The 72,089-nt window shown below is 37.6% G+C and overlaps 2 protein-coding genes, 2 non-coding genes and 1 pseudogene across 4 annotated transcripts; 3 read left to right on the forward strand and 2 right to left on the reverse strand.

Annotated features, from left to right (window-relative positions):
* Nucleotides 1-3,925: 3,925 nt before the first annotated feature.
* Nucleotides 3,926-3,999, forward strand: TRNAI-AAU (transfer RNA isoleucine (anticodon AAU)). The gene has a single exon. It is a non-coding gene; the product is annotated as a tRNA-Ile (tRNA).
* A 4,532-nt stretch (nt 4,000-8,531) lies between these two features.
* LOC104238946 (probable UDP-arabinopyranose mutase 2) lies at nt 8,532-11,489 on the reverse strand. Its single transcript, XM_009793463.2, has 4 exons — nt 11,003-11,489; nt 9,559-9,809; nt 9,281-9,449; nt 8,532-9,126 (listed from the first exon to the last, which is right to left on the reverse strand). Exons 1-4 carry the CDS (start codon nt 11,324-11,326, stop codon nt 8,779-8,781), a joined length of 1,092 nt encoding a protein of 363 aa, XP_009791765.1. The 5' UTR covers nt 11,327-11,489; the 3' UTR covers nt 8,532-8,778.
* A 42,683-nt stretch (nt 11,490-54,172) lies between these two features.
* LOC138890929 (small nucleolar RNA R71) lies at nt 54,173-54,279 on the reverse strand. Its single transcript, XR_011407292.1, has one exon. It is a non-coding gene; the product is annotated as a small nucleolar RNA R71 (small nucleolar RNA).
* An 858-nt stretch (nt 54,280-55,137) lies between these two features.
* On the forward strand, nt 55,138-56,043 carry LOC104235752 (uncharacterized). The gene is made up of 2 exons (XM_009789563.1): nt 55,138-55,263; nt 55,417-56,043. The coding sequence occupies exons 1-2, from the start codon at nt 55,138-55,140 to the stop codon at nt 56,041-56,043; spliced, it is 753 nt and encodes a 250-aa protein (XP_009787865.1).
* Nucleotides 56,044-70,162: 14,119 nt separating this feature from the next.
* LOC104235750 (uncharacterized) overlaps nt 70,163-72,089 on the forward strand; it is a 4,989-nt pseudogene continuing 3,062 nt past the window's right edge.

Genomic DNA, 72,089 nt, shown 5'->3' on the forward strand with positions numbered 1-72,089 from the left:
GGGCTGCCCGAGTTGGAGAAATTTCTCACTTGGGGACTACAAAAAGATCTAAGGATTAACTTTATTTTGAGATTTTGCTCCCACTCGGGAATCACGATGTTCCGAATTCGCATTTAAACTCAATTCGAGGATTAATGAGAACCTTGAGGGGTATTATATTGATCGATTAAAAGCCTAAGGGTTTACTATATCCTAAGACTCAGTATTTGGGCTAGTCATTAAAATACAATCGAGTTTTTTTACAAGTAAAGATAGAATAATATTCAGCACGGGCCGAAAGAGATACAAAAGGATCCTTTTATATTTCCAAGAAATGATTACAAAGTATAACTACGACACCCACGAAGGATACTTACACAGGAACAAAGAAGCAAAAAACAAAAGCCAAAGAACCTAATCCACTTTTAAGGCCACGCCCTCGAGAGCATCGTCTTCGGAAACCTCCTTCCCGGGGGCACCATTACTGATCTTTGGAAAAAGAGATTTAGGGCAGAAGGCCCTCGTTAAATATAATTATATCTCCAACAACCGAGATTGAGCATTCCGTTGAAGTTTTGGGCCATAGTACATTGAAAAAGAACAAGCTAAAAGAAAAGATCGGAAGGGAAGACTAGAAGATGTAGCTTCACTTTTTGTCACAAGAAAAACCAAAAGGGGTTGCAAGATGCACGAGCAACAATCCAAGAGTGTTCGTCCTCAGAACATTGTTCCGGTGTGGGATGCAAAAGTTAGTAGATGATAGTGCTACCTCATCCCATGGAACTCAAAAGGAATGAAGCGCCACACCAGGTTGAATTTAAGAGAGATGGGCAGCAGTGTAAAGTTCGCATATCTTCTGATACGGGAAGGATTCGATGCCCTTCTCTCGTTGTCTTGAGCCGAAGCTTTGGAGAAGGGAGCCTTGGCGTAACTGGAAAAGTTGTTGCTATGTGACCTTGCGGTCGCAGATTTGAACCATAGAAATAGGTGATTAGAGGAGGAAGTAAAGAAGGGACTAATAGTAGGTGAAGAGAGAAGAGGTACAGTTTTTGTTCAGCCAAGTAGCCTCTTATTTATAGAAAGCCGACGACGGGACCAGCGGCGCAAGTGGACAACAAATGCTGAAACGTATTTGATGTTTTGGCGAAGCATGCTGACATGACATTTTCGATCACTTCAAGCGCCTACATCACGGGCATGACGTCATCACGAGAGGCCCGGGAAAATTGAAGTTCAAATCGTTTCATATCATCTTATTCTAAGAAATGTGGGGACTATATGTATGCGATTGAAAATCGGAGAGCTCGATTTCGAAGACTTGATCATACCCCGAGTTCGAGTTCGGGAAGCTCGAAGTAAGAATCAGTCTTGGCCTTGATGTGCGCACCTCGAGAAGCAAATCGGAGACCCATCATGATCTGCCTCCGGGGCAGTACAATTTCGATGACACTCAAGAAAGAACGGAAATTTCTCAAGGACACGTGGGTCAGGGCATAAATTATGGTGTAAGATTTATACGGAATAGTACAAGTCCGTACTAGGTTGTTATACATCTGTACCAATAGAATTCTTTACCATAATTAGAAATGTACCATATTAGGGTTTTCCCCTCCTATATAAAGGGGACTCCAATCATTTGTAAAGATCATCTCATTCACTGCAATAGAACATTCTACTCTGCTTTTCTCGTTTACACTGCTTCACAATTGTTCTTCAGCTTTATTATTTTTACTTTATAGTTCATACTTTATTGTTCTTAACTCACCTCGAGACCCCTGAGATAATTGAGCTCGAGACTCCTATTGCTCTAACGATACTGGTTTGGTTCATCAATTCTTCTTACTCAAGTTTAGTATTACTTGTATATTCACTAGTATTGGAATAAATTACATATCTTTAAAACCACAAATCACATTTAATTGTTACTTACATTTTTTGAGGTAAACAATAATAGCTTGGGACAAGTCCATTATAAGGATGCCAACAATTTGCATCTGAGAGAAAACAGTCTCTGAAAATTTTAATGATTATCAATGCTTTACATTTGAGGAAAGAGTCTGAAATTTTTAATGAATATCAATGTTTTACATCTAAGGGAAAACAGCTTGTATAAATATTAATGAATGCCAACGTTTTACGTCTGACGGGAAAAAACGTCTGAAAAAATTATTGGCAAAGTAAAACAGAGAGCTGCCCTTTGAGTAACTTTCGGCGGTAGTCATTCAACTTTGACTTTGTAATACAAAAGTCAATTTTTTTTATTTCTTTTTTGTCATATAAAAATTATTTAATTTTAATTTGTTTTGTTATTTTTTATCATATAAAAGTTATTCAACTTTGGACAAGGTAACCAAAAAGTAAACATCACCCGAAATTTCTATTTTATACCGAAAATATAACATATATTCCAAAATAAGTTAGTTATATTTGGGATAATTTGAGAAACCTCCTTTCAAATTTCGCTAATCTCAATTGTGGTTTATGAATATTATGTTTACTTTTCTTACTTGATTATTTTATAATAATTTTGTTAACTCATCATCATTAATGTAAAAAATACGATTTGACCAATTCACCCTTTTTAATTTATACTCGTTTGTTTAAAAAAAATTACAAAAATACTTTCTTCTTTTCTTTTTTTTTACCATCATATTGTTGCAGTTATTTTCTCGTCATCTGATCAAAAATACCTTTTGGAATTAGTAGAAGAGTGATTGTTAGAGCATCAAATAATTTAATGAGAAACACAAAATCTACGGGCTCGGTATGTTCCCCATGGCTTCGAATTATTATAAAGAAATCAAAGTATGCAGATAAACGCCATTTCATAAACCACAAGGGAGAGTAATATTACGAAGAGAAATATGTGAGAGGTATTTAAAATTAATCTATTACCTTTAATATTTTTTATTAAGCTAAACAACTATATTTTGAAGTATCATGTCATATTTTCGGTATAAAATATAAAAATTCAGATGATGTCTAATTTTTAATTAACTTGGCCAAAGTGGATGACTTTTATGTGACAAAAAATAAAAAAGTAATTTCTTGTTACAAACTCAAAGTTGAATGATATTTATGTGATAAAAATAGGAAAATAATTTTTGTATTACAAACACAAAGTTAAATGACCACCGATAAAATTTACTCGCAACCTTTTCCCGTGAAGTTAATTAAGTCACCAACACCTTTGTATAATATTAAATGGAAGACTCTATAAATGCAATTCATGATCATTTATATATTAGTGCATATAGTATAATGCATGTAGGGGTCGGATCTTGGTGCAAGATAGGTTTGTATAAATTTTTAAGTTATTGCAATGCAGTATCATCTTGACAATAGGAGTATAAATCCCTCTTTCCTCTTATTGACAATAGATTAATTGCTGATAAATCCTGTGTGAGTATAGCCAACCTCAACTAATTTTAAATAAAGGTGCAATTAATTGATTTGACTAATTAATGCTAGAATTAAGTACTAATATTACCTTTTAGATGTACGGTATTACCGAATTAATACTAATAACTTTCTCCCAACATGCCTTCTATTCATACAACACACATTTGAGTCTATAATACAACATAAATACATTACTCTTTTTGCGATGGCGTAGGATCCAGCAGATAGAAAAGAGTGGGAAAAAGTGGAGCAACAGTAAAATAAGAATTTATGTTATATGCATTGACATTTAAAGATATTCTCACATAATCAGTAAAATTTGACAAATATATGAAAGATTGTTTTCTATTTTTATATAAGATTATTAATAAAATTATTTTTAAGTGACTTAATGGTGCAATTTTCTTTTGTATTGTTAGTGGACGAGCATATAACTAATGAATAATCAAAAGATTAAATCAATTTTAGATTATCCAATTCGAAGCTAAATAAATCATAAGATGCTCTGCATCTTATTATATCATATGCAAGATATAGAGCAAGTGGCCGATTAGCTCAGTTGGTTAGAGCGTCCTGCTAATACCGCGAAGGTCGCAGGTTCAAGACCTGCATGGGCCATTTTTGGTTTCCTAGTGACTTTTAGTTGCTTTTCAACAATTAGTCCAACAGCGACCCTTTTTCTCTAGGGTCTCTGGGGTTGGGAGTAATAAAAAGCCCAAAATATTGGAATCGCTACAAACTACAATACGAAAGCTAGTATTTGGTTTAACTCGCAAGATCGTCTTTTTTTTTTTTAAATTGACATAAAAGGAAGAAACTCGGACCTCATTGACAAGCTCTCTTCTTTCTCTAAATGCAACGCTTCTGCTCTTTGTAAGAGACAACATGTTATTTTTTAGCTAGGGGTGTACAAAGGAAACCGCACCAGCCCGATAATTCAAGTCAAACCGAGAAAAAAAACCCAATTATGGTTTGGTTTGGTGTTGGAAAAAAAACCCGACCATAATTGGTTTGGTTTGGTTTTAACCAAAGAAAGTCAAACCGAAATCAAACCAACCCGACATTATATATATAGAAATTTTAGATATATTTAATATATAAATATATTTATTGTGATGTAATTTATAAATATTTCTTAAAAAATTTCATAATTTTATCTTTTAAGGTATTATTTCAAGATTGGACTTAGAACTTTTGAATGTTCCAATAAATTTTATAGCCATTAATATTAATAAATTAAATAATGCTAACAAAAGCACAAACCAAAATCAAATCAATATTTATGCTAACAAAAGATATTCAATTCAATACTACGAACGGGAATGTATCGAATATCTATTTTTTGTTTTGCAATAATTTTGGATAAAAATGCATAACCTATTTTTATTTTTTCTTTAGCGTTTAATCATGTAATTAATAATCTCTTATTACTATACTTATTTTAACATGACTTAGTACTTTTAGATTATGTTTATTTTTATTATGGCTTTTTAATTACCAATATTTATATTACATAATTTTATTGTCTTCATTGTTGAATATTTTAGGATAATGCTATGACACATCTCATATTTTATATTATTTTCTTGAAAAATATTTTATATGGATACATCTTACTAGGATTAAAGAAATATTTTGAGCACAAGTTATATGTTTTGTTCTACGAAGATTTTATCGAAAAAGAATCCGAAAAAATCCAAATATCCCGAAAACCCGAGAAAAAACGAGATAGAAAAACCCGAGTTTTATTGGTTTGGTTGGTCTTTAGATTTAATAACCCGACACAATTGGTTTGATTTGGTAATTATAAAATCTGAACCAACCCGACTTATGTACACCTCTATTTTTAGCCCTTAAGTATATACGATTGCTCTTTTCTTAGGCCAAGTCTACTGAATCTTGACTAGGGGTCAACAACAACAACATATTCAGTATAATCTGAAGATAGAATAGGCCGTTTACAATAGAATCTTGAATAAGGGTCATATATTAAATTGATTCCACCTTGTATAAGATTATCATAGCGTGGTGAGCCTTCTTCCACTTCTCTCCTGGGGAGTAACAGTTTTTATCTTATTTTGCTTGCAATTTTGAGTTGCATCGCAATTTTAGTGGTATTTCTTGTGTTAGATGCTCGTTGTGGACCAAACATGACTAGGCCCCGATCCACACTGGATATGTAAGTATGTTCAGAGTTCGCTTGGAAAATAGAGTAAAAATTGCACAGGGCGCCTTATTTGGTCGCCCACATTTAACCTATACCCATTTTTTAAAAGTTTTAACTTGTATCCACTTTTTAAACAATTTCAGCTCCCTTTCTCCTCCTCCTTCGTTTTTTTCTTCTTCTTCTTCTTCTTCTTCTTCTTCTTCTTCTTCTTCTTCTTCTTCTTTCTTCTGTTGTTGTTGGTACTGCTATGAAACTTCAGTTCATGGAAGGATTGCCATAAATATGTTTATCAGATTATTTAAAAATAAATTATAAATAATTACGTAAGTTAATAGATAATAATTTGTGAATATTTCCACGTACGTAAGTTAGTAGACAATGATAATTCTGTTCTTTTCACGTTTATTGTTTCCAAAATTTATGATTTAGATACTGTTGGCAATCTGATTATTTATCTAGTATGTTAGAAAGCTTTTTCAAAAACTTCAGCTTATATAGTGCTGAAGTTTTTACAAATGAACTAAATAACTTCAGCATCTTTTGCTGAAGTTTTTGAAAAAGCTTAATGACAAAACTAATGAATCCAGGACAAAAAAAAACTTCAGCTTTTAGTGCTGAAGTTTTTACAAATGAACTAAAGAACTTCAGCATCTTCTGCTGAAATTTTTGAAAAAGTTTATCCAGGACAAAAAAAACTTCAGCTTATTTAGTGCTGAAGTTTTTATAAATGAACTAAATAACTTCAACATCTTCTGCTGAAATTTTTGAAAAAGTTTAATGACAAAACTAATGAATCCAGGACAAAAAAAAAACTTCAGCTTATTTAATGCAATTACAAACAAAAACTTCAGCACACTTGCTACTTCAGGCTCGTCTACTAGAATGCTGAAGTTTTGCGTGATTGTCTTTGCTACTTCAGCTCCGTATGTTGAAGTTACGCGAAAAAGTGAATACGCTTGCAATTTTTTTTGCAAAGCGGACACAAGTTAAAACGTGACCCAAAAAGCGGGTATAGATGCAAATCCCCCGGAAATAGAGTGTTTGCCTATCACGATCTCTTTGGGAGAAATTCAAAAATAGCCAGATTTACAAGTGGTCATTCAAAAATAGCCACAGTTTCAAATATAATCGAAATTTAGCCACTTTTCATATAAAAATGAAAACACTGTTCAAAATCCAAAAAATACTCCAATATAATATACTGGAGTTCTAGTATAATATACCGGTCCAGTATAATATGTTTGAAATTCATATACATGTGCTCCAATCTCCAGTATATTATGCTGGAACTTTCGGCGTGTTGGAGTTCCAGCATAATATGCTGGAAGTTCATTCACAGGTGCACCGATCTCTGGTATATTATGCTAGACTGGTCTCTGTTACAGCAAAATAGTGGCTATTTTTTAATAACTTTGCAAATGCTGGCTATTTTTGAATCAACGACCCAAAAACTGGCTAGCCCGTGCCATTTGAACCATCTTTTGGGTTGTATAGATGTGGAAGTGAGCCTTATGCCTTCAACAATTTAACCAGTACTTAGATTTTAGCTAATTCTGTACCTCAAATCTTTAGTTGTCTTAATCATTATTTTTGAGTTTTCTATCTAGAATGATGTCAAAAAGGCTAGAATTGTTACCAGAAGTCTTGGTCCATCTGATATCAAACTAGGCATTCAGTTGAATATAACACTATGATTTTGATTTTTGGGTAGGGGTGGCAAATGGATGGGTTGGGCTGAATTTGGGCGAGTCAAGATGGGTTAGGTCAATAAATGAGTCATTGCCCAATCCAGCCCAAAGTGTACTTGGGCAAAGATGGGTTGGGTCAAGATGGGCTAAACAATAGGGTCATAACCCAACCCAGCCAACTTGACCCATATTTTAGAACCATGCTCATCTTACATAAAAAAGCCTTGTACCTTAAAATGTGTAAGTTGAAAAATATTTTGCGGGTAGGGGTGGGGGTTGGAGTGGGTGAGTGGTGCAGAAAAACAAAAAAAAAAAAAACAGAAAACTAAAAACTGAAAATACGAAAACAAAAAGTAAAAAAAAATTGAGGGGGTTTGCGCGGGGGGAGGGGGTTAGGGTGGTGGGTGGTGCAGAAAAATTAAAAAACTGAAACCTGAAAATACAAAAAAAAAGTAAAAAAAAAATTGAGGAATTTTTTTTTGAGGGGGTTTGCGGGGTTGGGGGTTGCAGAAAAACAAAATAACAGAAAATTGAAAATACAATTTTTTTTTTTAAAAAAAAAGTAAATTTAGGGCAACTAAATAAATTTCTAGATAAGTTGGGTTGAGATCCCTTTGTTTTGAGCGAGTTTCATGGGTTGTATTTGAGCTGCTTAATGGGTTATAAAAACTAATGAGTTTACTTGGGCTCAGCCTAAATTGACTCATGAGCTAAAATGTTTGTAACTCAATCCATTAATCTCTGGGCGGGTTGGATGGGTTTGGGCTTAAATTGAACCCCTATTTTTGGGGTTAAGTTCGCAAAGGAAGGTAGGAATTCATCAAAATAAGGAAATTGAGGCGTTGTACTGGTCAAATTTCAATCCAATTATCATAAAAAGAGTTGAGGTTGGAGCCCTGCTAAATTACAATTATTCAGAATCATCCAATCTCATTCACTCATAATGAGAACACGCATAAAATCTCCACCCCTCTAATTCGTAATATTGAGACCTGTGTGTGTGTGTGTGTGTTTCACTCAGCGCTTCTATGTGAATTTCATAGAAACATAACCAACCTCAAGAAACCAGTCCCAAGTCTGAATAATACAGGAACAACACAGTAGGTTGATAGCCACCGCAATAGATAATAGGATGGCTAGTTACCGATATGTTGCATCCTGCAGCTGCTTCAGTTTATAGGCTGCAATTTATCAGCATCGTACAAGCCCAGCACTTAGCATAAAAACACGCATATTTCAATAACTGAACTCGTCCAGTGAACAAAGTAGGTAGCACAATGGAGATACCAAAAAGCTAGAGGGCATAAAAACTTTTTCACTCAAAGGAATAAATATGAATATTCTGAACTCTCAAGTCTGGAATTAAATTCAACAAATAAATAATAATACAACCTCTGCAAGGGTAGCAAAAAGCTAGAGCCTAGAGTCTACATAAAAGTGAATCCTAGATCAAAATTAAACAAGTAAAATAGATAGATAAAAACTGTAACCAGCTCAACTCAACGCAATAAAACAAAGAGGACCATAAGCTAAATGGAACCTCTACTTTGCCGGGCCATTTGAGATGGATAGCTTAGTCAAGCCTTCGCCAGTGGGGTTGAGCTCATCCCAGGCTTCAATCCACGTAACCATGGCATCCGCTAGCTTGGTGAAATAAGGATCTACCTTGGAAAGTTTGTCCTTGACCTGTTTTGACAGTTCGATATAGCACTGCTGAACACTTGTGCAATCTTTAGGAAGAGTTGCAGACTGGAAAAATGGAATGATCTCTTCTTGCCAGTAGATGCCTTTGTACTCCTTTTTAAGGTTAACAAAAGGATTGCTCGCTTTGCTGTGCCATATGTAGGGTAGACCAGTCTTGATACCCAGTCCCAAATGGTCACATATCACCTACAAAACACATATTCTATGTTAGGATTCTTTCATTCAACCAAATTGCTTCAACCAAAAAAAAAAGCCATCATAAGGTAATCTTGGGATTTACTGACTAACCAGTTTTCCATCTTAGCAAGTTAACATAATTGCAGAAAGAAAAGATAATTACCTTGGTACACCAACCGGCCCACATATCGTCATAACGACCAATGGGCTGACCATCACCCATGAGCCCAAAGTACATTGCAGGTCCAATAAGCTCACGGTCGAATGCCAAATTCATTCCACACATGGGGAACAGAGTGCCTTTTGGAATTGTCATGACCGCATCAACATATCTGCAAAAGGTAATAATAAGAATGCTAATTAGATAAAGAAAGCTTTCTAAGTTACAACAACGACCAATTCAATAAGTTCTATAATTTGGCGTATGGAAAATATTCATGCCTCGTGTTCCTCTCACGTGGCTTAACAAGTTGAGTAGGTGCATCATAGTCAGGGATGTTGAGCCAAAGACCATGAGATACAGCCGTGGGAGCACCCTCGCGCATACTGAAAGGGTAGCCTCGAACAAAATCTGCACCTTCTCTGTATGGATCATAGAGAGTGTTGAAGAAATGTGGAGTGGAAGGACATAGGAGGTTCTTAATGTGTTGCTCAAGTGCATTGATGTCTTTGCCAGATGGGTCTTTGGCAACCTGTGCATCATCAGTGCAACAAGAGTTCAGCGTGTAATCAAACAACTATCAAGATCAACTATAGACCAAGGCATTGGAGTAAAACAATCAAAATCACAATTTGTTTCGAAATATTTGACGAAGGTCTAAGAGAGTTAAAGGGTAATTTTGACGAAGTGTTTCTTAAGGGGTATGCAAAAACCTGAAAAGACAGATAATATGGACATGTAGTAGGATTTTCCCCTTAAAGAAGCATGCAATGATTGGATAAATTTGTCAAAAGTGTGACAAAATTTCCAAATATATGGGCTAAGATGAAAGGCGTCTTCATTACTAGTAAAGCAGCCCTCAGATATGAAGTCATTATTTAAAAATGGATTTCATCATTGCCATGGGACCAAGTCAATCAACAAACAAAGATAGCACATGAAAGCATTCAACTCTAAAAGAAAGTAACATGAAGTGGTGTAGCATAATGATACTAAAGGTTGCTACAGACAATAGAAAACAAATAAAACCTCATGCCAGCCAATAGGTCATGTACCAAAACAGGGAGGGAAGCTACTACAAGATCTGGCTCAAATGCATCAAGCTTCAGTTGGTACTTTATTTATAAATATATACAACTACAATAATACAACAACAACAAAAACAAAGTATAATCCTACGTGTGAGTCTAGGAAGGGTACCCGGGTAGAGAGGTTGTTTCCAAAAGACAACTCGGCTTATTTATAAAACAATACAAGAAAAAGAAAAACTGAGACCTAATGGTGCAAAATTGTAATATACACCACTTAAATTAACAATGTCAGCCCAATTAACTTCATAAAAATAAATCCATAAACTTAGATTAGCTTAAAACTATAACCACAGGAAAGTTGACCAACTTAAGAGATTTATGCCATCAAAGGATCTGTATACCTCGTATAGCTGCAGATCACCAGATTATTAATTGAAACTCAAAGGTCCATATAAAGAATACCCAAATCTAACTTAATTAAAGAGATCCATATAAATTATAAAGCTGCTAAGAGAAATTTATCACCTTTACCCTTTCAAAACCCTAGACAAAACCCCAAGTGAGTACCAAACAAAACACAAAATTGACACTTAAACCCCTAAAAATTCACCAAGATCCAATTTTTCTAGACACCCACAAAATAAAACTGAATATAATCACAAAAAAGAGGTAAAAAAAATCAGAAAATACTCACAAAGCAATCATCATCGATGGTGTAGATATACTTCTTCTTAGAAACCATATAACCAAAACACCTACAAGCAGAATCCTTAAAAGAGATACAAGAGGCTTTAGGACCAAGAATCCTGTTAATATCATTCCTATTATAAAGCTCATAATCAAATCCTTCAGGTACTTTAATGATCTTAGAAGGGTCACCATCTTGTACAATAATTAAATGGTATGGCTGAAAAAAGGGTCTCCACATCTCCAAGAAATCAAGATTTCTAATTGTTGGTATGACTATATCTAGCTCATCTTTCAACAATGGTGTTGGGGCCATTGATCCTCCTGCCATTGTACCTTTGGATCTGAAGAAAGAATGAGAGAAAAGAAACGGTTCTAACAAAGAAATTGGGGAGATGTGTTGTGGTTATATAGAAAGAAGCAAAGAAGCAAGTTGTACTATAGTTTGACTTCGATGTATGTATGCTAATACTTCGGCGAGATTTTAGCGTCTTACCTTAGAAACGTGTAACCGGTAAGAGAATATTACAATCTTTTACCGACAAAAGAATACGAAGTATTGTTGTTTTTCTTTTTTCAAACATCTTTTCAAAAATTCAAACTAAAGTCATTTTTAGTTCACAAAATACTAGAGTTTAGTTTATCCAAAATTTATATATATATATATATAGAAAGCACTTCACTCTGTTTAGATCATTATTACCTATTGTTTTATCAAGTAATGTATTGTATTGTATCGTTTGATGGATATACTATGTAGATAGATTATATCATTTATTGTGGTTAAATAATATTTTGGTTATTTAATTTGACTATATCGTACTGTATTGTGACGGATAAATTTACTAAATGCCCTCACTAAAAATTAAATTTATCAAGAATTTTGCATAAAAATAATTTAAGAAAACTTGTTTCTACTAATGTATTTCAAGTATGTAGCTTAGAAACCAAAGCAAAATTTGAAGAAAAAGGTTAACAATCATTAGCAAAAATACAAAATGATGGAGAGACACAAAAGCGAACAAGATTTGGAGATTTGGATCAAAAGAACAACACAAACTGATTCTTAAAAAAATAGACCAAGACAAAGTAGGTTAATAGGCTGGAGATTTGAAGTTAATTTTTTTTTAAAAGTAAAAGGGCAAAATTTTATGGAGTAATAAGTATGTCGAGATTGAAGTTTACAGAATGAATCAACCTCCATTGAAAGAGGTTGAGCTTGAGCTCTCATCGTGAGAAAAGCTTCTCGACAGAAAAAGAAATTGGGAAAAAATATTGTGTTATTCTATTCAGCATAAATGAGTCTTATACACGTGAGAAAGAAAGAGTAAATTGCTAATGACTAAAATACCCCTGTAACTAACTTAACTACTAACTTTCTAAGTTTAACAACTAGCTAACATCAATATAACATAAATAACACCAACTATACTACTACACTTGACAATATTCAATAAGCTCAATACCTCCCCTCAAGTCGGAGGTGATAAATTCACAGAAAACTTGCCAAGAAGATCATAATGCTTGACCCTTGTAAGTGCTTTTGTTAAGATGTCTGCCAGTTGGTTGTGAGTAGAAATGTGATGAAGTGTAATCAAGCCATCATGCAGATTGTCTCTCACAAAGTGACAATCTACTTCTATATGTTTTGTTCTTTCGTGGAACATAGGATTCCTAGAAATGTGCACATCAGCTTTACTATTATAGAAAATTGGGATGGGGGCATTACATGAGACTGTTAGTTCTTCTAATAATCATTTGACCCACACCAACTCATCAACCACCTTCCTTAAGGACCTATATTCTACTTCTGTAGAGGACAATGAGACAGTGGTTTGCTTTTTTGATTTCTAACTAATTAAACTGCCTCCAAGGAGTACAAGATACCCAATCTGAATCACAGTAAGCTATGACTTCATAGGAAGGATCATTAGATATAAAAATCTTTAAGGTAGGATCAGCCTTCAGGTATCTAAGGACATGCATAGCAGCCTTGAGATGAGGTTCTCTTGGTGTTTGCATGAACTGACTTAAGTGTTGCACACTGTAGGCAATGTCTAGTCTTGTGTTTGTGAGGAAGTTGAGCTTCCCAATTAGCTTCCTATAATATGATGGATTAGCCACTAAAGTACCTTCTTCAATTTTGAGTTTGGTTGATGAATCAAGTGGAGACGAAACAGGAAAATAACCCAATCTGTCATATTCTTTTAATAGATCAATGGTGAATTTTCTCGGAGAAATCAGTACTCCATCATTTTTGTAAAGCATCTCCAGGCCCAAGAAATAGTGCAGCTTGCCTAAGTCTTTTATTCTAAACTGATTGTGCAAAAATGCCTTTAGTGCTGTGATTTCTTCAAGGTCAGTCCTAGTAAGGATCACATCATCAACATATATTGTCATAGAAACTGATTGATCACCTTGTTTTTTATAGAATAAAGAATAGTCATTTGCTTAGTGCCTGGACCCCCTAGAATGCAAAGAATCTGCCAGCTTGTCATACCATTGCCTACTAGCTTGTTTAAGGCCATCTAAGGACTTCCTTAGTTTGCACACAAGTGATGTATCCTCCATCACCAAACGTTGTAGGACATCCATATACACTTCCTCATATAGATCTCCATGGAGGAAAGCATTGTTCATATCCAGTTGATAGAAATCCCGCCCTCTCTTTACTGCAATGCTGATTAAGGTCCTAATAGTAGTCATCTTCACCACTGGAGAAAAAGTTTTTGTGTAATCAACTTCAGCTTCCTGAGTGTAACCTTTTACCACAAGCCTTGCCTTGTATCTTTTCATACTTTCATTTACTTTGTGTTTGATTTTGTATACCCATCTGCACCCTATAGCTCTCTTTCCTGCAGGCAAATTGACTAAATCCCAAGTATGATTAGTATATAAAGCGTCAAACTCTTGTGTCATTGTTGCCTGCTAGGCAGGATTCATAGCTACCTCCTCATAAGAGTTTGGTTCACACTCACGTGAAATAGTCTTTACCAACTGCTGACTATCATGGCTTAAAGCATTGAAAGACACAAACTAATTGTTGGTAAAAGGGACAGTGAGTGATGTGGATGGGGAATGGACTGGTTGATGTTTAGGGCTTATACCATTATTTGAATGGTGATGTAGTTGTAGGTTTGGTAGTGTACACACATAGTCTTTAAGATGATAAAGAGTGATAAGTGTTCTGCATGATCTCCTATGTTGTGTAGGATTAGGGTGGTTATTATCATGTCTCATATGATGTATTTGCTCAAAGGGTGATACCTGTGTTTCTGAATGATTTCCAGCTATAGGACTATGAGTATGAGCTATGTTGTCTGATTCTGGGTTCTGTTGTGAGTCATGGTTATGTAGGCTTGAAGAATTTGGAGAATTTGGTGATGTACTTGTAATTGAGGATTGTGTATCTTCAGGTATAGGACTACTTATGGCAGAAGTGGATGCATTTCTATCAACGGTAAAATGATCAACATGATTATTCATGTGAGCACGTGATTTTTGCCTCTTATGAATTACTCCAAAAGAATTCTCAAATTAGGCCTTTTCTTTAATTATGTGTTATTCTAGGAATTACTGTGCAATTTTCTTGATTGTCTGCATATTTAATTTTAAATTAAAAATACCAAAATATAGCATCTGCACTTAGGATTTGATTTTGCATTTTTGGTTAATTTAGTAAAATGTTATTTTTACAAAAAATGAAAAATGCACAAAAAATAACGTACTTTACATTTTTAAAGTGTTTAATGTCAAATTGTGTGATTGTTTTATTTTTAGTATTTAATTACTTGTGATAAATATTATTTGAAGTGGATTAGTATTTTAAGTCAATTTTGGTTTTATAATTTGAGTTGGGATTTTGGTTTTAATTTTTTTTTAGACAATTTAGGAAGAAAATAATTAATAAAAGAAAAGAAAATCAGAATTGGGCCAAAACTAATTTAAATCCCCAAGGCCCAAATCCTTACAGCCCAATTCAAACACCCCTGTACCCAATCCAACCTGACCCAGTCCCCAGCCCTAAACCAAACGGCCCCGTTTTGTTAAGCGACTCAATCGGGACTATTGGTTTCCATCCATCCAACGGTCCAGATTAAGTCTTTGATTTTAATATGTCACACCCCCCATACCTTTAAACCCGACTCCATTCCCAAACCCCCCCCCCGTTCCAATCGTCTCTTCAGAGACCGGAAATCCCTCCCCCAAAACCCTAGCTGCCGCCGGCCTACTCCACCGCCCAAAACCCGGCGGCCGGTACTCCAATGGCCACCAAATTCACACCCCAGCTTCCCCTCGACCTCCCCAACCTAACCCCTCTAACCATCACCCTCGAATCATGGCCGACTGCTTCGAATCTTAGATCGAAGACAAGACCTCAAACCTTAAACTTACCCAATCCGTCCCAAATTAACACCATACCACCACTAGACCTCCTTCGTCCCTAATCCAATACCATTTTCCTTCGAATCAAGTTGGATTCCTTCGAATTTGAAATCGATTGGACGAACCCTAAAAGAACCAAGCCAGGGGATCGATACGCAGTAAAAAAACTAAGGTCGTAATCGACCTTAGTCGTGTGTTCTCAGTCGAGAACACTCGATTAAGGTCCATTTCGGCTTCAAAATCAAGTTGAAGCTTCGAGTAGGACGGATTCGAATGGTCTGAAATTCCAAGGTATTCTTTTCATTTATTCTTTTTCGCTTGTTGTCTTCCGATTAATTTTTGTTGTAATTCGTCTTTTGTCAAGTATTTTCTTCCTCCTCTTTCGGACCCTTTTCTTGGTCCAGTTTGCTTTGTTGATTAGCATATGTTATAAACTATCGAATCGATTAAATAGTTTCGTCCATTACTCCGTTTTCTTGTAGCTAATTCATGTTTGTAGTTAGTTGTTCTCTTCAAGTTATTTGACGTTGGTTGCTTTATTTTCTGATCCGTATATTCTCAGCTTCAGGGGTTTATTGTTAGTTTTGAGTTTTGCTACCTGAATCAGTAGGTTTTTTAATTCATATTCGTTGTTGAATTGAGTTACAATCAATCAAAACTTAAGGTAGAGATTCAAGGGGGCTTTAATTTGAAAAGTTGAACTGAGGGTAACATGATAGCATGGGTTGTCAGGGCACTTTTTAATTTAGAAAACCATGCTGCCCATAACTAGGGGAATAAAATAATGAAATTGGGATGTAATGGGGTAACTGACACTTCTGTCTTGGTTTTTTTGAGTGGGAAAATCATAGGGGGTGATGGGAGGAAATATTTTCTTAATAGTTAAATGCTTTTAGGAGTTGGAAAATAGATAACATGGGGGTAATGATAAAAGAAAGGGGTACACATAGTAAGGGAGGATACAATCTGTAAAGAAAAGTCTGAATAAAAAAAGGGAGTAAGTTTGATCTTTAAATAGAACACATAGAGAGGAAAAAAAAGGGATGAGAGAAGAAGTTGGAGAGCTTAGGAGATTGAAAGGAAGAAAACTTTCTAAGAGAGATACCAACCTAAGAGAAGGGAGATCAGTCTTTGATCAGTTTTTTAAAGAGTGAAAAGAGTTCAAAAGGTTCTGAATTTTGAGACCTTAGGAGTTTGAGAGAGGTTGTGCTTTTGGTTCCTCTCTAATCAGTCTTAGAGAGCAGTTTTGAGGATCATTTTTCAGAGGTTAAATTTAAAACAATCTTTGAGGAGAGTTGAGGCCAGTTTTTTGAGAGTTTTAAACAATCAGTTTCTTTTAGAGAGTGCTGGAGAGTTTAAGAACAGAAAAACAAAAGAAAGATACTGTTTCATTGCATCCGTAGGTGTAATTCGACTTCTGGACAGTGATTCTCATTCCTTTTGATTGCTTAAGTGGTTCAGTGGTCTACTGGTTCAGTTTTGGGTTTAATACAAGGTTGGTTGAGTCTGTTTGTTTGTATTTGTTGTTGTTGTTGGTTTACAATCTTTCTGGGTTTTTCTGGAGTATTGATTGAGTCGCTGCTGCTGGTGCATTGCTGTTGTATTGACTGCTACTAGCCTGTTGCTGACCTCCTTCTCTTCTCATTGTATTGCCATTTCCAGGTATCCCTTGAATCCATAGAAGATGAGATACAAAAATATGTAAAGTTGTAATTACATGAAGCTTGATGAATGAATGATCTTTGGCCTTCAGTCTTCAATAACAACTTGTTTGGAATCCAGTAGCATAATGTGAAAGTAGTTAGTTTAGCCTGTTTCTTCCTAGTCCAAGTAGTGTATTCTAGGAACCATGTTGCTCTTTCTTTCTTATCTGAATATTTGTGGTATGTAAAGTTAATGGAATACTTGAGATACTGTGTATATGGACTATTAACCTATGCCTATTCCTTTCAATAGAATCGACTTTAGTATGGTTCAATTTTAGTATAGTCCAAGTATGGAACCCTGTTCTATAAGTGTTAAAACTGGAATATGATGGAGCCTAAAAGGTTAGGAAGAATGTCTATGTTCGTACCAGTAATTCCATGTATAATAGATAGTAGAAATATTTTATACTTCATTGTCCAGTGTCAATAACCATAGCCTGGATATCATGTAGTCGTAGTTCAGAAGTTGCATCTTTTCTAGCTTCGATAGTGAGTTATTATGATTCGCCCACTAATTGCATATTGAAGGAAAGGATTGAGGTATTAGTGTAAGTTCGTTTGGTTAAAGTCTGCAATTTTTGGACCATGGAGATTGGGCTTGAATGCGTGGAAAACGAGCCCAAAGATTTCCAACCCACAGAAAGGTCTCCTAGGGGAGATTAAAAGAACGTTGGGCTCTAGAACTGATCCACGACTTTGAGCCCAAATGCTGGCGGCTGAAATGCCGGGTTACTGCAATCGTGCACAAGCAAATTCATTATTTGGACTTGGCTGGAAGAATTCAATTCATAGTTCAACGTATTATAATTCAATACATAATTAACTAGGACTCTTTCTTTTATTTTAGAGACAAATAAAGTAGAGAATCATAGTTGCTCTTAGGTTTTCCCTTTAAATAATGAAGGAGATGAGCCTCGCCAAATAAACCACCTAGATTGCGGGGCCCTCGATAATTGTATATATTAAAATACTTAGATTTCGGGACGGGCCGTTTAGCGAATTTCACGGTCTTCCCCAAAATAATAACGCGTTAGTCTCTTTAGGCGCATATTTTAACATTACCTCCCTATACTCAGGTGCGCATTTATGTGACCCAAATCCAAATTCCAACGATGTTAAAGTATGTCCAAAAACCACAGGTGCATTTATGTGACGTGGTTCAAGACTTGTTTTAATGACGTTGCAATTTTATAAAAAAATGAATAAAAGCGGTTAAGGTTAAAATTTGCACATAGGTTTATAATTGTTAAAATCAGATAATTTAAGCCAAATATAATAGTTGAGCGACCGTGCTAGAACCACGGAACTTGGGAATGCCTAACACCTTCTCACGGGTTAACAGAATTCCTTACCCAGATTTCTGGTTCGCGGACTGTAATACAGAGTCAATCTTTTCCTCGATTCGGGATTCAACCGGTGACTCAGGACACCATAAATCTCCCAAGTGGTGACTCTAAATCTTTAATAATAAATCCCGTTTCGATTGTCCTTTAATTGGAAAAACTCTTTTATGCCCTTGCGGGTGTAGGTAAAAAGGAGGTGTGACAGCTCTGGCGACTCTGCTGGGGACAGAACCCAGAATCTCTGGTTCAGGGTTCAGAATTCGAGCTTAGGATAATTGTTATATTTTGGCTTTATTTATTATCTGGTCTTATTTACATGTTTGGGCCTAATGTGTTAAATGTTGCTTCTTACCGCTTTGATATTATCTGAACTGTATATATAAACTGCTACGAAACCCCTCTCTTCTCCCTCCTGAGGAGTGCACGCTGGTCGTGACTTCTTTCTGTTAGTGTCAAATCCCAAATAGAACGAGGTTCGGACAAGTTGCAAAGCCGGATGATCTTTTGGTTACCAGTACACAGCCCCTCTCGGCTCGAGTTGTCCGCTCGGGTAAGCCATGTTTAGAACAAATAAACCTAGGTTTTTAAACCTAGTATAACAGTACCTCATGTCGGATCCCTAGTAGGAACGTTTGTTTGCATCATGTGCATTTTGACTTTGGAGACTCAACACAGGGGTTGGGTCAGTCTAGGACAGGTGCACTCGAAATAAAAGACCATCCTGATACATCTTACTTGCTACTTGCGCATTTAATTGCTTCGGATTTGCATGTTGACCGGTTTTGGAATGAAAGGAGAGAATTTGGGAAAGAAATATCAGTGTAGAGGGTTAAGAGAGTGAATCACATGTTTAAAGAAAAACCAGTGTCCAAATAGCGCTGAAACTCTGCCAAATTTTTGAAAAAAAAGAGAAAACGAATTAAAAATGAGAAAGGAGTTTTGTTTTCGAAAATAGTCTATTTTATTTGCCCGAACTACGCCAGTTTGATTCTCACAGGGTGAGATACATAGGCAACTCCCATCGGGTCCAACTTCCTTTTTGCAAAAATAATTAGAAAGAACAAAAAAATTTACTTTTTATTTGAAAATAGTTAGGGTGATTCCATTCTTGTCAGAAATAGCCGAATGGCCCTAAAAGGGTGCCGGAAGGTTGTTTTTGCAAAAACAGCCGCCTGTGGTCATTTTTCAATGTTTTCACTGATTAGCCAACACAGCCTTAAAATCTTCGTCTTCGAGGTGCTGAAAGGCCGTATTTGCAAAACCGGATTTTATTTTTTGAAAAAAAAGGGAAAAGAAAAAGTGTGTCAATTTTGTCTTCGCGTCAAATGAGTCTTGATTTTTGCCTAATCACCCTAATAAATGTGCAGAATGAGCACGAGTCCAAGTTTGCCGATAGCAGTTATGAACAAGATCCCTTTAGAGTTGCGTATGTGGTGGGAAGATCTGGGCAAGTCAGAGCAAGATAAGGTCAATCTACATTTGGGGGGTCTTACCGGGTTATTAAAGACCAGACCTAGAGGAGACATCATAAAGGCTTTGGTTACGTTCTGGGACCCGACCCATAACGTATTTCACTTCTCGGATTTTGAACTCACCCCGACCTTGGAAAAGATAACAGGTTATATGAAAAGTACTGCAGGTTTGAGGCATAAGTATCTGATCGCTCCAAGGGCCGTTAACTCTCACAAATTCATGGATTTGCTAAAGATAAACAAGGGAATCCCATACTCCGAGTTGGAATGGGGGGTTTTCCACTCTACATTTTATATACCAGAAGTACAGGCATGTAGGAGGGTTCAATGATCCGGAAAGCGGGGTTTGCAGTAAAGGGAACCGAACAAAATGGGACGAGCATAGGCGTTTCGCCTTTATGGTAGCATTCTTAGGCCTTGTGGTATTTCCCCGAAAAGACGGGAATATCAATTTGCGGGTGGCCGGAGTCGTCAAGTCCTGGTTACCAACGCCAAGAGCACTCTTGCCCCAATGATAGTGTCTGAGATATACCGAGCTCTCACAGCTTGTAAAGCTGGGGCAGACTTCTTCGAGGGATGCAATTTGCTACTACAAATGTGGATGGTCGAGCACTTGTGCCACCACCCTCAGTATATGAGTTATGGATCCGCAGAGAAAAGCTGCATTGAAGAATTCAATACAAGGGTTTCAGGGTTCAAGTTACTGGAGGGGTTTGGAGAATGGACAGCCCGCCTTCGCGCCATCACTACGGGACAAATAGAATGGACACTAGGATGGCTTCCTGTTGAAGAAATTATGTATATACCCGCCACAGGTACTTACTTCCTCCTAATGGGTCTTCGAGGTATTCAGCCTTACGCTCCCTATCGAGTGATGAGACAATTAGGAAGGTGTCAGGTGATGCATCTAGATGAAGATCTCAGTATCCACGCGGTTGAGATTAGCTCCGACAGCCAATTTCACGAAGAAACAGTTCGTTCTATTTGGAATGAGTGCCAATATTTGACGGCAAGCACCCGAGTGCGGAACCTATCTAAAGGAGAGGTCTCACCCGCCTACCTTGCCTGGTATAGAAAGAAGAACACTGCAAAGGCCGAATCAGAAAGACTGTCTAAAAAACCGCACATTCAGGAATTCGTCGAGGCATCGCAAAAACCATGGGCTTGGTTGGCCAAAGAAAACGAGTATATGGCCACGATAGGAAATCTGGAGAAGCAAGTCAAAGACCTTCAATTCGAGAATGGCTTACAAGCAGCGACAGATGAGGGTGAAAAGAAAAGGCTAGCCAAAGAAAATGAGGTCCTTCGAGCTCAAATTCAGAAACTGAAAGTAGCAGCAGAAAATCCAGTCCGAAGTAACAGAGATGAAAAGCTCGTAGCTAACCTAAGGCAGAAAGTGAGTAACTATAGTTTCTATTTGAACAAAGCAGAAAGTGAACTAGCCGGGGCTCAAAAACAATTGGCTCAAAATGTAGATGAATGGGTATGCCTGGTTAAGCAGTTGAGAGAAAGGTACGACGATGAGGTCGCGGGGTTGAAGAAAAGGGTCATCGCCACGAGAAACAAAATGATCAAGCAGGCAAAAGACTTCAAGGTTGAAAGGGAACACTGTTACACGACATTGGCACAGTTAGAAATAGACTTGCAACAACTTCAGGAACAAAACTATGCAGCCAAGCAAACTTTGGAGGCCAGGTCCCAGCAGATTGGGCGTTTGTTACAAGAAAAGGGCGTCATAAGAGAGAGAAATTAGAAACATCGCTGACTACATCGTTATGAAGTGCCACATTTGTGAGGATATGACTCGCACTACATTCTTTGCAGCGGTGATGACCTTTGTTAAACAAATAATGTACAACTTGGACCGACTTCAAAGTGATCTTGCACATAGGCCCGTGGCGAGACCGAATGATGTCCCACGGACACCAGGAGCATTAATGTACTCATGATTTTCAGTTTGAGTCTGTATTTCCTTTTCTGTCAGAGTCTGTAAGGCATGTTGGGTTTATATTTTCTCTCTGTTTGAGTCTGTATTTCTTTAAAGTATGATAGTTTAATTTCAGAGTCTGTATTTTGTCTTTGCATCAGAGTCTGTTAGTCTTTTGAAATTTGTTAGTATTGAGTCTTTGTGATCGAAGCATCTGTTTTATAAAAGCTGAAAATCCTAAAAATATTTTATTTACTTTAACACTTATCTGACAGAACTACGCACAGTCTGATTCATGTGGGGACATGATACGTAGGCAATATCTATAGGATTCGGCCACCACTAAAAAGAAAAAGGGGAAATAAAGAAGGATAGAATAAAATAAGCTTAAAAGAAGGGGAAAAATTATGAGAGGTCGGAATGACGCACGCAACCGAAGCAAATGCATGATAGAAAATGATTAATTATCTAGGTGCATTGCATCCCAACGTGTAATTGCATATGTGTTAAACTCTAAGAACTAACAAGTTTGTTGTTTACCAGAGAATTCAAGCAGTTTATTTATTTAGAGGATACTGGCACATTATCATTACCAAACCAGATCAAAAGGACCAATACCAAAAATCATGTCTATCCCGGATGTCGACACTAGTGTTGAGGTAGAGGAGTTGGACGTCAATAAAATGAAAGAGGAAATACTCAAGCTTAAGCAACAGATGGCCGAAATGTACCAGGCCTGGTCCAAAGGGCAATCACCGCCGTCTTACCCAGCCAACCCGGCTTTTACCCCACCATTAGCTCAGTCTCAGGATCATCCCGCCCCCGATCCAGGTTTTCCCATTTATCAACACTACCATGGCACTACGTCTCATATGCCGCAAGATCCACCACCAAAATCAATTCCATACCCTCCTCCGCCAGCCACCCCTATCTTTGTGGCATCTCCACCAGCTGCACTCCATAGAAACCTGAGTGAACCCGTGTTCCAAGCTCAGGACAACCAGTATTATCCCCCGGAACCCACCTTCAAAGCTCCCGAAACCTACCCCTACGATCTACGTTCTGATCTCTCAAGAGAAGCTGAGAGACCAGCCAAAAATCCTGAACATGAGGAAATGTTCAGAAAAATGAAAAGCATAGAACAATCCTTAAGGGAGATGAGAGGGCTAGGAGGTCAAATAAGCGTGGCTTACAAAGACCTGTGTTTGTTCCCAAATGTACAACTACCGGCAGGGTTCAAAATGCCCAAATTCGACTTGTACAACGGACACGGTGATCGGATGGCTCATTTGAGAGGTTTTTGCAGTAAGATGAGGGGAGCCAGAGGAAAGGATGAATTGCTAATGGCTTACTTCAGTCAGAGTTTGAGCGGAGCAGTATTGGAGTGGTACACCCGCCAAGATCACGGAAGATGGTACACATGGGATGATCTGGCACAAGCATTCGCTTGTCACTTTCAGTATAATCTTGAGATCATTCCAGACCGACTATCTTTGACTAAACTAGAGAAGAAGCACAGTGAAAGCTTTAGAGAATATGGTTTCCGGTGGAGGGAGCAAGCAACAAGGGTAGATCCCCCAATGAAAGAGAGCGAGATGGTTGATTACTTTTTGCAGGCTTTGGAGCCAACTTACTTTGGTCATTTGGTGTCTGCAATTGGCAAGTCTTTTAATGAGGTTGTAAAAATGGGAGGCATGGTCGAGGAGGGGCTTAAGTCCAATAAAATCATGAGTTATTCAGCGATCAAGGCAACCACTCAGGCCATTCAAAGCGGCACTGTGGGTGTACTTGGGAAGAAGAAGAAAGAAGATGTCACGACTGTTGAGTCCGGTGCCTGGTTCAGATCTAGAGGCCCGTCACCCTACTATATCCAACCACGACCCTACCACCAAAATTACCCCCACACTCCATATAGCCCTCCACAACATTACTACCCACCGCCAGATCCCCATTTTTCCGTCCATCATGCACAAACCTATACCCAAACTCCGGCACAGGCACAATGGCGTGCGCCGGCTCCACAAAATCCATACCCAGCTCCACAAAACACATATCCACCCCCAAGAGCCTACAGAAATCCCCCCGGAATGGGTTTCCGACCAAACCAAGTCTTCAAGAATGAGAGGTTACAGAAGCAAAAGACTTTCACTCTACTAGGGGAATCATATACCAGTCTTTTCCACAAGTTGAGGCAGTTGGGCATGCTGAATCCAATTGAGCCTAAAATGCCAAATCCTCCTCCTAGAAATCTTGACCACTCGGTGAGTTGTGAGTACTGTTCAGGAGCCCCGGGGCATGATACAAAGAAATGTTGGAAACTGAAAACAGCTGTGCAAGAGCTTATTGATACTCATCGGATCGAGGTTTAGGCCCCAGAATCACCAAATATCAATCAGAATCCACTGTCAGCTCACCATGAGACCTATATGATTGAGTTGATACACAAAGGAGGGGATCCCAAGAAGCCCTCGCAGACGGTAATGATGGTCCGTTCCAGTGAAACCAGCTCAAAGGAAAAGGTAACTAATGGGAAATCAATGGTCCAGTTGAAAGGGGTAGACAATAAGCTAGTTGTGGTAGCCGAGAAAGGGTCGTCAAGCATTATTGCAGTGAAACCCGAAAAAGCTAAAGTGGTAGTACCAGGGGTTGCAAGTAAACCTATTGTGGTCGTGAAGGGGGCTCGCACAGAGCCTGTTATTATAAAACCAGTAACTCAGCTTCCAGTGATCAACAACAAAGCTGTTCCTTGGAATTATGAATGGGTGACCGCGATTTACAAAGGAAAAGAAATCAAAGAAGAAGTTTGTGAAGCACAAGGTTTGACTCGCTCAGGAAGGTGTTTTACTCCCGAGGAGTTAAGAAGAACTAAAGATGATCCAACACCGGTGAAGAAAGCTATAACTAAAGAAGAGGCAGAGGAATTTTTTAGGAAAATGAAAGTGCATGACTATTATGTTGTAGAGCAGTTGAGGAAAACGCTCGCTCGGATCTCATTGCTCTCATTACTAATCCATTCAGATGAGCACCGCCGATCATTGATGAAAACCCTGAATGAGGCCCATATTTCCGACAAGATCTCGATGAACCATCTGGAAAAGATAGCCAGCAAAATTTTTGAAGTAAACATAGTCACTTTTTCCGATGATGAATTGCCCATAGAGGGTACTGAGAACAACAAAGCCCTTTACCTGACAGTAAAATGCGAGGATTCTATGGTTACCCGGGTACTGGTTGACAATGGTTCAAGTGAGAACATCTGTCCACTCTCCACTCTAAGCAAGCTGAAAGTAGAAGATGAGAGGATCCATAAGAACAGTATCTGTGTGCGAGGATTTGACGGCGGAGGCAAAGACTTAGTCGGCGACATAATGTTGGAGCTGACTATAGGTCCAGTAGAATTCACAATGGAATTCCAAGTGCTGGATATAGCTGTTTCCTACAATTTGCTAGTAGGACGACCATGGATCTATGCCGCTAAAGCAGTACCATCAACACTCCATCAGATGGTCAAGTTTGAATGGGATAGACAGGAAATAGTTATGCACGGCGAAGATAATTTGTGTGCTCACAGCAGCACCATTGTGCCATTCATTGAAGTGGAAGATGACAAGGGACCATGGGTCTACCAAGTTTTTGACGCAATGTCAGTCGAGAAAGTTCCAGAAGGGAAGTGTATCCCAAATCCGAAGATAACCGCCGCATCAGTCATGGTAGCGTATGAAATGCTGAAGAATGGTTTTTGTACTAGGAAAGGGTTTGGGGTCAGATCTGCAAGGCATCATACAACCTGTGTCTCTTCCTGAAAACTTGGGAACATTTGGTCTGGGATTCAAGCCCACAGCCGCAGACATAAAAAGAGCCAGGAAATTGAAACAGAGGACATGGGTCCTTCCAAAGCCAGTCCCACGTCTTTCCAGATCATTTGTCAAGTCCGGTACAAGGAGTCGCCCAGTGACAACAATTCCCAGTTCTGTGATTGATCCGGACAATGAGTTAATAGAAAGATTTGAGAAGTTGTTCGACAGTGTGAACATGGTGGAAATTGGAGAAGGTTCTAGCAACGCGGAAGTGCAATTTGTTGGGCCAACAACAAAGCTTAATAATTGGAAGGCTACTCCTCTCCCTACTCGGAAGGAGTCTTGGTAGTTTGCTTTGATTTTTCTTTAAGTTTGTATGGATTATTCCAGGGTTGTAATCCGAATTTCATTTTTCAGTCTGTTTGAGTGTGCAAACCTTGTTATCTTTTATCATTCAATAAAATATAATATTCCTTTCTTCATTATTCCTGATGGTTTTCCTTTTGTTTTCTTTTCTATACAGTTCTTTTTACGCTGGTTCTAATGACGTGGTATGCATAAGGAATCCTCAGCCCAGTCTTAAAAATCAATCTGATTCTGAAATGTTAGTTCAAGAAGTAGATTGTGATTACGAATCAGAATACGATGATGAGGATGAAGCCTTCGAAGAAATTAGTAAGGAGTTAATTCACTTCGAAGAAAAACCCAAACCCAACCTGAATGACACAGAAGCCGTCAATTTAGGGGACATAGACAATGTCCGAGAGAATAAAATAAGTGTCCACCTCGAGCCGAAAATCCGGTAGGAGTTAATCAAAACACTCATCGACTACAAATATATTTTTGCGTGGTCATATGACGACATGTCGGGTTTAAGCACTGATTTAGTGGTCCACAGATTGCCCACTGATCCAGCATTCCCTCCCGTCATTCAAAAGTTGAGGAAATTCAAAACTGATATGAGTGTGAAGATTAAAGAAGAAGTTACAAAGCAGTTGGATGCAAAGGTTATTCGGGTCACTCGATATCCTATTTGGTTGGCTAATGTTGTGCCTGTACCGAAGAAGGACGGCAAGATCAGAGTGTGCGTCGATTATCGCAATCTCAACAAAGCAAGTCCGAAGGATAACTTCCCACTACTCAATATCCACATTCTGATTGACAATTGTGCCAAGCGCGAGATTGGATCTTTTGTGGATTGCTATGCCGGGTATCATCAGATTCTAATGGACGAAGAAGATGCGGAAAAGACAGCCTTCATCACGCCATGGGGAACTTATTGCTACCGGGTAATGCCATTTGGGTTGAAGAATGCTGGGGCAACTTATATGAGAGCAATGACTACTGTGTTTCATGATATGATACACAAGGAGATTGAGGTATATGTAGATGATGTGATCATAAAATCAAAACATCAGGCCGACCACATCGAGGATTTGAGGAAATTCTTCCAGAGGCTTCGCAGGTACAACCTCAAGCTTAACCCCGCCAAGTGTGCATTTGGTGTTCCATCCGGAAAACTGTTGGGATTCATAGTCAGTCGGCGAGGCATCGAGTTGGACCCATCGAAGATCAAAGCCATACAAGAATTGCCCCTCCGAGGAACAAGACTGAAGTGATGAGTCTGTTAGGAAGGTTGAACTATATCAACAGATTTATTGCTCAGCTCACGACAACTTGTGAGCTTATTTTCAAGTTGCTGAAGAAGGACCCTACGATCAAGTGGACTGATGAGTGTCAAGAAGCATTCAACGAAATAAAGGGATATTTGTCTAACCCGCCTATGCTGGTACCACCAGAACCAGGGAGACCTTTGATTCTTTACTTGACTGTCCTGGAAAATTCATTTGGCTGTGTACTGGGGCAGCATGACGTCACCGGCAGGAAAGAACAAGCCATCTACTATCTTAGCAAGAAGTTCACAGCTTATGAGGTTAAGTACACTCACATGGAAAGGACATGTTGCGCCCTAACTTGGGTGGCACAGAAATTGAAACATTATTTGTCATCCTACACTACTTACCTCATTTCACGCTTGGATCCATTGAAGTATATCTTTCAAAAGCCTATACCGACAGGAAGACTGGCGAAGTGGCAGATTTTGCTCACAGAGTTTGACATAATCTATGTGACTTGGACTGCAATGAAAGCTCAAGCATTGGCCGATCATTTAGCCGAAAACCCAGTCGTTGAAGAGTATGAGCCACTGAGGACTTATTTTCCTGATGAAGAGGTGATGCATATTGACGAGCTAGAACAAGCCGAAAAACCAGGTTGGAAACTTTTCTTCGATGGGGCTGCTAACATGAAAGGAGTGGGGATAGGAGCCGTGCTTATTTCTGAAACACGGTATCACTATCCTGTTATGGCTCGGCTTCTATTCCATTGCACCAACAATATGGCTGAGTATGAAGCATTCATTTTGGGTTTAAGGCTAGCTGCAGACATGGATGTCCAGGAAGTCTTAGTCTTGGGAGACTTAGATCTTCTAGTACACCAAATTCAAGGAGAATGAGAAACACGAGATTTGAAGCTCATACCATACCGACAATGTTTGCATGATCTTTGTCAACGGTTTCGATCAGTGGAGTTCAGGCATATTCCGAGGGTCCATAATGAGGTCGTCGATGCTTTGGCTACCCTGGCATCAATGTTGCACCATCCGGACAAAGCCTATGTCGATCCTTTGCACATTCAAGTACGAGATCAGCATGCTTACTGCAACATGATTGAAGAAGAACTTGATGGCGAACCGTGGTTTCATGATATCCAGGAGTACATCAGAATGGGGATATATCCAGTGCAAGCCACGGGGGATCAGAAGAGAACAATTCGACGGTTGGCAAGTGGATTCTTCTTAAGTGGAGGAGTTTTGTATAAAAGAACACTAGTCCTTGGATTGTTAAGATCCATAGATTTTAGACAAGCTACGACTGTCATGTCCGAAGTACATTCAGGAGTTTGCAGACCACATATGAGCGGGTATGTGCTGGCAAAGAAAATTCTCCGACCAGGTTATTATTGGCTCACCATGGAGCGAGATTGTATCAGTTTTGTGCGCAAATGTCATCAATGCCAGATACACGGAGATTTGATTCATTCTCCACCATCGGAATTGCACACGATGTCGGCACCATGGCCCTTCGTTGCTTGGGGCATGGATATCATTGGACCAATTGAGCCAGCAACATCCAACGGGCATAGATTCATTCTGGTAGCCATTGATTATTTCACCAAGTGGGTTGAGGCCAAAACTTTCAAATCGGTGACCAAGAAAGCAGTGGTCGATTTCGTTCACTCAAATATCATCTGTCGATTCGGAATCCCAAAGGTGATCATCACGGATAATGGTGCTAATCTTAATAGTAAATTGATGGAAGAGGTATGCCAACAGTTTAAGATTACGCATCGCAATTCTACCCCATATCGTCCCAAGGCGAATGGAGCAGTTGAGGCAGCTAACAAAAACATAAAGAAGATGCTTCGGAAAATGGTAGAAAGTTCCAGGCAATGGCATGAAAAATTACCGTTTGCATTGATGGGTTATCGCACTACTGTCCGTACTTTAGTAGGTGCAACTCCTTATTTGTTGGTATATGGAACTGAAGCAGTGATACCTGCGGAAGTTGAAATCTCGTCCCTTCGGATTGTCGCTGAAGCTGAAATTGATGATAATGAGTGGGTCAAGACCCGTTTGGAGCAGTTGAATTTGATTGATGAAAAAAGATTATCAACAATGTGTCATGGCCAGTTGTATCAAAAGAGAATGGCAAGAGCATACAACAAAAAGGTACGTCCCAGGAAGTTTGAAGTGGGCCAACAGGTGCTGAAACGTTTCCTTCCACACCAGGCTGAAGCGAAAGGCAAGTTCGCCCCAAATTGGCAAGGGTCATTCATTTTAACCAGAGTATTGTCCAATGGTGCTTTATGTTTAACGAATATCGAAGGAAAATGCATAGACATGGCAATCAATTCTGATGCAGTAAAAAGGTATTATGTATGATTTCTTTATTATAACTGTTGATTGTTTGTATTTGGCATTATTTCGAAGATTGGAATGACGATGGCAATTTGTTCTGCTATCTAAACACTTCACCCTTTGTTCCCCCTTTTGAGCCTTATTTATTTCTTTCATACCCCTCTTTTGGAATCAATAACGAAAAAGAGAGAAAAAGAAAGAAAAGAAAAAGAGAAGAGAAAAGAAGTGAAAAGTATAACAACAAGGAAATTCACGTCTGAACTACGTTTGACCTGATTCCAGTTAAGGATACGTAGACAGCTTCCCGGCTTGGTCATAGTAAAATAAAATATCAAAAAATCCCCAAGCAAGAAACTGGGGCAGAAGTTGTACTTGTAATAAGAAATGTGATTCCAAGAGTTGTAATTTTAAAACCCGTGTCAAAATTGCTTTGAGCCTTTGATACCCTTTCTTTCTAACCCCATACAAAAGCACACATTACGGTCCAAAGAAAGACCTTCCGATCAGTCTTTGAGAGATGCCAAGTCGAGCAATATACAAAGAATTCATATCAGGGGCAACACTCCAGTTTAAGTAAGAAAAATCAAAAAATGAGAGAGTCTTATTGGTGAAAACCCTCATGGGCACCATGAGGCGACGAAAGCTGAGAGAAAATAAAAATGAGAGAGTCTTATTGGTGAAAACCTTCACGGGCACCATCAGGCGACAAGTAATTGAGGAATCAACAAATGAGAGAGGTTTGTCGGTGAAAACTCTTCAGGGCACGGCAAGTCTAACGAGGTCCGTAAGTTGGCGGAAAGTAAAATTGGGTTGTGGAAATCTTGGAGAATAAAGTAAAACAATTGGGGAGGAGATTGGTTAAATAGACTGGGCTGATTGATCCAAATGCATACCATGATCATTGGTGCCGGTGATTCCGCTTAGATAAGTCCCTTTTCCTATCTCCAACAGTCATCCAAATTTGGATTCTTTTCTTTATTCTTAAAATCCTTGCATTTCATTGCTGTTAATTTTACTTCTCTAAAGCTCTACCAAGTTTAGCCTTGTAAGAAGGAATTTCAAAGCTTACTACCAGTTTCGGAATTGCACAAAGCAAAATGCAGTTGGAACATGCAAAAAATAATATGATGAAAAATGGGACCTATGGTGTAAGCAAAAGTTAAAACTGTGGAATGGTTCAGTAATGTCGCGGGAGATATACAGTTTCAGGCAGAAAGGTCAGGAGGGGAGAATAGAAGTTGGGGATCTTGCAGTTAAGGATTAGTCAGGAGGTCAAAATGATCTTTTCGATCAGTCCAAAACAATTGGATGAAGCAAAGAATGGCAAAGAGAAAACCACCTCCAGCAGGAATGCCACGATGAACCACCACGTTTTAAACTGACGAAATTTTCTTTGATTTGAAACAGGGGCAAAAATGGCATTTGTTTCGGGAAATCATCCGTAGGAAGAGTAAGTACTAGGCAGAATTGATCGCGGAAATTCTCAGGACCCTCCTGGAAAATAGGACTTAGTTTAAAATTCAAAATAATCATGAGTAGCGAAATTTGGCATGAGTGCACCCTAGAAGATTATAAGTGGAACTTTGAAGTTTGTATGTTTGAGATACACTTTGGATATTACCCCATGAGAACAAAGATTCTGACTTCTCTTCTTTCCTAGATTAATGATTATGATTTTCTGTTTCCTCAACATTTTTCCCAAGCAGAAACGCCATCTTTTTCCGCCTTTTCCAAATTTAGTCAGAAATTTTCAGGACCCTCCTGTAAAATGGGACCTAGTTTAAAAATCAAAACAATCATAAGTAGCATAAATATACCCCAAGGAATATAAGTTGATTTCAAAGTTTGCATGTTTAAGATAGGATGTAATTAGGAGTTTTCAGGACCCTCCTGGATAATGGGATGTAGCTTTAAGACCCTCTTAGATAACAAGATTTAGCGGAAGTCACACCTTTAGAAGATATAACTTAGATTTAAAATTATCGTTTAGGTAAGAATTGTCAGGACCCCCCTGGATAATGGGACCTAGCTTTCGAATTTTTAGTAATATTTGGTAATATGATTCAGTTTAACACTCACATATGTGCCCAACCTCCAAACTGGGGCAGAAAGTTTTCTTTGTTTTATCTGTTTCATTGAAGTCAGGAGCCCGCCTGGAGAGCAGGGAATACTTTCAAGCGCAGCAGTCAGGAGCCCGCATGGAGAGCAGGTAATACATTCAAGTTCAGCAGTCAGGAGCCCGCCTGGAGAGCAGGGAATACATTTTAAGTCAGCAGTTAGGAGCCCGCCTGGAGAGCAGGGAATACATTCAAGTTCAGCAGTCAGAAGCCCGCTTGGAGAACAAGGGAGTACAATTCAAGTTTTAGTTTTCAAGTTCTTATTGATATTTGGTAATGTGATTCGTTTTACACTTACATATGTTCCCAGATACCCAAATTGGGGCAAAAAAATTTCCTTTGTTTTCGTCAATTTTGGTTGAAGTCAGGAGCCCGTTTGAAGAGCAGGGAATATATTTCAAGTTAGCAGTCAGGAGCCCGCCTGGAGAGCAGGGAATACATTTCAAGTCTAGCAATCAGTTTGAAGTCAGTAAAGCGGAGGGTTACAACAAAAATCCTCAGCTGAAATCAGAAGGAAGACCACAAGTCGAGCCAGAAGTAAAGAAAGAGCGGAGGAAACACAAATCAACAAGGCAACATCAGTCACAAGATCAAGTTTGGAAATAAATCTTTGTAAAGCATAGATTATAGCTTAGTCTAGCTTCTTCATTTTTGTCATGGTGTAATAAGGAGGTCAGTAGGCAGTATCAGCAGCAGCAGCAGCAGTAACAGCAAAACCGCAGCTTCATGGTAATCCCAGCTACCAAGACTTCCCGAACTACATTGACCTGATTCCTTTATAGCCAAGGATATGTAGGAAACCTTTGAAGTAGAGGTTCGGTCAAATCTTTCTAAATGCTTCTCCACGGAGTATTCAAAACAAGTAAAAATCGCTCGTATCCGCTCACTTTATCTTTGCACGAAAACTCTTCATGTTTCCGGACAAAGAGGGGCAACTGTGAGCACGTGATTTTTGCCTCATATGAATTACTCCAAAAGAATTCTCATATTAGGCCTTTTCTTTAATTATGTGTTATTCCAGGAATTACTGTGCAATTTTTTTTGATTGTTTGCATATTTAATTTTAAATTAAAAATACCAAAATATAGCATCTGCACTTAGGATTTGATTTTGCATTTTTGGTTAATTTAGTAAAATGTTATTTTTACAAAAAATGAAAAATGGACAAAAAATAACGTACTTTACATTTTTAAAGTGCTTAATGTCAAATTGTGTGATTGTTTTATTTTTAGTATTTAATTACTTGTGATAAATATTATTTGAAGTGAATTAGTATTTTAAGTCAATTTTGGTTTTATAATTTGAGTTAGGATTTTGGTTTTAATTTTTTTTAGACAATTTAGGAAGAAAATAATTAATAAAAGAAAAGGAAATCGGAATTGGGACAAAATTAATTTATATCCCCAAGGCCCAAATCCTTACAACCCAATTCAAACACCCCTATACCCGGTCCAACCCGACCCAGTCCCCAACGCTAAACCAAACGGCCCCGTTTTGTTAAGCGACTCAATCGGGACCGTTGGTTTCCATCTATCCAACGGTCCAGATTAAGTCTTTGATTTTAATATGTCACCCCCATACCCTTAAACCCGTCTCCATTCCCAAATCCCCCCCCCCATTCCAATCGTCTCTTCAGAGACCGGATATCCCTCCCCCAAAACCCTAGACGCCGCCGGCCTGCTCCACCGCCCAAAACCCAGCGGTCGGTACTCCAATGGCCACCAAATTCACACCCCAGCTTCCCCTCGACCTCCCCAACCTAACCCCTCTAACCATCACCCTCGAATCATGGCCGACTGCTTCGAATCTTAGATCGAAGACAAGACCTCAAACCTTAAACCTACCCAATCAGTCCCAAATTAACACCATACCAACACTAGACCTCTTTCGTCCCTAATCCAACACCATTTTCCTTCGAATCAAGTTAGATTCCTTCGAATTTGAAATTGATTGGATGAACCCTAAAAGAACCAAGCCAGGGGATCGATACGCAGTAAAAAACTAAGGTCGTAATCGACCTTAGTTGTGTGTTCTCAGTCGAGAACACTCGATTAAGGTCCATTTCGGCATTAAAATCAAGTTAAAGCTTCGAGTAGGACGAGTTCGAATGGTCTGAAATTCCAAGGTATTTCTTTTCATTTATTCTTTTTCGTTTGTTGTCTCTGATTAATTTTCGTTGTAATTCGTCTTTTGTCAATTATTTTCTTCCTCCTCTTTCGGACCCTTTTCTTGGTCCAGTTTGCTTTGTTGATTAGCATATGTTGTAAACTATCGAATCGATTAAATAGTTTCGTCCATTAGTCCGTTTTCTTGTAGCTAATTCATGTTTGTAGTTAGTTGTTCTCTTCAAGTTATTTGACGTTGGTTGTTTTAATTCCTGATCCGTATATTCTCAGCTTCAGGAGTTCATTGTTAGTTTTGAGTTTTGCTACCTGAATCAGTAGGTTTTTAAATTCATATTCGTTTTTGAATTGAGTTACAATCAATCGAAACTTAAGGTAGAGATTCAAGGAGGCTTTAATTTGAAAAGTTGAACTGAGGGTAACATGATAGCATGGGTTGTCAGGGCACTTTTTAATTTAGAAAACCATGCTGCCCATAACTAGGGGAATAAAATAATGAAATTGGGATATAATGGGGTAACTGACACTTCTGTCTTGGTTTTTTTGAGTGGGAAAATCAGAGGGGGTGATGGGAGGAAATATTTTCTTAATAGTTAAATGCTTTTAGGAGTTGGAAAGTAGATAACATGGGGGTAATGATAAAAGAAAGGGGTACACATAGTAAGGGAGGATACAAGCTGTAAAGAAAAGTCTGAATAAAAAAAGGGAGTAAGTTTGATCTTTAAATAGAACACATAGAGAGGAAAAAAAAGGGATGAGAGAAGGAGTTGGAGAGCTTAGGAGATTGAAAGGAAGAAAACTTTCTAAGAGAGATACCAACCTAAGAGAAGGGAGATCAGTCTTTGATCAGTTTTTTAGAGAGTGAAAAGAGTTCAAAAGGTTCTGAATTTTGAGACCTTAAGAGTTTGAGAGAGGTTCTGCTTTTGGTTCCTCTCTAATCAGTCTTAGAAAGCAGTTTTGAGGATCATTTTTCAGAGGTTAAATTTAAAAGAATCTTTGAGGAAAGTTGAGGCCAGTTTTTTGAGAGTTTTAAACAATCAGTTTCTTTTAGAGAGTGTTGGAGAGTTTAAGAAAAGAAAACCAAAAGAAAGATACTGTTTCATTGCATCCGTAGGTGTAATTCGACTTCTGGACAGTGATTCTCATTCCTTTTGATTGCTTAAGTGGTTCAGTGGTCTACTGGTTCAATACAAGCTTGGTTGAGTCTGTTTGTTTTGGTATTTGTTGTTGCTGTTGGTTTACAATCTTTCTGGGTTTTTCTGGAGTATTGATTGAGTCGCTGCTGCTGGTGCATTGCTGTTGTATTGACTGCTACTAGCCTGTTGCTGACCTCCTTCTCTTCTCATTGTATTGCCATTTCCAGGTATCCCTTGAATCCATAGAAGATGAGATACAGAAATATGTAAAGTTGTAATTACATGAAGCTTGATGAATGAATGATCTTTGGCCTTCAGTCTTCAATAACAACTTGTTTGGAATCCAGTAGCATAATGTGAAAGTAGTTAGTTTAGCCTGTTTCATCCTAGTCCAAGTAGTGTATTCTAGGAACCATGTTGCTCTTTCTTTCTTATCTGAATATTTTTGGTATGTAAAGTTAATTGAATACTTGAGATATTATGTATATGGACTATTAACCTATGCCTATTTCCTTCAATAGAATCGACTTTAGTGTGGTTCTATTTTAGTATAGTCCAAGTATGGCACCCTGTTCTATAAGTGTTAAAACTGGAATATGATGGAGCCTAAAAGGTTAGGAAGAATGTCTATGTTCGTACCAGTAATTCCATGTATAATAGATAGTAGAAATGGTTTATACTTCATTGTCCAGTGTCAATAACCATAGCCTGGATATCATGTAGTCGTAGTTCAGAAGTTGCATCTTTTCTAGCTTCGATAGTGAGTTATTATGATTCGCCCACTAATTGCATATTGAAGGAAAGGATTGAGGCATTAGTGTAAGTTTGTTTGGTTAAAGTCTGAAATTTTTGGACCATGGAGATTGGGCTTGAATGCGTGGAAAACGAGCCCAAAGATTTCCAACCCACAGAAAGGTCTCCTAGGGGAGATTAAAAGAACGTTGGGCTCTAGAACTGATCTACGACTTTGAGCCCAAACGCTGGCGGCTGAAATGCCGGGTTACTGCAATCGTGCACAAGCAAATTCATTATTTAGACTTGGCTAGAAGAATTCAATTCATAGTTCAACGTATTATAATTCAATACATAATTAACTAAGACTCTTTCTTTTATTTTAGAGACAAATAAAGTAGAGAATCATAGTTGCTCTTAGGTTTGCCCTTTAAATAATGAACGAGATGAGACTCGCTAAATAAAGCACCTAGATTATCGGGGCCTCGATAATTGTATATATTAAAATACTTAGATTTCGGTATGGGCCGTTTAGCGAATTTCACGGCCTTCCCCAAAATTATAACGCGTTAGTCTCTTTAGGCGCGTATTTTAACATTACCTCCCTAAACTCGGGTGCGCATTTTTGTGACCCAAATCCAAATCCCAACGATATTAAAGTATGTCCAGAAACCACGGGTGCATTTATGTGACGTGGTTCAAGACTTGTTTTAATGACGTTGCAATTTTCTCAAAAAATAAATAAAAGCGGTTAAGGTTAAAATTTGCACATAGGTTCATAATTGTTAAAATCAGATAATTTAAGCCAAATATAACAGTTGAGCGACCGTGCTAGAACCACGGAACTTGGGAATGCCTAACACCTTCTCCCGGGTTAACAGAATTCCTTACCCAGATTTCTGGTTCGCGGACTATAATACAGAGTCAATCTTTTCCTCGATTCGGGATTCAACCGGTGACTCGGGACACCATAAATATCCCAAGTGGCGATTCTAAATCTTTGATAATAAATCCCGTTTCGATTGTCCTTTAATTGAAAAAACTCCCTTATGCCCTTGCGGGTGTAGGTAAAAAGGGGATGTGATAATTCACAATGGTGTTTGGACATGAAGAATTAGAATTTATCATATGCAAGACAGAAGGAAAAGAAGAGTGCTCGGGTGAAATATTAAAAGGGAATACATCTTCATGGAACAAAATATCTCTAGATATATTAACCCTCTTTGTGACTAGATCCAAGACCGTATATCCTTTTACCCCAAAGGGATAAAGACATGGGAGTAGCCTTTAGCTCAAATTTATCTTTGTGTGTCTTGAGTGTGGTAGTGTAACATAGGCAGCCAAAGCTTTTAAGGTGTGAGTAGATTGATTTTCTTTTGTAGAGAAGCTCAAGAGGGCATTTATCATTAAGGACTGTAGAGGGTAATCTGTTTATCAAGTAAGTAGCAGTAAGGATACACTTTACCCATATCTCATTGGTAATTTGGATTGATAAAGCAGGGCCCTTGCAATTTCTAGTAGATATGTGTGCTTTCTTTTCACCACATCATTCTGTTGTGGTGTGTATGGACAAGTTTTCTGGTGAATTATGACTTTGTCTTGAAAGAATAGAATGGCTTCACTATTTACAAATTCTAGCCCATTATCAATTTTAACAACTTTGACTAAAGAATTGAACTGGTTCTCAATCATAGAAATGAGGGCTTTAATGGCTTGAAGGGTGTTGCTTTTGCTGCTCAAAAGATGTGTCCAGGTTAATATGCTAAAATCATCAACCATGGTAAGGAAATATTTGCAGTTGTCATGTGTGTCTATGTGATAGGGACCCCATAAATCAATGTGCAGAAGTTCAAATATTTTGGTAGTGGATGAGGTTTTCTAGGAAAATGGTAGTCTTGTTTTCCTTGCCATAGGGCAGATAGAATAGAAAAAGGTTGTTTGGGAGAAAAATTAACGGGTATGGTAGATATCCTTCTCATTTTCACAAAAAGTACATGACCTAGTCTATTATACCAGAGATGTTCAACACTGTCCCTATGAGATGCAATAGATGACAGAAAAGAATGTACACCAAAGGAAGAGTCAGTTTTATTTCTTGAATGAAGGTTATTTACATTGTTGAGTGAATGTGATGATCTATTTACAATTGATAATGAATGTAAAGGCAGACTATGACTCTTTTCTCTATTTACAACATCAACTGATGCAGGAAAGCAGGAATGGGAACAAAAGGCAGAAGGGATAGAAGATGGACCACTATGACATTTTGAGCATAAGAAGTACAAACTACTAGTTGTTTTACCAATCTCCAGAGGCCTATTCATTGAAGAGGTCTGCATCATGCAAAGATATTTGCTGAAATTAACTATTCAATCGAGATAGTCTGTTAAAGAATAAATAGAGATGAGGCTGTATTTGAAACTAGGTACGTATAACACTTTGACTTGAGTTATCATTGGACCTAGAAATGCATCTTTAATTTCTGTCACTTTCACCCTATATTCATTAGATAGTGTAACTAAAAAAGGATAAGATAAGGTTCTAATATTTTTCAGAAAAGATTTTCTATATGTCATGTGATTTAAAACTTCACTATCTAATATCCACAAGTCAGCAACTGATTTAGATCATCTACATACAGTAGTTTCAGCAATCTTTTTATAAGTAAAACAAGCTAGAATACCTGCAATGTTTGCAACTCCACATGCTATGTTGTTTGAGATTTCCCTTGTGTTCCTTCTTGGAAATTTCTCCAATAGGCTGAGTAGCTAATTGTATTGATCCTTTGTCAAGTGCTGAAATTCCTGATTGTGAGTTTCACCCTCAGCTTCTTCACATTCTGCGTGAACATTTGCATAAGATGTTGCATTTCTCCCCTTAGGGGACTTGAAATCCTGTGGAAAGCCTTGTATCCTATAGCAATTATCTCTGGTGTGTCCTGGATTTTTGCAATAATCACAAAACAATCGAGACTTGGTAGGTAGATAGCCTTGTTCGTTTAAATTGTACGAGTTATGGGTGACATCATTTCCTAAATTTATTATTCCCAGGTCCATTTACATTCAGTGAAGTGGACTCCATAACCAATTTGTTGCTTGGCTTGCCATCTATCTGCTTCTCTTCCTGAATGAGAATGGAGAAAGTCTGTGCTATACTGGGCAGTGGATTCATCATAAGTATGTTGCCTCTTACCACTGTGTAGGCTTCGTTTAAGCCTATCAGGAACTGAATTAATCTTCGATCTTGCTCAGCCTTGTGTATATTGGACTTTGCATCACAAGTACACTGACAATCGCACTGTGCATGTACATTCAGTTTATTTAATTCCCCCAAAGCCTTTTCATTTTTGTGTAGTAACCTGTGATATCCAAAGCTCTCTGGCTAAGGTCGTTAATTCCCTTCTGCAATTGATACAATTTTGCTCTATTTGTTTGATTATATCTATCTTTCAGCTCTTGCCATAGTTCCTTAGCATCACTGACATATTGTAGACTATCAGCTAAGTCCTTTGAAAGTGAGTTTAGAATCTACGACGTGACCATGTCATCGCATCGAGCCCACTAGTCATAAGTCGCATCATCAGGATTAGGTTTCTTACATTTTTCGGTAATGAATCCAACCTTGTTCTTCACGGATAACGCTCTGAGAACTCCCCTTTTCCAAGATCTGTACCTAGTTCCATCAAAGGTAACAAGTACTAATGTTGTTCTGGCACTCTCTGACTGGTGCATGTACAACGGGTTGTCGAGTCCAAATTATTGGTTGTATTCTGATTTTCCTTATCTCCGGCCATCGATTGAAGACGAACTTAGAAAATTAGGAGAAATAACCTCTGAAATTGGGGAGAAGAATCGAGAAATCTCAAACCCTAGAGACGAACTGTAAATGCAGATTTTGATTTTGTAAAGCTGAAAAAATGAAATTGAATGATGAAATTTGACGAGAAGGAAGAGACATTGATGAGAGCAATGTTTTAAAAGGTAGGGGCGTGAGGCGAGGCATTTTACCTCTGATGAGGCGAGGCGTAAGCCCTGAGACATGGGGCGTAAGTCCCACGGATCATTAAATTTTACTAATTTTAAGATAGTATAAAATAAAAAATAATTATAAAAATTACATTAAAATCACAAAATTATAACAAATAATCTCTTTAAAATATTTATAAATTATAATTGAACTATGAATAATACGAAAAGTATGACATATATCATAATATGCAAATTAGTTACAACGTCATTACAACTCAAACATCAAAAGTAATGTATTCGATACGAAATCTTATATGCATCTCTTAAGGAGTAATGAATCTTGAAAGAATTTCGATCATATAATTTGATATTTTTCTTAAAATACTCCTTTTATTTAATATGCTTTAATTTGAAAGAGAATTTATATAAAAACATAATTCACAATTTAATTTAAATATGATTCTCTAGCATCGTTTATTTTTAAGTTTCAACAAGTTAATAAAGTGACACATAAGTCACCATACAATACCATGATAACTAATTACTTGTAAATAGTTACTAACTAATACTAAGCTATTAAATTAATAAGTTTTGTATCTCGTAAACGTGGAAAAAAATAATATTTAGAAAAATAATTATAAAAAAATTATGGACTATTATATAGTAAAGACATAACAAAAGTTAATAAATAAATACTTTTTAAATGAAAGATTTATTTAAAATTAACTATCATAGCAGTCTTAGTGGATAACGTGCAATAATTTTTATTTCAATTATGACATAAAATACTCTCAACTCAATGATATATGATTAACAAAAAAAGTAATTTTGAATAGTCAACGATTTATTAAGAAAATTTGAGGATTTACAAGGTTAGTTGCACACAATTGCATAAAGTTCTATTATGTGAGCCCAGTACACTAGGCGTTGGGCGTGCCCGAGGCGTAAGTCTCACAGAACTAAGCCCCATACATAAGCCCAGGGGCGTTTTACGAGTGCTCCGCCCCGTGGTGAGCCCCGAACGAGTCCCAATTCTGTCTTTTAAAACAAAGGATGAGAGAATCAAGTTGTGCTCTGATACCATGTCGAGATTGAAATTAACAGAATGAATCAACCTCCATCGAAAGAGGTTGAGCTTGAGCTCTCATCATGAGAGAAGCTTCTGGACAAAATAAGAAATTGGGAAAAAATATTGTGTTATTCTATTCAACAGAAATGAGTCTTATACACGTGAGAAAGAAAGAGTAAACTGCTAATTACTAAAGTACCCCTGTAACTAATCCTAAATCTAACAACTAACTAACTACAATGTAACATAAATAACTTCAACTATACTACTACACTTGACAATATTCAATAACCTCAATAAAGTAAGGGTATAATTGTAAGAAAATAGGAAACAATCACACTATACCAAATTATTGTTTCATAAAATAGGGCTTTTAGTTGTTGTGGAACAATGAATTTAACGATACAATACAATTAATTTTAAATAATATTATTTTGAGATAACAAAATAATATATTACGATACAATGGGTAATAATCATCCAAACAACCTGTTAACATGACTAGTTATAAATACAACTGGTTTACTTCAAAATTAGTTACGTATACGGTAAAAACGTTACATGCGTATGAATTTGTATAGCATTCTCGTTACATAGAAAAGTTGTGTATGAATTTTAAATATAAGAGTGCAGATCTATGGGTGATTATGGGATGAATAATATTGAAGCGTACGTGTCTCACTCTTGTGTTAATCTAATTAGCTACTACTAATTTGGTTTCTACAACTTGCTGGTTCATATTAAGTATTACTCCTAAGAGAGAAGTGTTCTATCAAAGATTTTATCACTAATAGCACATTAAATCAAATTAAGATTTTGATTTAATAATGTTGGAGTAGTATTTATTGTAACAGAAGAAAACAGTAATTATTGTAACCGAGGAAGTACTCTCAGCAGATATTTTCACAAAGAGGACTGATTAGTCACCAAAGAAAAATAGGCTTCGACTAGGTCAGACATTTTGCACAACTCGTTTCTTCATTTTCTATTGAAGTTTCTTCCTTCCAACGACGTACAAATGGGTAAAAGTTTTGACTTCTATTATGGACTTCTTATTCTTCTCCTCCTTATTTTATCATTTGGTCCTTTTAAATGGTTGATCGGCAAGTTTTACCATTTAATCGACTGAAGAAACGTTGTCATACTCCAGTTATTCGCAAATAAATTCTAATATTAGGATGGATTTTGCATATTTTAATAAGTTTCACATTTGACATCTATGTCGGAGCTACATAGCTCTGTCTCTACTTTCGCCTAAAAAATATATATTTTTAGATGGGTTCAGATTTTATATATATAGTGAGCAGCTAATTTTTGATCATGTTTGAATTTATTCTTGCTTTTCCCACTCACTTTCCACTTCCCCACTTTCTCCACTCACTACCCACTTTCCCCATTTTCTCCCCTCACTACCCACTTCCCCACTTTCTCCGCTCATGTTTCCCACTCTCCCCAAAATATTTCCTCCACTCACACCCTTCACAACCTTAAGACACCCATCAGCTCTCTCTCCTTCAACCAAGCAAAAACACCAGCTCTATTCTCTCCATTAAAAACATAGCTGAAAGCAGCCCCAAGGTACCCCCTATTTTGCACCAAAAATGAGTTCGAATCTACCCTAAAAATGACCTCAAAACAACTCCAAAAATGAGCTGAAAAACTGTCCAAAAACTAGCATTAAACTACAACCAAATCAGCCCCGTAAATGCCCCAAAATCCAGCTCTAAACTGACCCAAAATAGCCACTAAATCTGCTCAAAATAGCTCCAAAACGAGCTGAAAACACTCCTCAAAATAGCTTAAAAAACGACCTGAAAAACTGGCCCAAACCCAGATGAAATTCTGCCACCAAACAGCCATGAAACGAGCTGGAGTTCACACCAAAATCCAGCCCCAAAACTTCAGCACAACAGCTTCGAAAACCAGTCCAAAAATCCATAAAAACCCAGCGAATCATCCTCACAATGTTCGTGCTATGGGTCTGCAAAAGGGTCGAGTCCGTCGAGGTCGGCGTGGAAGTTCTCCGGTCGATGGTTCCGGTTGGTTGAGTTCATTTGCTGCTCATTTTTGGTCGTTGTCTATGTTCTGTTGAGTTGCAAATTCTCAACCTCAAATTCATTAATAAAGGTCCATTTTTATTCTTACTCTAGTTTCAAATCCTACTTTGGTTGTTTTCTATGATGATTAATTTTGCATTGGTCTTTTTAATTGTTAGAGATAAATTCATGTAGTATTTCTTCCACTCTTTAGTATGTTGATTCTTTGATTTTAATTCCCATCATGTGTTTTACTTCACGTTAGTTATTGAATGTTCTTTTCACTGTGATTGATCAAAGAAGATTTTGTTAGTTTTTTTTTTAAAAAAATTTCTTTGTCATTTCCAAGTTATATGCATTTGAAAGATTATTTTTCGGTTGAATTCTAGCAGAGACATGTGTTCTTTTAGAATGAATGAACTAACATAATATTCATGTGAATAGGGAATAAGAAGCGTTGTCTTCAGCCACACTGAAAGAACCTAGCTTTATTTACTCATTATGCCTTGAATTTGGTAGTAATTCATAAGTTTTATGTTAGAATTGTTTAGCTAAAATATTTCATAAATTCTACATCAATTCCATTTCCATAATTCTGCTTCACAAATAATCTCAAATTTAGCCTAGAATATTAATTTATAAATACATCGTAGTTTGCTTTAGGCGCGATTAATTAACTATCGTGACTATGGGTACGGTTTCCGTGGTATAGTCATAGTACCTAATTCCCAAATTCGGGGGTGCATTTCATGTAACCGGATCATAACAACTTCGAATATTAATAAAATAAAAATATTGCGAATCGCGGGTGCATTTCATGTAGCATGGTTTGTGATGTGTTCCAAAACGGCAAGTGTACGACAATCGTAACTTGTTCAAGAGATAAATTCCATAAATTGTAAAAAAGCAGTTTTAAATAAATAAAAGCGGTTATAAAGTTAAAAATGCACAATAGGTTTAAAACATGTAGTAAATCAGATAATAGGCCAATATTAATAGTTTAAGCCACCGTGCTAGAACCACGGAACTCGGGAATGCCTAACACCTTCTTCCGGGTTAACAGAATTCCTTACTTAGAATTTTTGGTTCGCAGGCTTTTAAAATAAATTCGAAATTTCCTCGACTTGGGATTTTAAAATAAACCAGTGACTTGGGACACCAAATAATCTATTCCAAGTGGCGACTCTGATAAAAATAAATAAAATAATCTCATTTCGAATAATGTTACTTTAACTGAAAAAACTCCCATATACCCTCGGGTGTGTAAAAAGGAGGTGATATATATATATTAGTCTTTGAGTATGCGCTTTGCGCGTGTAACCTGTCTCAATGAATTATATGCTTGTTATTGAGTTACAAAAATAAAATTTTACAAAAAAATAATTCTTGAGAATAATAATAGTTGATCTAATTTAGCCAATTACTCAAGAAAAAAAAATCTACCTCATAGATATTCTCAATCATGCATCTCAATTACTATATTCAACTTAATATTTCTCCCAGTTTTATAATTATATTAAAATAATATACCATAGTTTACCTAATACTGAAAATGATAATCTTATACCTCTTTATTGTTTGATTTTGAGCTGTTTTCCTTTCGACTTTGAATTTTTAGCACCCAAAAAGTCTGTCTGTACAAACAATCTAGGCATGTATTCGAAGTTTCCATGGGGTTGGTAAGGCGAAATGAGGCTACCCTTTCGTCCATATCTGTGCATTGGTCCTTTATGCCAGCTAGCATAATATAAAAAAAAAATTCTATGTATTCTAATAATCTCTTATAGCTTCTTACACATTAAACAAAATAAATATAAAATATACAAAATCGGCTTATTGAAGTAGAAGATAATAAAACTTATTGTATATATTCATATCTGTATAAGGAATAACATAAATAAAAGAATACAATAGAATAATACTATATTCTTTATTTTATTTTTAACTAAATAGTAAATAGAATAGAAACTATAGACCTTTTTTCTAGAATTTAAATATATTATGAAAATAATTTCATATTTAACGTTATACTTTTAAAAGGAGTTGATGAAAAATATATTATATGCAAGAATAATTTCCCCCAAAGTAAAAATAAGACGTAAGATATTAATTTAAATTAAAAAAATTATATAAGGAAAAGATAGATTTAATGGTAGAATTTAAATGGGAATCAACCTTTATATAAACCAAACCTAAACTTTATATAGAACAAATATAGACGTAAGAAATCTAACGAAGACAAATTAATTATGAAGTAAATAAGGAAAGAATTTACTTAAGTAAAATCTTATTTGGTTTTAAATTCTTAAATGTTAGGTCCTAAATATTAGGACTTTTTACGTAGTTCAATAAGAAAATATTTAATAGTCAAAATTTTAGTTGATTTTAAAGTGCTAGATATTAGGAAATTTAATTAAATTACAATTTTATCTAACGTGAAACCTATTTTTAAAGGGTAAAAAAGGCGAACGATATTTCGCTAAGGGCCTTCGTGCTTTTAATATAGTATAGATATAGATAGATTCGCGCGATGCGCGTGTACCTTGTACGATGCATATAAAATTATAAAAATATAAGCCCTTAAAAATATTTTTTTAATATAAGCTCTTGAAAATGACAAATATTGAGCCTATTTAGTAAAAAAACAAAAGTAGAGGCTAAGCATGAAACAACGTAACCAAGATGATTTTGAAAGTTTAGTGTTCTTTTATATTAGTTTCGTATCAAAATAATCGTCTAGATACCATGTATTCTAGACAAGTCAACTACATAAAGAAATAAATTAGCGATGAAAAAATTATGTAGTTAAATAATAAAAAATTATCGCTAGTGACAGATCAATAAAAAAAAGTGATCAGCTACAAGAAGAATTTCGTAACTAATTCCTATTTTTAAAGTTAAATTATGCAATAAAATTTCTTAATAATAATATTAGTTTCTTTTTTAACACGAATTTTTATTGAGGTACTTTAGGTATTTTCGTAAATTAGATTACGCTAATTAATATTTTATCACAAATTAGTTATTACTTTTTTCCAAAAATAATTACTCTTCCCTAAAACCTAATGTCGTAGAAAATTTGAGAAATAAACGAATTTAACAACCAAGCTTCTAAAAAAAATACTTTTCATTTAAATTTTAAAAATAATAAATAAATTATATGAAAGGGAAATAAAGAGGCAATTTATGCATATCTCATACAGAACTATTCGCTTAAAAAAGAAGAGAAGATGGTACTATGTTGCAATTTCGGAGATTAGTGGCCAGTAATAAATCAAACAAAGACACAGTAAGAAGTAAGTTGGCAATGGCAGTAGCTACAAAGAAGAGAAAGAGACAGGGGAACAAAAGGGGAAAGAGAAAATGAGAAAGATTCCAAGATTTGAATATGGCATATTCGAAAGAGACCGAGTCTAGACAGTAGGTACACTACTGTCATGCATTTATTTAGTGACATGTGGGACTCTCAGATTTGAATTAAAGCAGTAATCATAGTCCCCATCACACTCTTCATTAGTAAACAATAATAATGCTAGTAACTGTAACGACTTCGTGGTACAGTTCATAAGTAAGTATATACAATTTATAATGCATCAGTTTATTGGGGAGTGGTAAGGGCAAATATATACAATCCAAGGTATCAGCGTGGTTTGACAGCAAATGTAGAAATAGGTTTGTACGTGGATTGGTTAATAAATATAGAAAAATAGAGGAATGCTACCAATGTTCACTGTTCCGCAGCTTATTGCGCATCTTGTGCCTGGCCTTAACATGCCCACACATGCCATGAAGTGTTTTAGCAGTCTTTTTGAATATCTAGTTTTCAATACAAATCACAAGGAGATATCAGCAACTTAAACATATTCGTTTACTCGTAAAATGGTACAATTGAATTTGTAACATGATTTGTAGTCAAACAAATCCATTTGATCCAAATAGTAATAAAGAAATAAGATTAAACTAAGATTTAACAACTAAAATTAAAGAGGATAACTAGCCTGGTTCAGAATTCAACTTTTCCGAGAGCAGAGACGAAAATAATAATAATAAAGCGATGATAAAGCTATTAAAATTAGAGCTAAATAGTAAAGTGTGAGAACCAAGATAGTAAAGTATAGCCTTTTCGTATCGAATATGTTTTTCTCTCTTGACAATGGCTGTTAACCTCAGTATTTATAGCTTTACCTAAGGAAACAAGATCCTAGGATCAAACTCCTCCTTAAATGAGAATAAAAGTATCATTGATGAATATATAACGACAGGCCTTGAATGCAAATATTCTCTGTAACGGCCGTTCATTTAACGCTAGTAAATGTTCCTTCATTGAATAATGTCCGTGCAAACCTTTGAACTCTTACTGCCGACTACGTTCCCTTCAGAATCCATCCGGTACCGGTCACACGTGTCACATTTGGTATTAGTTGTTTCCCGACTCGTCCTTTACTTATCTCCTATCCTACGTGTCATCTTACCATTCAACCACCTGTTATCAACCAATTTTACCCCATATTGTTAGTCCCCCTACTTTTCGGTGATGAAACTCAGCGTTACCGGAAGTAGATGAATATTCCTTTCTTGGAGGGAAAGTTCCTGAACGGTCTTTAACACTTGAGGGGACACACATCTCTTTGCATTTAATACCCCAAACACGTGTTGCCCCGTAATTCAGCAAATATTTTCGCCTGGTTTTGAGGTAATCATGACTATGATTTTTGCCATCTATATCTTCTACACTACTCATCATTTTTACTTTTTCACTTTCACTACTTTCATAAATCTTCCTTCTTCTCCGCATTTGCTAAGAACTCTTTCACACCCTTCAACTTCATCAACAAAAAATTACCTCATCAACTTCACTACTTTTACTAACCTTTTACCACGATGAGTTCTTACACTGCTTTCTTCGAAAATACCGGTCTTCTCTTTGGTGGAGGTCCAAAGAAAAATAAAGACAAGGAGGTTGACATCGAGTCTGATCCTCCAACTGTTAGCACCATCATACCACATCATCTCAGCACCACAAATTATCTTCAAGAAAAAGCCCCTTCTGCAACTTCTCAAGGCCACCGGTTTTGGCCAGTTCATAGGTATCCCTCCTCTATTCCTCCTAGTATCCCAACTGTGAAAGAGAACTGCAACTGTTCCAATATTGAAATCCTCACCCCAGATATGGTAGAGCGAGTTACCTGCTCCAAGGAGGGGTTCATGTATGTTTATACGTACCTATTTACCTTGGGTCCATTTTCTTTGGGGTCGAGTGAAGAGCTCGACCTAATAATTTTAGAGTTTTGTCACCGATATTAGGTCTGCTTAGCACAAGTAGGTCCATTTATATGGCGGACGGTGACCTGCCTTCGTTAATTGTGCACTGAGACCGGAAAACGCCTACTCTTACATATATAATGATCCTTTACTTTCCCAAGATTTTCCGTAGGGAAGTAATAAACTTTAGCAAGCATGACCACCATGCTCTCCTCACCAATGTAGACAACGACAATGATCGTGGATGGATAGAATGGTTCATTGTTATTGCTACCAGGGATATCATCCCCACCACAACTCCAACCTTTCCCGAGTCGTGGAACATTTTTCATAAGTTTTCAGTTATTTGCTTCCTTTCTCCGTGAAAAGATCATTTTTTGCTTTTGCTGATTTTTGTTTTCTTTTGTTTCAGCTACCCGATAGGAATCGCCACGGGTCCAAGCCTGGACAAATGGGTTCAGAAAATTCTAAAAATTACAACTCTAGAACCCTAACAGTGAAAGAAAATGGCCCCCAAATACGGGTGGAAGGCCAAGCACCATGGTAAGCCAAGTCCTTCTTTCTTTTATCCTCGTTCGAACACAAGAAATCTCATGAATAAATTGCTAGCTTTAATTTTGCCTAATATAGGGCTTCCAAGGGGCTTTGTCATTTGCCCCAAAATGGACACCTTGGATGACCCCGAAGAATCCAGGAGGGTGTTGCAAAATTCCCTTGTCCGGAACAGAGCTCGTGGATCTACCCGAACCTCCGGTGAGGGTGCCTCCTTTCGGAGTCTCCAACTTGAGAACAAGAAATCGAAGAGAAGACACTCTTCCTCGATTGGGACTCAAGAGAAGAGGGAAAAGAAAATGTCATCTGAGCCGACCACAATGGTTCTTGTTGATGAAGGGGAAGCTAGTGATTAAGAGGCTCCGCTTCAAAGGAGATCTTCATCAGCTCAACCGTATGCTCATCCGAGGGAGCTTCAAAACCCAACATTATAGGAAACTCAAGCGCTTTGGGGTGAGATGGACTTAGTCGAGAATGCTAATTTTCACTTCCCAGCCCCAATTGCGGTCTCTGGTCCCAGGAATTCGGACCCCGAGCCTTTTCTGCCCCCAACCATTGAGCAAATAACAACCAAAACTCATTCTTCCATAGCTACTTCTTCTCCTTCACACCGATGGGTTCATGCCCACCGATGCCAGCTGCTCCTTCGCCACCAGCACCAACTGCATCCCCTCCTCCATCACCAGTTGATCAATAAATGGATGCCTCTTCTCCTTGCTGTCCTGACCACGGGAACTTGGGGAGAACCTATGTTATTCCTTCTCAAGATCCCCAAGGGAGGCGAAGCGCCACCCTTTCAGATTCGAAGGAGTGTCTTCTCCTCTCCATGCTGGACAAGTTACTTGGTTAGACAAACATGCCAAAAATATATAATTACATCCAATTACACCCAAACCCAATTATAAAATGGCTTTACCAACAAGTCCTTAGAAAAGTTTGAACTCCATCATACTGTAAGCTTAAACTCCAGCATATGGTAAGCTTGAACTTCAACACATCAATATGTGTTGGAGTTCGTAGGGTGTTTTTGTGTAAATTTTATATTTGCCTTAAAAACAGACATAATCGGCGTAGTCAATTTCGGCTCTACTATTAGGGCTTGACCACCTTTTATATTGCAATAGCAAAGTAGTCACTGATCCGATTAAATTAACGTGTTTGCCCCCAACTAAAATATGAAACAGAACTCCAGTAGCCAATACTGGAGTTCAAAACTTGATACGTGAAACCCCAATAAACTATGCTGGAATTTCCAAGATTAAGTAATTTTGAAACTTTACTACTACAAAATCCATACTCTATGAACGATTCTTTATTTTTAAACCTTTACTAACCTTTACTAGTGAAAAATCTAGGAAAATTCACGAATAATTCATGTTTTTGAATTCACATTATACTTCAGCAATTTTTAATATTTAAAATATAAAATCCAAGAAAAATTATAGGTTTTTTAATCTTTATTAGCGCAAATCCAGAAAAATCCAGGAATGATTCATGTTTATTGAATTCACATTATACTTCAATAATTTTTAACCTTTAAATATAAAATCCAGAAAAATTACTGATTTTTGAACTTTTATTAGTGCAAAATCTATGAACGATTCATGATTTTTTAATTTACATTATACTTAAATAATTTTAACCTTTAAATACAAAATTCAGAAAAATTACTAATTTTGAACCTTTACTAGTGTAAAACCCAGGAATGATTCCATAATTTTTGAATTCATATTATGCTTCAACAATTGAAAACTATTGCTTCATGTCATTCAAACTCCAGGAACAATTACTGGCTTTCGAATTTATAAATATACAAAAGTCCAATAATTTTTGTTATGACAAAAATTACTGGAGTTATTTCGTGTTTTAAATAGGTGTATTTTTGTCCAAAATTATATTTTTACATTAATAAGTGACTATTTTGCTATGACAATTAAAATATGATTAAGTTCTGATAGCCGACCTAAAAAGTGACTATTTACTAATTTCTCACCTTAAAAAGTAGCTATTTTTTAATTGCAGAATACATCGACATCCCCTTAAAGATGTTCCCACTTTTCACTTAGACATTCCATCTTAAGTCTGTTCCATTTCAACACTTTAACTGAATATTAACTGTGTCATTTAAACACAATTTGATGATATAGCATAGTATGTGTATTACACCATTTTTCAAAGCGTGAGAGATCTATTTTTTTTTTTTTTAAAAAAATCTCTTTCTTTTTCCTCTTTTTCTTCACACACCATGATATACTTTATTTTTCATTCCCGGAATAAGTTTGCCGGAAAATTTTCACACATTTGTTCTTCTTCGTTTCTCTCCTCTTTTCTCAACTCAAATTCAATTTGCATGTCTTTCGTGATTTCCACACAATTTTGGCCCTTCTCCTTTCAGATACCATAATTATTTTTGAACAGTTTCTTCGGATCTGAAACACGTAGGTTCCGTCACCAGTGAGCTTGCTGGATTAGTGCTTTTACTTTGGAGCATCACTAAAATCTTCATTGCAGTTCCAATCCGAGCGACATGGGTATCTCTGGAAGATCCAGATTTGGCCATTGAAAAAAAATTAAACCACTAATGTTCGTTGTTGGTGGATTTGTTTTTCAGCAATTAGGGGTTAATATTCCATGACAAAAAAATTATTACTAGTTGATTACTATGTTTTATACTTAGTGTTGTAAAGGGTTGGGGATGGAGATTAAGAAGAAGAACAATGATGGCAGGAGTGAGTTTGCGAAGAAGACAATATGGGTTGCCCTCGTTCTTTTCCTTTTTGGCATAAGAAGGTGGAAGGGGGGAGGGGGGAGTCACGAGGAAGATGACGAAAGGGGGTTGGGGTTCTTGTTTTTTTTTTTTTAAGTTCTTTCTTTTTTCAAAACTTCTATTTATTTATTTAAGTTAAATCCACGTGTCTCCATCTTATTCGTTATCCTGGCTTGTGAATTACACGTATTTTTGTGATTAGTTTCTTTTCAATTTTGTGTCTAAATGACACAGTTAATGTCCAGTTAAAGTGTACAGACTTAAGATGGAGTGTCTAAGTAAAAAATGAGGACAACTTTAAGGGGCTGTCAGAAAATTTTTATTTTGTGCCTCACACAACTGATACTAGTTGTGTGATGCCTCTATTTTTTGTCCCACAACTTTGTGGTCCTAGAATTTTGTGGACCTAGATGTAGATATGGGTCTAAAAATATGTGAGATGAAAAGATGCCTCACACAATTAATATTAGTTGTGTGAGGCATACTATAAAATCACTCGAGGTTGTCATGTATTCTGCCTTTTTTTATTACACTTGTATTCCAAATTTTCAATTACGAGTTCAAAGATTGCTATATTTACGTTAATATCCAATCCAACGGCTTCCAAGTGAGTCCAAAATGAGGGAGAGAGAAGCAAAACGAAAGCAGAAGAATCGAGAATTAAGCAGCGATGAACCAGGCTGTACAGAAAAACACTTTGTACGTATGTAATCCCAAAACCCAAAGCCCCCCAATTAACCTCTAACTTTATCTGTGTATTGATGTGTGTCTATAAGTATATATGTTTTAGTGTATTACTTACTTTACATTTAGGTGCTTTAATGCTAAACTACACTATATTTGTGTTTAATTGAGTTATTTTATGTGTAGGTATATTGGAGATGAAATTGTGAGCAAAACGAATATTTTGGAAGAAAAAGTGTAAAAGAACCAGTGAGCAAGCGAGGCAAGCTTTGTAGCTCGTGTTAGAGCATGCGAGGTGAGGCAATTTTCTCGCTATAGAGTGGGCGCCGCGAGGGATATCGTGAGAGGAGGCACGCTAGAGAGCTGGCACCGCGAGGCCTGAGGTGAGCTGGAATGCGCGTTTGAGCTAGCACCGCACGGTCTATAGCAAGGGTGTTCCGAATTTTAAAAGCCTATTTCATTTCCTTGTTGGGTTTGGACTTGGGCTATTTCGTTTAGGTCTTTTTCCTACACATATAAATAGTCATTAAATACCATTCTGAAGGAAGTTTGGCGACCAGAGGCAAGAAAAGCACGTGGAACAACTTTTGGGGGAAAGAATCATAGAGTTCTGCATTCCTTCATCTTTTCTTTGTAATTTGTTAATGCAAAATACATGGAAAATCGTTACTATGAATATGAGTATCTAAACTTCTAATCTAGGGGTTTGATGGAACCTATTGAAGGATGATTTTTCTAATGCGTTTAATATAAATTCGCCATTTACTTTTCTCTACTTGTTCAACTATATTATTATTGTTGTTGGTTGAAGAGCCCTCAATTGATTGTGCCTATTTAATGTGTACTGCTTGAGAGAGAGTACCTATTTAGGTAGTTGTTGAACAATACCACTCTTAACGTATTTGAGTGATCAATACAGAGGGTTTAAAGGCGAGATTAGAGATAACGAAACCTTGGTGCGATCGTAGTGAGTGGTAAATTAGTGCCAGCTAGCGTAGTTCGAGAGAATATATCTAGTAAATTATGATAGTTGCTTTAGATAGAGATACACACTCAAAGTACTCTCAATCGGCAGAGTATACTTGGGTGAATTTATAGGAACCGTGGCGGGGGAGATTGTGACAATAGGGGAAATCAAAACCCTAGACCGTTCCAATCTTGTCTACGACATTTGCTTTGTTAGTAGTAAAATTACAGCTTTTTAATTACCTTGCTTTTAGTTAGTAAACAATCAACTCATTATTCAATATTTTTGAATGTTGATTATTTGGATTCTTACGAAACTAGTGGTTGTGATTAATAGGTTAATTCCATGTGGGATTCGACTCCGGACTGGTAAATCGGATTATATTTGCATCGACCGCTTGACCTCTTAGGAGGCATAGTTGCGCGTGATCAAATTTTGGTGCCGTTGTCGGGGAATTTATGGTGTTATTAATTAAGGCTGAAAGAATTCTTAGAATTTGTAGTTAATTCAGCTTTCTCGACTTAAAATTCATTATATTGAAACTCTAACGTTCGTAGTCTTGTATATTACAGATGCATGCCTAGAAACTCCTCAAGAACTGGTGAATTGTACGAAGCATTACCGAACCCTGAGAAAGCTTTCAAGGACTAAATCAAGCAAACAAGTAAGATAAACAACAACAAAACTCAATAGAACAAATCAAACTAGACATGCATGGTGACATAATAGACAATCCAAACAACAGAAATAATGAGAATGACCCGAACAACCAGGGTGTGGCACCAGAAGCAGCCTTGTATGATTGGGCATAACCTACACCTGAAAATATGGCAACCACAATTGTAATCCCTCAGATACAAACAGAATCATTTCAAATCACAAATAACATGCTATATTTGTTGCAGAGCAAGAGACTGTTCTCGGGGTCTTACATTGAAGATCCTCAGCAGCATTTGAAAAATTTCCTGTAGATATGTGTCATGCAAAGGCAACCAAATGTGACACCGGAAGCAATAAGGTTGTTGTTGTTTCCATTCTCGGTGACGGGAGAGGCTCAGACTTGGCTCAATTCGCTCCCCATAAACTCCATTACCACTTGGGAGGAAATAGTCAAGCAGTTTTTGAACAAGTTCTACCCATCCAATAAGACTGCAAAGCAAGTTGATGAGATATTGAGCTTCAGGCAGAAACTAGCTGAAACATTGCAAGAAACGTGGGATAGGTTCAAAGGTATGTTGGTTAAGTGTCCACATCATAGCATTCCAGATCAGATGTTGAGGCAAAGGATCTATATTGGATTGGCAGCAGCTTGAAGGCCAATGTTGATGCTTTAGCATGTGGAGCATTTTTGAGCAAATCATTCAAGGAATGCAAGGTCTTACTTGATAAAATGGCTCAAAACTCAGGATGGATAACAAGAGACTCTACAATCACTCCTGTAGTTCAGTCAGTAGCTTTAGACCCAAACAACTCCATGGCTGAGAATATGGCTACGATGATGATGCAATTGAGTATCCTAACCAAAAAGATTGATGAATCAGGCCCGAAGCAGGTGCACATATTTGACACGACAAATGGAGGATTATGCACACCATGCATTAATCAGCCATATGTGTACTCGTGGAGTGGTGAAAGTGACAATCAGAACTATCAAGAGAATGTGAACTATATGGGCAACTATGGAGGCCAGAGACAAGGCGGTCAGACTTGGGGACAACAGAATCAACAATATAGGCCACCACAGTACCAGTACAACAACAACAATAATAATCTTGAAGCTGCATTCCCATAGGGTCAGGCTGTGCCTTATTAAAGGCAACAAGGGTACAATTAGTAGAATCAACAACTACCTTATCAACAATCTCAACAACAACAGATGGTACAACAAGAGGATGGTTTGTTTGAAATTAAAGGAATGATGCAACAACTCATTGGGTCTAGCGAGAAAATGGAATAAAAGGTCTACTAGATGCAAGAAAAGGTAGTATCACACGACTCAACTATCAAGAGCATTGAGATTCAACTAGGGCAAATATCCATGGCCCTTAACAATCGCCCTCAAGGGACTTTACCTGTGGAAACACATGTAAACCCGAAAGAGCAGGGCCCGAAGTAGTTGATGGCTGTTAGTATGAGAAATGATAGAGACCTTAATCTAGAGCAAGAAATTGCTAGCAGAATCCAACCAACCGAGATACTCGTGCCAATACCGATTGAGGTAGATAAGTCAACAGAGCTAACAGAAGTAAGAATCCAACCAACCCAGGAGGAAATAAACTAGGAAAAAGAGTTTGAAAAGAGGGCTGAGGAAGTGCAAGAGAAGGCATTAGAAAAAGTGCCCGAGCAAGATCAAACTCAAGTCATAGGAAAGAAGTGACCTCCAACTCCCTTCTTACAGATATTGGCCAAATATCATAAGGATGAGCAATATAAGAAATCTATGGAGATGTTGAAGCAAATCCAGGTGAACATTCCATTGATTGACGCCTTGAGGGAGATGCCTAGGTATGCAAAAATAATGAAGGACTTGATGTCTCGCAAGTTTGACTTTCAAGACTTTGCCACAGTTACACAAACTCAGACATGTAGTGCTGTCGTGAAGAGACCCATAGCTGAGAAGTTGTCCAACCCAGGGAGTTTCACAATCCCATACACAATAGGCAGCTATGCTTTTACTAAAACATTGTGTGATTTGGGGGTGAACATAAACTTGATGCCCTTGACTATCTATAAAAGGTTAGGCATTGGAAAAGCAAGACCCACATCCATGTTACTACAGCTAGCTGACCGAATGGTAAAGAGGCCATCAGGTATACTTGATGATGTGCTGGTGCACGTTGGAAAGTTTGTGTTTCCGGTAGATTTTATCATTCTGGATTGCCAGGTTGATGAGGATATTCCCATAATTTTGGGACGGCCATTCTTGGCCACTGGGAGAGATCTAATTGATTATGAAATTGGGGAGCTAAAGATGAGACTGAACGATAAAGAAATAACGTACAATGTGCAGAAGTCTATGCGGTGACCTAGTGAATTTGCAAACTTCTCTCTGATAGAAGCTGTGGATGTGATTTTGGAGGAGGAAGATGAGGCTCTGAATGCAAAAGACCCTCTAGCAGCCTGCCTCACGAACTTAGAAGAGGTAGATGGTGAGGACTTGGCAGAGTGGGTTTTGGCCCTTGAAGGCCAAGAGTACTGGAAAAGAGAGCTCGAATTCGAGCCCTTACACTTAGAAGAAAGAAAGACCCTCCAGCTAAGCCATCAATTGAAGAGCCACCACAGTTGAAGCTAAAATCGTTACCGTCTCACCTCAAGTATGCTTTTTTGGGACCTAACTCAACTTTACCTGTTATTATATCATCTGGTTTGTTAGATGTGCAGGTAGAACAGCTTTTGCAGGTGTTAATGAAGTGCAAGATTGCAACTGGTTAGACCATTACAAATATTAAGGGTATCAGCTCGGCATTTTGTATGCATAAGATTCTACTGGAAGATGGACACAAACCTTCCAGAGAACATCAAAGAAGGCTGAACCCCAACATGAAAGAAGTGGTGAAGAAAGAAGTGATCAAGTGGTTAGATGCAGGACTCATTTGTCTCTAATAGTAATTGGGTCACCCTAGTTCAGTGTGTGCCAAAGAAGGGTGGAATGACTGTAGTGCAAAATTAGAACAACGATCTAATCTCAACAAGAACAATCACTACATGGAGAATTTGTATGGACTACAGAAAATTGAACAAGGCCACCCGACAAGACCATTTTTTGCTACCATTCATTGATCAAATGCTAGATAGATTGGCGGGGAGGTCCCACTTTTGCTTTTTGGATGGATACTCGGGGTATAATCAGATCTCTATTGCCCCGAAAGATAGAGAGAAAACGTCGGTCACCTGCCCGTATGGCATCTATTCCTTTCGGAGAATGTCGTTCAGCCTATGCAACGTACCCGCCACATTCTAAAGGTGCATGATGGCCATCTTTACAGATATGGTAGAGGAAATAATGGAAGGTTTTCATGGATGACTTCTCAGTGGTAGGGAACTCATTCGATTATTGCCTTATGAACTTGAAAAGAGTATTGAAGAGGTTTATGGAGACTAATCAGGTATTAAACTGGGAAAAATACCATTTCATGGTACAGGAAAGTATAGTCTTGGGGCACCTAGTGTCAAGTAAGGGCATTGAGGTGGATCGTGCAAATGTTGTTGTAATAGAAAATTTGCCACCACCCACTTCCGTCAAGGCAATAAGAAGTTTCCTTGGCCATGCCAGTTTCTATAGGCGGTTTATAAAAGATTTTTCCAAAATTGCTAACCCTTTGTGTAAATTGCTTGCAAAAGATCACCCTTTTGTATTTTCTAATGATTGCATGGTAGTTTTTGAGGAATTGAAGAAGAGGCTGGTATTTGCACCTATCATAGTTGCACCCGAATGGGAGCAACCATTTGAGTTGATGTATGATGCAAACGACTATGATGTGTGAGTAGTTCTTGGGCAGAGAAAGATAAAGTCATGCATTCAATCTACTATGCAAGTAGAACCTTGAGTGTTGCCCAACTAAATTACACAGTGACTAAAAGGAGACTCTAGCAGTGGTGTTCGTATTTGACAAATTCAAGTCATACCTGATAGGCTCGAAGGTAATTGTTTATACTGACCATGCTGCTCTTAGGTACCTAATTGAGAAGAAGGAGTCAAAGCCGGGCCTGATTCGATGGGTGCTACTACTGTAAGAATTTGACTTGAAAATTTGTGACCGAAAAGGAACGGAGAACCAAGTGGTTGATCACCTGTCTAGGCTGGAAGGAGAAGAGAAGAAGGTAGAGGTGGAAAAGATTGGGGAAACTTCCCGGATGAACAACTGTTGGCCACGAGCCTTGAGGTAGCGCCGTGGTATGCACATTGCAAACTACCTGGCGAGCGGTATTGTCCCCTATGACCTTTCTATTGTCCAGGAGAAAAAGTTCTTTCATGACTGTCGCATGTATTATTGGGATGAGCCTTATCTGTTCAGGATTTGTGTTGATAACATGATCTAGAGATATATCCCTGAGATAGACCAATCTTCTATTTTGTAGGCTTGTCACATATCCCCATTTGGAGGCCATTTCGGGGGAGTAAGGACAATTGCAAAAGTATTGGAGTCGGGCTTCTACTAGCCGACATTGTTCAAATATGCACACCTTTAGGTGAATGGGTGTAATGAATGTCAACGGACCGAGAATATTTCTCGCCGACATGAGATGCCCATGAACCCAATTCAGGAAGTGGAAGTGTTTGACGTATGGGGAATCAATTTCATGAGGAATTTCGTCAGCTCATATGGCAACAAGTATATACTTGTAGTTGTGGACTATGTGTCGAAATGGGTGGAAGCTATGGCACTCCCCACAAATGATGCAAAGGGAGTCACTGGTTTTCTGAGAAAGAATATGTTCACCCGGTTTGGCACTCCAAGGGCAATAATCAGTAACGGAGGCAGTCACTTCTACAACTGAGCTTTCGCAAAGTTGTTAGAAAAATATGGTGTTCGCTACAAGGTTTCCACCCCATATCATACACAAAAAAGCGGGCAAGTGGAAGTGTCGAATAGATAAATCAAGAGTGTGTTGACAAAGATCGTGAAAGATACAAGAACGGATTGGGCGAAAAACTTAGACGATGAACTCTGGGCCTATCGTACCGCTTTTAAAACTTCAATTGGCATGTCTCCATATAAACTGGCATTTGGTAAAGCATGTCACTTAACCATAGAGTTAGAGCATAGAGCTTTATGGGCATTGAGGCAACTAAATATCAATGTGGAAATAGCGGGTACAAGTAGAGTCACAGAGTTGCATGAGCTTGACGAGTTCCATTACCGTGCTTTTGAGAGTACAAGGCTATATAAGGAAAGAATGAAGATGATGCATGACAAAAATATTCTTGAACGAAATTTTAAACTTGGAGACGTGGTATTGCTATACAATTCAAGATTGAAGTTGTTTCCGGGCAAGTTGAAGTCTAGATGGTCGGGACCATTCAGAGTAGTGCATGTGCTATCAAATGGAGCTGCAGAAATTGAGTCCTAGGATGAGACGAATAGGTTTAGAGTCAATGGGCAAAATTTGAAACATTACCTAGGAATGAATGACAAAGAAAGAGAGAAAGATGTGATACAATTGAATGAACCTCAATATGTGAGTGAAGTATAATCCAGAAAGTCTGTAACTAGAATTTTTCTCTTGGTTTTAGGCAATAACATGTTTGTAGGCAGTACTAGTGGACCGGGTAGTAGACCTCGCAGTTCCAGGTTCCTAGCGAGCTTAGCCAGGCTGCATCGCCAAGTATTTTTCACGCATTGAAGCTCGCATCGCCAGGTATTTTTCACGCATTGAAGCTCACTTAACGAGGGTTATAGCGAGGCAGATCTCACGAAAACCCTCACGCCGCCTGCCTCCCAGCTCGCGTTTGAGCTCGCCTTGCAAGATAGGTGGCTCGCGTCTGTCTTCACGTCGCCAGATAGGTTTTCTTCTTTTATTTTCCCTTTGTTTTGTTTCTTCTAACTTTTTCCCTTAAAAACCTAACTAAAAAATCACTGAAGACAAAGGCCTAAAAACTCCCACGCCTCAAAACATAATGCCCACCCCAAATTTCCCTCTCTACTGCCCACCCCAATTTCCCTCTCCCCCTCCCACACAAACCCCATTGAAGATAAGTATTCATCCATTCCTTCACTCACTTGATACATCAATTCAAGAGCATTCCCTCTTCCTAAACATCTAAGGTATGGTTTCTGACTCTTTTTTTGCCAAATTTCAAATTGTGTAAAGGCATAAAATCGGATAACTTTTAGGTTTGTTCTTTATAGTAACAATATGTTTGTTTGTCCTACACCCATAAAACTCATAGGAATGGTATTGTTGTTGTGTGCAAAAGTGGTAGCACTGAATTCCCAAGCCAATTTGGGAGGGTGAGACAATCCCTCATTCCTACAAGCACTTCTATGGCACTAGTGCATGTTAAGGGTTTGTCAAAATGCCTCAAAGGTATTCTTTGTCCCTATTGGAGCCCGAGTCTCCGGGATTGTAATACTAGTGCTATGTCGCCCTGCACCACTTGGAATTTTAAGTGTGGGATGGCTCACCAGTAGTCGAATGCTTCGAAATTGTAGAAAGCATCATTGAGTCAGTGCTAGAATTTCATGTAGACCATGTTTTGAAATATTGCAATGCATCTAAAAATCACTAAGGTTCACTTGTGTAGGTACGAATATGCCTCCAAATAAGGATACTGGTAAAGGCAAGGGCAAAGCCACTGTTCAGTCCAAGGCTAAGGCTACTTCCGCACCTCCACCGAAAAAGCGAATGGGGGGGGGGAGGAAGCCACATCAAGTTAGGTTGAACGACTGCAAGCAGTTGCCGCTATAGCAGCCACTGGTCCACAACCTCAGGGCCAGCAGGAATTTGGAATCAAGAGCATACCCCAACTTGTCAAGGACTGGTACAAACTTTGTCCGCTGACACATATACATCATGAGGCAGTTGTTCATGAGCGTCGCCTACAAACTAAGTATCAAGCAATATGAAAAGGTATTCATGATCTTGGGTTGAGCTATGTGTTTAGAAACACCAGGGATATTAATGTCAACCTTTTTCGGGAGTTTTATGCCGATTTTAATCCAAATAATCCTGAGCATCTGGTGCCTATTCGGGGAGGTTGATCGATCTTTCAACATCCGCTATATGCAATTTTTTAGTTGCGCCGGATGTTCCCCAGGAACCATTGGACAACTTCATCATCCATCCAACATATCAAGCACTGAGCCACACTCTTTGTGGTGTCAATTCTGTGGCGGCTTGGGTTTGTGACAAGAAAACCAATCGTCATAGGAAATTCCCTAAGAAAAAAATGAAGGTAGAAGCTCAAAGTGTGGTTGAAATTGATTAATAAACGGCTCCTACCGTGCAACCATGATACTCTTATTAGCCGTGAAAGGACTTGCGTGTTATATTTCCTAATGATTGGCCAGAGGGTGAATGTGGGCTACTTGATCCGTTACCAGATGACCCAAGTGAGAACTAGCAAGAGAACTGATCGAATGCCCTTTACGAATATGTTGACTCAGTATTGAGATAAGAAGAGGTGGAGGAGGAGCAAGCTTTGATAGAGTCATTCCTCCGCCCTTACGACTAATAGACATCACAAGCATCCTAGTTAAGGAAGAGAATGCTATGATAGGTGCCGAGCGCAATGTTTGAGGTGATAGCTTTTTCGCCCATTTATATGGGATGATGGACCTACAGTTTTGGATTGGGGGACGACCAACCACTATAAAAGAGAGGGCTATCTTGGATGAGCATTTCCCGCTCAATGCTCATGCCCAACAGCTGGTTGGGCTTGGCGATGGCTACCGACTCCCACAGGATGAGGATGTCAACGCAACAGAGAAGTCTGAGGTCGAGCCGGAGCAGTCTGAGGAGGAGGACGCAGAAGATGAGGAGTGGACAGTTGCAGAGGGAGCCTTCGAAGATGAAAGCAATGACGAGGCTTGATCAGGGAGTTTTCATACCATCCTACTCATTTTTTGTTTTGTTATCAGTTTGTGTATGTACTGAGGACATTGCATGAATTAAGGGTGGGGGTGGTAACTTGTAGATATTAAATACACTAATTACTTCTTGTTTTATTTTTTTTAGTTAGTATCATTTTTTTATTGAAAAAAAAGTAGAAAAAATTGGACTCTTCCCGACGATGGATCTCCTAGACAGTTTTCTTGAGGGAATTAAGTCTAAAGAAAAAAAAAGGATTTTCTTTGTAGGTAGTGTAGTAATTTCCCCTTGGTTTTTCTTTGTGCCACGGTTCTTTTCCAAGGGTTTTGTTTGAACTGAGTGTAGTTAGTTTTAATTTGGGAGTAGGAACCATTGCGCTATAAATTGAATTGAAGTACTATCTCTTGACTTTGTTATGCCTTGAGAATAGTGAGTACTCTAGTTATGACGCTTAGGCTCAATTTTTAACTCTAGTATAAGTAACTTAAATCGTATAATCTTACCTTTGCTTAACTGCTTTGACTAGAGTGTTTTGATAAAACCAATCCTGAGTGAGCTATGTGTCATGTGTGTGTGTACTCCGTACATTGCAGTTGATGTCTAGAACCTTATGTGTTTGCAAAGCGAAATAGTAGTCTTGTTCATTCTGGGAAGTGATATATGCGTTTCTTTGTTGAGCCAGATATATATAATTTACCCGCCTAAATGTTATGTAACGTAGTTAAACCCCGTTGAGCCTGTAATCCTATTTCTTTGGCAACCACATTACAAGCCTTACCCCTTTATTTGAATTAACAATCTATTTGAACCTTGTTGCCTCTCATGAGCACTTGAATTATTATGAATTATGTAAAAGTTAAAGTGTGAGGTGATTGTTCGACTTTTGAGTGGAACAAATGACATAAGGAGAAAGATGCACTGTTTTGAAAGAAAGAAAAGTCACTTGAATTGAAAACAAAAATAGTTGTATTGTTATGAAGAATATTCCTTGATGGTAGTGCCTTTTGATGTAATTGTGCTTAAATAAGTATGTGGTAATATACATTGATGTGAATGTGGAGTTTTGGTTTGACATAAGTATGGCTTGAATGTTAAAGTATATGTATTAAAGTGCTTAGGGAGGTGTAGTCACTCTTATATCCAAAGGTATCTTACCCGACCCGCAGCTTACATTACAACCAATTAAAGTCCTAGACTGAATGAGCTCAATTAGTAGAGTAATACACTACGGGCAAGCCTATGGTGCATCTTTTGTGGCATATGGATATTATTTTTGAGAGTGAGTAAATTCTTTCTATCTTGAGCTCCTAATTGTTCTTAAATTTTATTGTGTGTGGAACTAATCTCTTTTGTTGTGTGTGGGCACTTGATTCATGAAGGGAAGGTAATGTCATTGACCTCTATGTTAGAGCAAGTGAGTGAGTTGTGAATAATGCATGGTACTTGTGAGTCAAATCTTGAGGTGAGGATGTTACACTTTTGTGCTTAGTCTATTTTAAATATTCTTGGTGTGATGAGTTAGGAGAATTGTTTAAAAAGACCGTGTCTACATAAAATGTAGTTTGATTGCTCGAGGATGAGCAACGTTTAAATGTGGGATAGTGATGTGTGGCTATAATAATATATTTTTAGTGCATTACTTACTTTACATTTAGGTGCTTTAATGCTAAACTACACTATATTTATGTTTAATTGAGTTATTTTATATGTAGGTACATTAGAGATGAAATTGTGAGTAAAATAAATATTTTGGAAGAAAAGTGTAAACGAAGCAGTGAGCAAGCGAGGCAAGCTTTGTAGCTCGCGTTAGAGCATGCGAGGTGAGGCAGTTTGCTCTCTGTTGATACCCAATTTTTCCTCAAACTATTTTTAAATATGCATATATACCTTCAAAATCACTTTTTATAATAATTTGTATTTTTCCATAATTTTCCATATTATTATTTTTTTCTTCTAATTTATTCAGCACTTTATATCCAATAATTATTCATAAATTACATTATAAGTAATTTCAAAGTATTTCTTAGATCAATATATCATTTTTAATCCTATTAGGATTTAATTATTTCACAAATTAGCCAATTTGGCATTGTTTGGCTATAATTACAATAATTTTGCAATTATAGCCTAATTGTATACTTTATGCTATTTTAATTCAATAATCGGTCGTTTTATATTTTAAATATTAGTTAATTAATTACCTTAATTTTACCTATTTAGCTTTAATTTCATTTTAACTAATTATTAGCTATTTTTATTAATTATTTATCTAATTTGATGGGTATTTAACAATTAGTCATTCTTATTTAAATTATAACCTAAGTCAAACCAGCCCCAAACCCAATTAAATAACCTACTAGACCCCAAGCCCAATACCCTATCCTACCCGGCCCAATCTCCATTCCATCTGACCCGTTGATTATTTGAATCAACGGTCCAGATCAGCCTCTTCTATAGTTAAACCCTAATGACTACCCCTATCTCTCATTTCCCCCCTCTTATTCTCTCTAAACCGGTCTCTCGATCTCCCTTTCTCTATCTCTGGTTCTCTCTAGAACTTTCTCTTCTCCCCTCCTCTTCGATGGACCCTGTCCACCTTCTCCGGCCATCTCCCTCGCCGGAAACCATAACCTCTCATCATATCCTGGCCTCTGCTTCACCCCATGCCGATTTGACATTACCCTAAGGTCTTCAGGTGAACCTGGAGCGGTTCAACTCCTACCCATGGTTTCTCATGCCATTTTTCGGCCATACATGACCATTCGAGTAAGATCTATGACCTTTCCGGCTAAAATCGGTAACATTTTAAGGTTTTCTCATCTTCTCTGGGTTCTCTGAAAACCTAACTCTTAAGATTTTCCGATTTCTTTTAGATCTGTCTTAGATTTGTGTATATTATGAGCTTTGTTGTTTTCCTCAAAGGTTTTTCCGATTTTTCTAAAATAACTCTTCATCTTCGAACTAGGGTTCTTAAACACCTTTTCAAAAATGCTTCTTTCTTCTGATTTTTTATTAATCTACGAGTCTCTATGTTTAAAATGTTTGTTTAAGCTTTCTCCTCTATTCGAGTTATTATGTTGAAAACCCTAATTTCGTCTCTTAAACTTCTTAGATCTGTACAGATCTGAGAAAGATCGAACTTATTTTTTACTTGTTTTTATGGAAAATCTCCTGATTTTTCGAGTGGCTTGTCATCTTCCTAAACTAGGGTTTCTGAAAATCCTTTTGTTCAAAACGCTTTCTAGTTTTAAGTGCTTAAACCCCTGTGTCTATATGTTTTGACTGATTTTGTTGAGTTCTTCCTTGACCCTAACTAGCCTATGCCAAAACCCCCAATTTTTGACACTTTGTTTGGATTCTGCACTTGTCCGCATTATTTGATACATGCCTATTTTCTGTGTTTTGATTTACATGATTACTTCTTCGTCTAATTAGAATATCTTGTGATTTTACCCTAGTATGCCTCTATTAGGGTTTTGGATTCGATTCTTTCTATTTATACTTGACTTATTTGCTTATTCATGGAAACCTATGCTATTTTCCTTAAATCAGTGTTGTTTCGAATCCTTGATTTACTGATTTGCTATGGTAATACCTATATGCTGATTCTCGATTATTTCCATATTTTGCAACCTTATTTAGTTTTCTTACCTTATTTAATTAACCGTGTTATTTACTGATTCTTCACTAATTATTTCCTTAATTGAACCCTTGTGTATTTACTCCTAATTATTTACTCTGTACCTAAGTCTTACTTGATTTTCTTTCCTCAAATATGTCCTTGCTCTTTACCGTTGGTTAATTACCACTTAATTAAGGGAAGACGTGATGATTTGGTGCCTAATTGATTTTGTGGCTTCCTTAATTGTTGAAGACTGATTTCCTTTACCTTATTATACTCTACTCTTAACTACTATATATACTCTCCTCTATTCTCACTTCTAGCAGACAGAGACGAACAATTCCACTGTTCTGAACTCTCTCTTACACACATACATACTCTCTTGCTTCTCTTGCTGTTTACTTGATACTCAGTCGGCTGCAAGCCAAAACTAAGTGATTACATTGCTCTACTGCTCTATTGTTCTACTGCTCTACTTCTCTACACACTATTGCTCTACTTCCCTTCATTGTACAGCTCTTCACTCCTCACTCACACTTATTCTCTTATTTTTACTGGTATGTTTTCAGTTTAACTTACATCATCAAAAACAATATGTCTCTATTTGTATTGCACTTCCTTTTGTTTCTCTTATGCTTCTGATGTCTCCCTTGCAATTAACATGCCTATTTTGCCATGTGATTACCCCTTCCCTCTAATTCAGCATGTCTACTGCTTTCTTACATTTTCTACTACTATTCTGCCCTACCCCCTAAACCCCAATACATTATAAGTATGTGTTCGTGACACCTAGTTACTATGTGATCCTGAATCCTTTCCCCCAAACCTAATGTGTAACTTTGTTTAGTGCCCCTTAATCTAATACTGTTAAGGTCCTAGCATGAACACTTTGTGATAGACTATTGCTGTGACTATTTAAGTTCTATATTACTTCTCTGGTGTTAACCTGTGTGCAAATATGCTTTCACATATGAACTACCTGTCCCCAATTCCTCCTTTCCCTGTTTGTGTTTGAACTATGTATGTTGATTTGGTTTTGAGTTTCTGATTGTCCTGTTTCTTTTCTTCTTCAAACTGGTTTTCCCTAAGGCAAACTCTTCTATTGCTTTCCAAAACTTATTTCAAATTAATCATTGTCAAAACTATTTCCAACTCGACTCTTTTAAACCTATGACACGCACTCTCACTCTACTCTTACACCATTAAGTTCTGCCCCTTTTGTGCGAGCCTTGCCTTGGGACCTTTGAGCTCCCTCTGAACTTGGACATACAAAAGTTGGCCTTTCCATACTGTACTTACTCTGTCTTGGCTATGAAATCTGGGTGTGAGCACTGTCCGGGATCTCCTGAGGTCCTTAGGGAACTCTGACACACCTAGATATGAGGAAAAACTATGAAACTATCTTGGCATTTGAGGTGAGTTATTACATAACTTAGAGAGGAAGTCCTAATCAGGTGTTGGAAATCTGGTCCTGTTTTCAGGTTCTCTATAGTGTAACTTTATTTTTTCTTATATAATTCATTTCAGTATTGGTTTGTAATAATCTGTTGTAAACAAGTATTGGGGCTGACTAGTGAAAAAGGGAGGGTAGTTATATATGATATCAACATCAATGGGTAGAAACCATGTCTTAGGTTTACATTTCCTATATGTGCATTAGAATCCATGTGTAAAATCAACCCATTCAAAGCATGCCATGCATTAGATATCATGTTCTTAGGTTTACTGTTTCAGCATCTCATTTGGCATCATTTTACCACTTAGAAATCCCGCTTTAGGCTAAATAACAACATTAACATAAACTTGTTGCTTCTGCACGTCTTGAAGTTGTGTTGTAACTCTTTGGGCATTTAGAAATCATGCTTTAGGAATTCTGCAATCATTCTGTATTTTTTCATATGTGCACGTTAGATACCCTATTTTAGGATCTTGTTCACACTCGCTCAGTCACACCTAGTTAAACTACTGATGCATGAAAAAAGGACATAAAACAGTCTCACGTTTGATTATCCTGTTTAAGTGAAACTGGTCATAATCCTGCATGTCTTTGCAACATTTAGAACAACATGCTTTAGGTAAAATAATTGTTTTATAATTTTGGTAACTGATGCACATTATTTTACGCTTAGGCAAGTCTTAGGTAATCAACTTTAAAATAAAATCAGAACCGCCTTTGTGATTATTGTTTGACTGTCAGCATGTTAAAAATCATTGGGCAAGCATGATTAGGACTTCCTATTTGAGTTATGTCATAAATCTGACTCTGTTGTTATCACTTAGATACTATGCTTTAGGATTCTGAGTTCAAATGTGGACCTTATCTGTGTATGAGTCATGCTGTCCATGTGCATTACTTGTGGAGGTATATTTGAGCCTTCTATCTGTTTTCTGTGTTTCCCCCCTAAATGCAGTCCTATGTGTTCTTATTTGTCGCCTTAGTGTTTTACCTTTAAACTTGAGGGTCTGCCTAGAACCCCCTTTTATAGGATAAGAGTCATAAATTCCTCAAGGACTGATAGGAAGAGACGGGTAACAGAATGCAATAGGAGTCGATACCTCGCTTTAATTACCTTCACGGGGCGAAAAAGGGTAGATATGGATATGAGGACCAGTGCGTTAATACCACGTGTAGCCCCTCTTTGAGGAGTTTCATATCGGGTATTGCATTGATGTGATCCATATTATAAACAAACCTAGGACACCCCCTTTTACATTCACAAATATGTTTAGATTGTAAGTCTTTTAAAATTTTGCTTTTCATTAATTATTTTTCAAACACCTGTGTATTTAAACTTAAATCCCCTACTATTTGAGCCATACTTGTTTATTTGCTACTTGTACAAATTCACAAAAAATTATTTGGCCGGCAACCACACTAGTGGATCTTGAGGGGTGCCTAACACCTCTCCTTTGGGATAATTTCAAGCATTTACCCTGTCTCTGGTTATCAAACGTAGCTAGAAATGAACCATATAGGTGCCCTACCGCACCTTAAATCGTTAGGTGACGACTCTTCAAAATGCAAACCCCCTTTCCCAAAAGGAAAGAGTTGTCCTAACAAAAAATATCATAAAGCCGATTTCGAGAGAAAAAGGAGGCGCGACACTCTCTAAAGAGCGGGCGCCGTGAGGGATATCGTGAGAGGAGGAGCGCTAGAGAGCTAGCGCCGCGAGGCCTGAGGCGAGCTGAAGTGCGCGTTTGAGCTGGCGCCGCACGGTCTATAGTGAGGGTATTTCGGATTTTAAAAGCCTATTTCATTTCTTTGTTGGGTTTGGACTTGGGCTATTTCGTTTAGGCCTTTTCCCTACACATATAAATAGTCATTAAACACCATTTTGAAGAAAGTTTGGCGACCGGAGGCAAGAAAAGCACGTGGAACAACTTTTGGGGGAGAGAATCATCGAGTTTCTACATTCCTTCATCTTTTCTGTGTGATTTGTTTATGCAAAATATTTGGGAAATTGTTACTACGAATATGAGTAGCTAAACTTCCTTCATTTTGAAGGAAGTTTGGCAACCGGAGGCAAGAAAAGCACGTGGAACAACTTTTGGGGGAAAGAATCATCGAGTTCTGCATTCCTTCATATTTTCTTTGTAAGTCTACTAAATTGAGCTAAGTATGAAGAAGAATTGATTAGGGTTCATTAGAGAAAGAGGAACGAGAGAGAGAGAGAGAGAGAGAGAGAGAGAGAGAGAGAGAGAGAGAGAGAAAATCTCATTTCTGTTAAGTTCTAGAATGTACCGACCTATCTCTTATCTCTCTATTGTTTTTACATTATATTGGGCTTTAGCTCAGAAGCTCAAATACAAATAAATACACCCTAGCTAAACTGTCAGTTGGTCTATATCATGGGCCGTGGTAAGCTGAAGTCCAACCCCCCTTCAAGTTGGAGGGTGCTACAACCCCCAACTTGAGCAACAAAGAGTGATGAATAGCTCGAGTGAGTAGCTTTGTAAAAATGTCGGCGAGCTGAGAAGTGGTAGGAACATGATGCAAGGAGATTAGTCCATCACCAAGTTTATTCCGAAAGAAATGAAAATCCAATTCAATGTGCTTCGTCCGCTCTGATACCATGTAAGTCTACTAAATTGATCTAAGTATGAAAAGAATTGATTAGGGTTCATTTGAGAAAGAGGAACGAGACAGAGAGAAAATCTCATTTCTCTTAAGTTCTAGAATGTACCGACCTATCTCTTATCTCTATATTATTTTTACATTATATTGGGCTTTAGCCGAGAAGCTCAAATAAAAATAAATACACCCTAGCTAAACTGGTAGTGGGCCTGTATCCTGGGCCGTAGTAAGCTGAAATCCAACATTCTTTGTAATTTGTTTATGCAAGATACTTGGGAAATTATTACTACGAATATGAGTAGCTACACTTCTAATCTAGGATTTGATGGAACATATTAAAAGATGGTTTTTCCATTGCGTTTAATATAATAAATTCGCCTTTACTTTTCTATACTTGTTCAACCATATTATTTTTGTTGTTGATTGAAGGACCCTCAATTGACTGTGCCTATTTAGTGTGTACTGCTCGAGAGAGAGTACACATTTAGATAGTTATTATTGAACAATACCACTCCTAATGATTTGAGAGATCAATACGTCTAGCTAAATACTATAGTTCGAGAGAATACGTCTAGTAAATTATGGTAGTTGCTCCAAAAAGAGCTACACACTTAAAGTAGTTGCGATCGGTAAAGAATACTTGGGTGAATTTATAGGAACTAGGAACCATAGCGGGAGATTCCGACAATAGGAGAAATCAAAACCCTACGCCTTTCCAATCTTGTTTTCTGAAAGTTGATTATTTGGATTCTTAGGAAACTAGTGGTTGTGATTAATAGGTTAATTCTGCACAAATTCACTCCGAACTTATAAACCAAATTATATTTACAAGCCAGAGCTCTTAGCGGTCATAGTTTGGCGTGATCATGTATTTTTTATGTGTTCAATGCTGTAGAAATTATTTACCATTAATTCTTAGGAGGATTAGCGGTTGAGGTGAATGAGGCGATACTGCACGCTGCTTTCATACCATTCGGAGATATTAAGGATGTGAAGACCCCATTAGATCATGCGACCCAAAAGCACCGTTCATTCGGGTTTGTGACCTTTCTTGGAAGAGAGGATGCTTCCGCCGCAATGGACAACATAGACGGTGCTGCGCTTTATGGGCGTTCCTCACTGTTAATTACGCTCTTCCTGAGAAAATTAAGGGTGGTGAACAGGGTTGGGCTGCTCAGCCAAGTAAGTTTTCTCTGCTCTTTACCTAATTTAACTTTTCAAAACAAATTATTTACTTCTGGAATGAAATGGATTTGAATGGAGCGGAGTCGGATACAGAGTATTCATACATCCGAGCCCAATTAACTCGGGTTTGGGGTGTAGTTAATTGATTTATTGAAGAAAGAGTTGGCTTTTTAAAAGGATTTTACTGGTTAGAGGGTTTGGAGTTTTAGGAATGATTGAACTATACTGACTGATACAATAGCACAACAACTTGTTTGAAAACTTCTGTTTAGTTTCTAGACTACCCTTTCCTTGTGATATGCCAATGCAGTTCAATAAGCACCTACACAGTTCCACAAAATAAGTGCAATATATTAAGGTATTGCTTCTATAGATAAAAAACCTATTTCAAAGGGAAAAGCTACCCAAAGAAAGTTTTTGATCTCCATACTGGATCATCAATTCCTATATTCTGTCGTTCCCCTCAGTTCCAGTCTCCAGAGTTGGTCCTTATCTTATCTGAAGAGCTTGCTATAATATATGGGTGTCAAAAAGGTGGGTTGGATAAAATTTGGACGGGTTAAAACGGGTTGAGTGAATGATCGGATCATGGCATGATTCACTCAAAGTTTGCTGAGTTTAAGAAGGGTAGGCCCAAGATGGGGCTTAAACAATGAGTGATAACTAACTTGCGCAAATTAAAAACCATTTCTCATTTGTTTGTTTTTGTTTTTTTGAATTTGTTTAATTGCCAAATCAATCTAAAAAGAGCTTCTGTTTTCTTTATGAAGCGATAGCAGATAAATACAAACCAAACCAACAGATATTTTGTTTCTACTTTTAACAAAAATTTCTTAAAAGTGTTTGAAACTGTGTGTTGCTTATTCAAGAGCTATTATTGGACATTGAACCATGTTGATTCCTAGTTGTAATGGTCAATCGGAAAAGAAGGTGCTCTAGCAATTGTAATCTAAAATTGGTGACTTCTACGCTACTACTCAAGTCTATCCAGTAAAGCTTTAGAAAGAAATGGAAAAGTAAAGAGCACATAGCTAAAGAACTAGACAACAAAATGTTAAATATATATACTTTTTTTGATGACTGAGATTTTTCCGGGACCAACCCTTAGGACCAATCGCAGCCTTCAAAACTGGGGATATTGGGCTCGCCCTTCTACCCTTGTTTTTCTCTGTCGAGAAAGCGAAGCTTGTATATGCACTAAATTCCCTACTAATACTGTTGTTTGTCAAAGTGATATGAAGGAAGGAGTTACGTCTCTCTTTTGTCAAACTCTGTAAAACATTTTTTTATGATGATGGTGTCCAGGCCAGCTTGCGCACCGCGATTCGCTGGAAAACATATTAGTACTATTTAAGTAAGTTTTACCCGAACCTGATTTATCTGTAAGCCATGTGTGTTCTTATTCCATCTTTTATGGCATGCCATGTGTGCATTTTATGTAACCACTGCTGGAACTAAGTGCATGTAAAATTATGTCAGTGAACAAAGCTTACCTCCTCCCTTCCCCTCCCCGCGGTGCCACCCCCTTCTATCTTCTCCTGATTTGATCTCCTTAAGAAAATTGGGAGCAAGAAGTAAGGCAAAGAGGTAAAGATCCTTAATTTTGATATTTTCTTAGAGGGAATCTCCTTTCTCACTTCAAATTCCTCCTTCCAAT

The sequence above is a fragment of the Nicotiana sylvestris genome, chromosome 4 (assembly GCF_000393655.2).
Source record: "Nicotiana sylvestris chromosome 4, ASM39365v2, whole genome shotgun sequence".
Taxonomy (NCBI): Eukaryota; Viridiplantae; Streptophyta; class Magnoliopsida; order Solanales; family Solanaceae; genus Nicotiana; species Nicotiana sylvestris.

Excerpts from the sequence above, each read along its gene's own strand:
- LOC104238946 (XM_009793463.2), bottom strand. The coding sequence starts at position 11,326 with ATGGCAGGAGGATCAATGGCCCCAACACCATTGTTGAAAGATGAGCTA. Across the intron at positions 9,450-9,558 it reads CCACGTGAGAGGAACACGAG|ATATGTTGATGCGGTCATGA; the intron begins GCATGAATATTT and ends TACCTTTTGCAG. Across the intron at positions 9,127-9,280 it reads GGGCCGGTTGGTGTACCAAG|GTGATATGTGACCATTTGGG; the intron begins GTAATTATCTTT and ends TGTGTTTTGTAG.
- LOC104235752 (XM_009789563.1), top strand. The coding sequence starts at position 55,138 with ATGGCTGTTAGTATGAGAAATGATAGAGACCTTAATCTAGAGCAAGAA. Across the intron at positions 55,264-55,416 it reads AGTCAACAGAGCTAACAGAA|ATATTGGCCAAATATCATAA; the intron begins GTAAGAATCCAA and ends CCCTTCTTACAG.